Source organism: Arvicola amphibius, chromosome 12, assembly GCF_903992535.2.
Source record: "Arvicola amphibius chromosome 12, mArvAmp1.2, whole genome shotgun sequence".
Classification (NCBI taxonomy): Eukaryota; Metazoa; Chordata; class Mammalia; order Rodentia; family Cricetidae; genus Arvicola; species Arvicola amphibius.
Window position 1 is genome coordinate 71,282,565 of NC_052058.2, and position 72,089 is coordinate 71,354,653.

Here is a 72,089-nt window from a genome sequence, read left to right on the forward strand (position 1 = left end):
GCCCTTGCGCACATGTGTAAGCCCTGTGATCTGCGTAGGACGTGCCATCTCCCTCTCTCTCTCTCTCTCTGCACACTGACCTTCACCAGGCCTGCACACCCCCCGTAAACTCCTAGGTGGATTTGTTGCATGTACCGTGCTTTCTTCTCACTCACGCCAGGTAACTTCACTAAGGAGGCGAGGTTGCTGAAGAGTCCAAGAATAAGAATATAAAAATGTGGATTCCAAAAATAAGAATGTAAAAAATAAAGAAATACAAAGTTGTAAGTCTAGGAGAATGAGAACAGACTGTCAGCAGCTTTCTTGGCAGCTTGAGGATTAACTAGTAACAGTGGGTTAGTTTGCTTTACAACCCATAGCTCTATTTACAAGGCCAAAGCATCTCTCTGCAAACTGAGACCTAGCCTACGGATATGAGCTGGGTCAACTTTTAGAAAATAGATATGTGACCTCTGGGTTATGCATCATCTCTGCTATGTGAAACTGGCAGCATCAAAGGGGAGACCACAGGGCTTCAATAAACACTACCTGAAAGTATCAAGAAAGACAATAGATTACTAGTTTAACTGAAAAACTCTGTTAATGAAGCTTGTAAAGTGAGGCAATCTGTGTCTGAGTTTTACCTTAATATTGTAAAAATTTCTTTGTTCAGACCTAATGCTTGGTGCCCCTGGCATAGAAAGGTGGGTAGGTGACTATGTATCACAATTAAATTCAGCCATAAGAAACAACTACCATTTTAACTTACAAATGTATCAGTCCCAGAGAGTTCAATGTGATGTATTGTACAGGAATTGAGGGTTGAGTTTAGATTTTTCCACTTCCCATGCACATCACTGTTCTTTCTGTGAAGTGTCAAAAACACAGGCATTTTTGAGAAGTATGTGGATGGAGGGAAGTGACAGGGAGTAGGATGATTAGAGGTGAAAAGTATCTGTTAGAATTGATGGGTTGGAAAGATGGCTCAGTGCTTAACAGCACTGGGTGCCTTTCCAGAGGACCCTGGTTCAATTCCCAGCACCCACAGGGCAGCTCCCAACTGTCTATAACTCTGGATCTGTAGGATCCAAGGCCTTCTTCCAGTCTCAGGGAGCATGAGACACACATATGGGATACAGACATATATGAAGACAAAACAGTAATATGTCAGATACCAGCTTTGACAAAAATATTACTTTCCAGGGTAGGGGCATGAGGATCAGAAAAATAGTAAAAAGGATGAAGATGTGAGTAAAAATAATAAAACAGAAACATAGGATAGTGCAAGGAGGGAGATTCAGTGAATACTGAAATCCCTACGTTTAATTTTCCATACACTTTTACACCTCAATACAAAAGGGGGAAGAAAGCAGGAAAAGATTTCTTTAACATGATACAAAGGACAACTTGAACACTTAATTGCTTTAATACTTGGAGATATCAAGTCATTAGCCTTCTGTTGTTTAGGCAATGAACCAACTCTAGGAAGAGAGACAGACGAATGGGCATACCATGAGACCACACTGCTGGTCTCCGAAGGTGGCTGGTCCCAGGCAGGAAGCCACGTGGAGGGGAAGGGGAGAAGGAGAGAAGAGCACACACACACACACACACACACACACACACACACACACACACAGAGAGAGAGAGAGAGAGAGAGAGAGAGAGAGAGAGAGAGAGAGAGAGAGAGAGAGAGCTGGCATCTTACACAAATGACCATTCTCAAGAATCAATTTACACTGTAAAATTTACTGCTCAACAAGATAATGAGTGGACCACCAGCCCCCTTGGATGGGGTTGACACACGAATTCCATGGTTATAAGACGGAGAAAGTTCTCCCTCTCAACTGCCTCAGAGGAACTTCCACCATCATGGCTCCCTCTTGAGAACTCATCTGCTCTCTAGAAGCATGCTACAATAAATTCCATTGGCCATTCATTTACGTAGTAGACTATCTTGCTACCTGTGTCACCAAGCTTCCACACAGTGCTTCACCTAGCCAGAGCTGAGAACTGATTCCACAGCATCCAGCACGTGTCAGGTTAGTTCTCCACTGAGTGTTCTATCCTTGAGCACCAAGCTCCCTACAAATAGACTCAAGAATGACTCAACTATTGTGCAATGGCATTGATTCATTTCATCAGCTTCTCAATTCATTCACTTCTCGGGGATTCCTTTTCCAATTATGTACCTAGACTGCCAAGTAAATGACAATGACTCAACATCTTTGCTTTACCCATTATCTCTTTTTTGGTCACTGGGGTCTTTTTCTTTTACCTAAGGACAATGGAATTGGCTCATCTTGTTCAAGTAGCATATTAATATGTAAGATGTTGAACTTCACCCACAAATTTGATATTTCCTAGGCCTCTGTAGTTCATCCATTAACACTGTAGGAGGAATTCATGTTCCTACCTGTCTGTCAGCCTCGGCATCTTATCTGGCCCCTCTATGTTGAGCTTTTATTTCCTAACATTCTCTTCCCTTTGTTTTTATTGTCCAGGTTTGACAGCACACTGATTTTCACAATAGCCCTTTTACTTACCTCATGTCTGTTTCAAAATATACTCTTGGGTGTGGCCACACAAATGCCTATATCCCAAGCATTGTGTGGGACAGAGGCAGAGGGGTCACTGGGTCCTGATGGTGACCAGTCAACTCAGTGAGAAATTTTGTCTCAGATGAAAAAAGCAGAAAGTGATGGAGGAGGATAGCTTCTGTGACTTCCATAAGCATAAGTACACATACACCATCCCCATAACACCACACACACACACACACACACACACACACACACACACACACACGTGCTGGCACACACACAAAAATAAATTTTACTTTCCAAATTAACTGCCACAATGTTCCTTCAGAATCATTAGACAGTCAATTTCAAACTCCCTAGTATGGCTTACATGTACCACCACCTGACAACTGGGGATTTTGTAGGTTTTGTTTTTAAATCTCAGTCTTCTGCCAACTACCATTATCCAACTTCAAAGGTTTTCTTTTGTAATTTTTATGCAAAAAGATCTGTCAGGTCTCCAACCCTGCCATTGTCTGTTGTGTCTCCATGCATGTACGGCTTTTCCTTCCTCCTGCCTCACGTCATATACCCTGCTTGTCCACCTGGCTCTCTTAGTCATGTTCACAGAAAACTTTTCTGCCTTCCCATACCCTCCGCCCCGATGATTGACTCTCTCCCCTTCTCTACTTCCATAATACATTCTCTGCATTGTGCTAATTATGTTATTGTATAACAATTATCTGCCCCTTTGATTATATCTCTTAAGGATAAATGGCAGGAGCCTGAGTCAGTTTTATCTTCCATAGGATATGAAGTTAGTTTAAAACTGTCTGAGCACCTGTGTTGGTTAATTTTGATCAATCAGCTAGATAAAATTTATAATCACTGTAGAGATAAATCTCAGGGCCAGTCTGTGAAGGAGTATCTGATTGAGGTTAATTGACTGTAGATGGCACTGGTATATAAATTGGGGTCCTGAACTGAATCAAAAGAAGTCAGTGAAATGAGTATAACCTTCCCCTCCTCTCTGCTTCCTGGCTATGGATGCACTGTAACTGACAGTTTCATGTTTCTCCCCATGGTGGACTGTACTCTTAAACTGTGAGCCAACACAAAGTCTTTCTTCCTTCAATTGCTCTGGTCATGTATTTTGTCCTAGCAGTAAGATAGGGAATGAAGGCAATTCTCAATAGATCTGACATATCATCATGCCACAGGCAACTACTACAGCAGGAACTACATTCTTTCTGTATTGAGCATTCTGTACATTTGGAAAATTTTGTAATAAATAGGTATGTGTATACTTTCAACAAATATACCTGTTTTGTGGAGATGTTGGTGATGGTGGAGACTAGACAAAGTACCTATGAAAAATCTTTGTAATTTTCTTTAATTGTGCTGCAAATCTAAGAACACTTTTGTTTTTTGAGATAAGGTCTTATTGTAGTTCAGACTGACTGTGAACTCAATATGCAGTTGAAGATGACCTTAAACTTCTGATCCTTCTTTCTGTATCTCCTTAGTGTTGTGGTTACAAAATATTCCTGACCATACACAATTATATGTGCTGGAGATCCAGTCCAGGCCTTTATGTATGCAGGCAAGCATCTAGCAATTGTGTTACATGTCTAGTCAATGAAAAATCTCTTGAAATAAAATCTTTGCAAAGGAAAAATATTGAAATGTAGCTGATACTACCAGAAATCTGGCTATTGTTCACAAACTAGGAGGCAGAGAGAAGGCTTAGCTGTTGACAGCACTTACTTGATGGTGTCACAAAACAATCCCACATCAGTTAAGAATTATGAATAATAAAAGGTTATTTATTTATGGGGAAATATTACACATCACTGTCCTAGAAAACACTCCTCTGTGTGAACAGGAACAGAGTCAAGCAGCCAGAACCAGGAGCTGGAAGCAAGAGAACAGGCGCACGTTTACCACTGCTTTCACAGTATAAGAGACTATGCCCAAGTGGGCTGGTATCTTAAAGGCTATTGGCTAAAGGGACAGAATGTGTTCCCACAGCACCTCCCCCTTTTGTTTAAATAAGAGAGTTCCAAACCTAATACAAAACTATATACACTAGGAACAGATATCAAGCATAATTAGAATTACAAATAACATTAAAAATATTAAACAAGTAACACATGCTAAATGCTTTTTTTTTTTATTTTTTGTTTTTCGAGACAGGGTTTCCCTGTAGTTTCTAGAGCCTGTCCTGGATCTAGCTCTTGTAGACCAGGCTGGCCTCGAACTCAGAGATCCGCCTACCTCTGCCTCCCGAGTGCTGGGATTAAAGGCGTGCGCCACCACCGCCCGGCTGCTAAATGCTTTAATAAACATTCTATCCTATGGAGTCTAAGTCTTGTATAGGAAATGGCTTGGCTAGATCATAAGAGTACAGTAACTACAACTATCTAATCTTCAACCCCACTGAAGGCCTGAGAAGGAAGATAATATTACTTGAGCAAAAAGGAAGTACAATCAAGTAGCTTCCAAACTGACCAATATATGATAGAGACAATTAGCTACCTGAGCAATCACCCAAAATCTCATTTTGCAACGCTGAAACTACCAACCTTGGCTAAGACCTAGCGTAACTGACAGACCATTTTCAGAGACAGGAAAATTTTCAAAACCTTCTTACTCTGTTTTGGCAAGATTCAACTGTCCTGCTTATCCATTTCTGGATATCATGTAACTTGTCAGTGGTTGAGGTATTGTCAGTTCCTTGCCAAAAGGCATTAAGCTGACTGTATGTACAACAAACATGAACAACTATTTACCTATAATAATTAATACCTGTATAACTTAAAGACTAAAGCTTCCTGTCAGAATATTAAATAATCTGTAAACAAATGTGCAACAAATTAGGAAAATGACCTCAAAATGAAAACAATCTATAAACATCTTGATCAGAGATGTGAATAATATATAGTGCAATATGAAAATATATCCTAAAAGTTGTATCACTATACAAAATGTCCTAAACCGAGGTAGAAACATGCATATATAAAATCTGACAAAATAACTTTGCATAGATGTACAAATAATGTAAACAAAAGTGACAAATATAATTTGACCTTTTATCAATATACAAAACTACACCAATGTAAATTATCCATAAATAATAGCTCACAAGTATTCACTATATTACCCACTGTTACTATCCCCCCTTTTAACAAACACAGTTTTCACCCCAATCCTCTATCTAAGTAATAATCAATAACCCCAAGCAGTGTTCCCAACTCTATGAACAAACTTTTTTGGAATAGGGAGTGCCGTCTTCTAGAATTGCTTCCCACTGTTATGGGGGTAATATTTTCTTAATGGGATCATGCAAAAGTAAAGTGATGGTTAAGTTTCAAAATTACTGTCTAGTATAGTTGCAAACAATTTCTGGGCAGTCGACAGGGTTTTTTGTTTTTCACTTTTTTTTCAAAGCTCTTATTTGGAGTTCTGGCCAGAATATCATGAGAAGGTGCACCATTTCAGCAGCTAGTACCCCAAAAAAGCAGTCTTATAGTAGCACTGTCTGTATCATAATACCATCTCAACTAGGTGGAGTTGTTGCTATGGGGCCCCATCTTCTTCTTGGAAACTTCAAAAATTACTGAAGGAAAAGGATCTGTAGGAAAATCTATTGTTCATCATGGAAAACTTAAACATCATTCATATAAACATACATTCAATGAAGAATATGATATAGACAAAATAGGCATGAAGAAAGTAAAATTTTTCCTAAAGTCTTCCTTCTGTCCATACCAGATGGCTCCCGATGTGAGACAGAAGCTCTGAATATTCCTTTTAACAATATACTTGGATTTAGAGAAGTACAGAGCCATTGTCCAACTACAAAAGCAGCTGAATATATTAATGTGTGTGTGTGTGTGTGTGTGTGTAAATGTAAGTGTAACCAGTACCTGGATTCATAATCCATATTCTGTTTTCTAGATGCTCCTTCATGGATATTGATTTTTCCTTCTGTTAGCATTCAAACATCCAGGCTCTCTTGACTTTTTGATGATGTGTATTTTCCTGCAAAGATAAGAGCAGAACCCTATCCTAACCCCTATGAGCTTTTCTTACCACCTGTATGATTGTCACCATTGTGGATGAGCTGTCATTTCTTTTTTCAATAGATTTCTCCGTTTCAAAGTGAATATTTATTAATTTTGATGGTATCCATAGTTTTTTCTTCTCCTGTGGAAATAAGAGCAAAACCCCTTCCCCAGTGTAGTACATCTCCTAGTTTCCATTGTGAGGTCAACACATCCTTGAAATATACTGAAACACATACTTGAAATATATTCAGAAGTGTTTTCCATTATCCAATGCCTCTCTGCTGCTGTTGTTCATTTCTCATTAGCATTTAGAAAATTCGAGGTTAATAAAACATTATGCAATTTATTTCTGGGGTATTTTCCATCTCTTTATGTTTATTCTGCATATCCTTTATAGTATAATTTGTACTTTCTATAACTGCCTGACCTGTAGGATTATTTGGTATACCTGTAATGTGCTTTACATTATAATAAGCAAAATCCCACTTCATTTTCTTAGATACATATGCTGGACCATTGCCTGTCTTTACTTGCGCAGGTATAGCCATGATGGCCATAACTTCCAATAAATGTATGATTACTGAATCAGTCTTTTTTGAGCTCAAGGCAGTTGACCATTGAAAACCTGAATATGTGTTTATGGTGTGGTGTACATAATTTAATTTACAAAATTCCGTAAAATGGAACAAATCCATCTGCCAAATCTCATTCCTTTGAGTACCCTTTGGGTTACTCCTTTCAGGCAACAGTTTTTGATTATAGAAAGAGCAAGTAGGACACCTCTTTATAATCTCCTTGGCTTGTTGCCATGTAATAGAAAACTCTTTAAACGTTTGCTATTGGCATGATGCTTTTTATGATACTCAGAGGCCTGCAAAAACACTTCTGATCAATAATTGATCAATTTCTGCATTTCCTTGTGCTAGAGGACCTGGCAGACTCATATGGGATCAGATGTGTGTTATGTATATAGGACAAAGCCTATTCCTGATTATGTCTTGCACCTGGATAAATAATGAAGTTAATTCCATATCATCTGGTAGAAATTCAGCAGTTTCAATATGCAAGACAACTCTTTCTGCATATTGTGAATCAGTAACTATACTGAGAGGTTCTTTAAAGTCCCTTAGTACCATAAGAATAGAATATAATTCTGCCTTGTGGACAGAATTATAAGGGCTTTTTTCCACCTTACTCAATTCTTCTGATTTGTAACCTGCCTTCTCTGATTTATTTGAATCAGTATAAAATGTACAGGCTCCAGTTATTGGTGCATCATGTGCAACTTGGGGAAGAATCCAAGAAGTTCTCTTTATAAGGTTAAGTCTATTGCTTTTGGGATAATTGCTATTAATTTCTCACCCCAAAATAACACAAGCCCTTTGCCAGGGTTCATTGTCTTCCTATAACTTTTTTATTTCTTCAGCAGTAAAAGCCACTATAATCTCTTCTGGGTCTATGCCTGCTAATTGATGAACTCTCAATTCACCTTTTATAATTAATTCAGAGACCTTTTCCATATAAATTTTTGATTTTTTTACTTGGTTTATGTGATAAAAAGATCCATTCTAAGATAATATCATCCCTCTGCATTAAAATTCCTGTAGGAGAAATTCTGGAAGGCAGTATGACTAGAGTGCAATTAAGATTTGGATTCACCCTATCCATATGTGCCTCCTGTTATTTCTCCTCAACAATCATCAATTGCTTTTCGGCTTTAGCTATTAATTCTCTGGCACTATTAAAGTCTTTATCACCATCTAAGGTTTTGTTCAAATGAATTATTAGATCAGGTGTTATCCCAACAGCCGGTCATAGACTGGAAATGTCTCCTAATAATCTTTGAAAATCATTAAGAGTCTGCAACTAGTCTCTCCTAATTTGTGCCTTTTGTGCTCTAATTTTTTTGTAAACCTATTCTGTAACCTAGATAATTAACAGAATCTCCTCTTTGAATCTTTTCAGGAGCAATTTGTAATCTCCATTTAGGCAAGATTTTCTTTACCTCTTCAAACATCCTTTTTAAAGTATCTGTATTTGAATCAGATAATAAAATGTCATCCAAGTAATGGTAGATTATAGACTTAGGAAATTGTTTATGTATTATTTCCAATGGCTGGCTGGCAAAGTATTGGCACATAGTGGGGTTATTGAGTATTACCTGTGGGAGGATAGTCCATTGATATCTCCTAGTAGGCTGAGAATTATTATAAGTAGACACTATGAAGGCAAACTTTTTTCTATTTTTTTCTTGTAAAGGTATAATGAAGAACCAATCTTTTAAATCAGTAGCTATTAGAGGCCATCCTTTTGGTAACAGAGATGGCAGAGGAATTCCAGATTGTAGAGGGCCCATAGGTTGAATAACCTTGCTGATATTCCTTAGATCTGTCACTATTCTCCATTTTCCACATTTCTTTTTAACAACAAATACAGGAGAATTTGAAGGGCTGGTAGATTCTCCTATATGTTGAGCATTTAGTTGCTCTTATACCAGTTGTTCTAAAGCCTGCAATCTTTCATCTGCTAGAGGCCGCTGTTTAACCCATATTGGTTTCTTAGTTAACCATTTTAAAGGTAGGGCTGTTGGTACCTCTGAAGGTTTATCAATTGCTTTATGTTCTTGTACAGCCCAAATGGCTGGTTCCATTGTCTATAATATCTTCTAATATTTTTCTCAGAAACATAAGTTTTGGGGGCTGCAGGAATGTTAATCTGAGTATTCATTTGCTGCAATAGGTCACAACCCCATAAATTCACTCCAATATTGGCTATATATGGCCTTAGTCTTTCTATTTGTCCTTCTGTCCCTATGCATTCAACCCATCTCATGCTTTATTTTACCCAAGTTAGGGTTCCAATTTCCAGGAACTGAATACCTACCTCTTGAAGAAGCCAATTCTAATGCTAAGATTCTGGAGTAATGATGCTTACATCTGCACCCAAGTCTAGCAAGCTTTCAATAAAAATGTTATTTATACACAGTCTTAGCTTTGGTCTTTGATCATTTATAGAAGTCTGCCAGAATATATGTTTCCTCTGTCCTACTGGAGTTTTCGACATATCCTCCACATTTAACCCATCATTCAGACCAATATTGCGTTTTACAGCAGGCATTGAATTTTTTAATATTCCTGGAGATACATGTTTTCCACAGTAACTGGGAGTGACTGGACCACAATCATCATGGGGGCCTGCAAGAGGCCCCCCATGGCATATCCCTATGGTATCAGGTTTCCTTGTCTATCTTTCATTGACCTACATTCATTGATCCAATGTCGGCTTTTGCTACACCTTCTACATATACCTGAAGGCTGAGTTCTCCTATTTCTGCCATTTCCAGAGGAGACATTTTTCCTGAGAATCCATTGTCTATAATCCCTTCACAGATGTCCCATTCTAACACAATTAAAATATTTGGTATTTTGATATCTTCTCTTACCATTGGAAATTGCTTCTCTCACCCAAGCTTCAGTACTACAGTCAATTGTGTCAACATTCATTGTATGTAAGACCCATTCATCCATGGGTTCTGATTTGATCTTTAAAGGCCCAAAGATCCTTTTGCACTCTATGTTGGCATTCTTATAAGCCAAAGATTCAATTATTATATGTTTAGATTCTGGGTCAGTTACCCCTATTTTTACAGCCCTAGTTAGTCTTTGCAAAAAGTTACTAAAAGTTTCTCTCTGACCCTGTTTAACCCTAAGATACGATTCAACTCTTTCCTAGTTTCTGAATCCTGTTCCGAGCCTTTAAAGTTGCTGTGCTACATAGGGACAAGGTATGATCATCATAAAGAGCTTCATCCTAAGGATCAGAGTAAAGTCCTTTACCTAGAATTTGAACTAGGGAAATCCTGAGTCCTTTTGCTTTTTCTTGTTGCTCTAAAATTCTTGTCTCCTCATTTAAAAAAAGTACTTTCAAAGTAATTGCGGTCCACTTTCTGGGACTGCTGAGATTAACTGAGTCAAATCTTGAGGTGTTGCTTTGCTACTGAAAGCCCATGTTTCGACCATTTTCCTAACAATGGATGAATGTAGTCTGTAAGCCACAATTGCTTATTTAATTTCCTTCAGATTGATCACACATATGGGCTCCCATGTACATTCTTTGACATTCTTAGGGTATGTGGAGCCAGATACTTTTCTGATGTTATTACTGGAAAGGCAGGCCAAACTCTGGGGAAGCTATCCCAACAAGGTTAAATTTTGTCTTTTTACCTTTTGTTCCTTATCAAATTCTATAATTTCCTTAATCTTTTCAAATCTGTTTGCCACTGCTTTTTGTAATGTCTGGATCTCTTGTCCAGTGTTCTGCTCCAATGCCCTCATAGAGCATTCCAAGGTATGAAGTCTGTCCAGTAGAGATAATGTCTCATCCTTTGACATAATCTTTGTAACATGCATATTACCTTCTTGGAGAGATATTCTATCAGTCAATCTGTCATACCCCTTTGGCAGAGTCTGATTAATACATTCAGCAGTGTGAATTCTCTCAAATAATGTTTCAGCACCCACTGTCATTGGTTGGGTTTTATGTGCCAAATCGGCTATTACTATTAGTCTGTATCATTTCTAAAAGTACCTCAGTTGACTGAGTTTTGTTAGTTAAAGTGGTCATATCCTCCTTCAGATTCCTGGTCTCTCTTTTTAGAAGCTTGGTACCAGTTTGTACCATGTCCAAAGTACCTCAGTTGACTGAGTTTTGTTAGTTAAAGTGGTCATATCCTTCTTCAGATTTCCAAACTCTTTCTTGAGAAATGTGGTATCAGTCTGTAAAGACTGTGCCATTTCTAAAAATGTCTCATTCTTAGCTCTATAGTCAAACCATATTTTAAGAAAAAAAATTGAGGGCAAGACTAATGCCCAGAATCAAACTAATTGTATAAGTCTTATAAAACCTCGCACATGGTGTAAGTAAAAGGCTATTAAAACCTTGGATGGTTAGGTTGTCTGACATATTGCCCTTTTAAATTAGCAACTTATGATCTATATTTAGGATATTAAATCTTACCTGTGGCTTAATTAGCTATATTAGGTGCAATATCCATTACCTGCCAGTAGGTGTCTTGGGCCACCTACAAAACTAACCCAGTTGGGCCTGACAATGCCCTTATAGTCACATGACTGGTATGAATCTGATTTTAGGGTGAAATGCTGAAAGATATGCTTAGATCAAAAAATAGTTATTAACAGAAATCACAGACTGTGCGTACCATTGTGGGCCTTGATCCGTGAGCAGTCACAGGAGCACAGGGCTAACCAAGAAAGCACCCAGGAAAGCCTATATTCCATATGAATTTCCATGCAGTGTGTGTGTGGTGGGACACAGACACTGGGGCTTGCATGCAGGGACTGGAAGCTGCTCTGCGGTGAGTAATGAAATAATATAAAGAACCGTAGCCAATCTGCAGCAAGAAAAGCCACTGCTTCATGAGAATTCTATATCTAAATGAACTGCTGGCTGCATGCACAGGCTGCGGCCAGCTGAGGGAGGGCTCACACCTAGTTGGGTGCACTTTGAGATGGAGGTGGGCAGCAGAGCCCGGGGGGTGGTTTTAAAACCAAACGTTTGGGTGCCAGATGATGATGTAAGTCACAAAACAATCCTACACCAGTTTAGAATTCTGAATAATAAAAAGATTATTTATTGATGGGGAAAACTTACAGATCACTGTCCTAGACAACATGACCAGCAACAGAATCTAGCAGCTGGAAGTGGGAGCTAGAAGCAAGAGAGCAGGCACTTATTTACCACTGCTTTTACAATATAAGAGACCACATCCAAGTAGACTGGTATCTTAAAGGCTATTGACTGAAGGAACAGAATGTGCTCCCACTGCACTTACTGCTCTTATAGAGTGTAATGGTTTAAATAAAATACTGCTGTTCTCCCGAGGGGTGCAGTAGCAGAAATGCAGCAGGTCCCTGGGTGGCAGCAGTGGGCAACAGGCCCTGAGATCACAGCACAGGTCCCTGAGCAACAGCAGGCAGTGGGCAGTGGGTCCCTAGACCACAGCAGGCCACAAAGGCAGCTGGGTCCCAAGCAGGAAGCCATGTGGCAGGTGAGAGACCAAGATGGATAGACAGAGAAAGAGGCAGGGGGAAGGGGAGAAGTGGGGAGAAGGGAAAGACAGAAGCTGTCTCTTCAAGAGAGAGAGAGATGGAAAGGAAGGGACTCAGGTGGGAAGCTGAAGATTAGCTTGCCTTGGTGAACGGGGTAGGAAGTGGGCATGGCTTATCTCTTAAAGGGACAGGACAGACCATTACATTCCCATCTCTTTTTTTATAATAAAAAGGCAGGAAGTTAGGCACAATAGGTTAAGCAGATTCTCAAGACTGCTTCCTGCTTATTTGTGGGTGTCATCTTGAGGGGAACCTGAGAAAACTGGGTGCTGGTCACATCCTGGGGTAGCTGATCTCTTTGTTCCTGTCTGGTGTTTGTGGTATGGTAATGTCTGGTGTCTCTTATACCTGTCTAAGGTATTTGCAGAACAGAGGACAGAGTAAAGTTTAGGAAAAAATTTAGGACCAGGAAATTGAGAGGGGTGTATCTGACTTGTTTAAGATGGATCCTTTACCTTGGCTCCTTAGAACTCACAAGAATTTTTTGAGTTTGTGAAAACGTAAGTTTTAAACAGCAGCATATTTATATCAGAATGATTGTGACAGATATGTTTTGCACAATGAAAAGTATTTTTAAGACTATGGAAGGCAGCCTGAGAGAGAGATATGATAACTTATATTTGTCCTCACACCTTTATAACTTGCAGGTATACATTTTAATAACCTGCATTTATAGTTTACTGAAATTTGTTGGGTGAGGTTGTCCTTTTAAATGACAAAACCTCTCAGCTGTCAAAAATCATCAGAGATCTTTGAGAAGGATAAAATTTTACTTGAGTTATTGATTAAAAAATGAGAGAGAACTTACTTGGTTGGCACCTAGAGCTACTCCTCAGGGTTGTATTTGCCTTTTGCTGTTTAGTGCAGAGCCTGCCAGGCTCCAGAATATCCTGTGGGCTAAGAAACCTGTAGGAAAACAAGCCTACCATGACCTGAGCAGTTAGTCTGTTTATACCAGCGATTCTGTCCACTGTTTAGATGAAAGGCACATTTGCCCAGTGGTCAGCACTTGGCAGTTGAAACAAATTGCAGATGGACATTGTTCTGTGCCTATTTATCTTCTGTCTTCTTTGGAGGAAACAGTGCTGCTGCTAGGAGCCAACCTGTCTCCTTTGTTATGAAAAGTTTTTAATAATTAAGCATTTAAATGCCATATTCCCCAGATCTCTGAGCAGTTGAGGGCTGTTTATCAGGTATAACTACAGTACAGAATCTGCCAGGACAGCTGGGTCTGAGCTTGACTGTATTGACTTTCAACTTAGCAGGTAAGATTTACACTTGTAAAAAGACAGAAAGAAGAAAAAACTGCTTGCAATAGAAGGTTATCAGCAGAATTGACAATAGTAGATAACAGCTTAATATATTTTAAATCAGGGTTGAATTATATATATATATAGTATTTTTGTAAGAGACTTAAAAGTACATACCAATTTAAAACCTGAAACTTATTGCTTTGTTAGCCTGGAATGAGATACAATGAACAGACAATTATATCATTTAACACTAAACATAGATATATTTAAGTTACCTGTATGTAACACACACAGTGAACAGGAATTGGGTAAAGTGGATGCTCTTTTTGGGCCCTACCAAAGACATGCCATTGCATAAAACACACATGTAACAGAGTCAGCAATAGGAATTTAAAAACAAAAGCATAAGTAAACCAGGGGACCAAGCAGGGTATACTTCAGTAAAGATGGGGGGCTTGATCACCTGACCTGGCTCTCAGGTAAGATGGCAGTAAAGTTAACTGACCTTAGTTAAGATGGCAGTAAGATCACCTGATCTCAGTCAAAATGGTGGCAGTCATATGTTTGTATGGAAAAACATGTTTTCTAAGCCATGGCAGTTTTTAACATAATAAGAGAGACTTAGAGGCATGATCTGCCCTGTTGCTGAGCTGCCACACCACAGGAGCAAAGGCTAGATTTGAAGATAGCTGCCTCATGGATTCAACCAATCTTGTTGGTAGTGGTGGCAGAGACAGTATGAGGAAAAGCAGAGCCAGCAGGACACTGGAGGAGCTTAGTTTGAGGGTTTATACCATAGCTGAAAATGTGAAAACCCACAAAAAACAATGAATGAACACCGCAGGCTTATAGAAGGATGTCTCCTCTCTACAGGCAGGGTATTAAAGCCTGACTGACTTTGGTCCAGGTGACTCAGAAGCCAGAGAGGCTTGAGGCCTCTCCAAATGGTCTCTTATGGTGGGGACCACTGATGAGTGGTCCAAAAGAAAACAAAAGAAAAAGAAAAAAAAGAAGAAAGAAAAATCTGAAGGACCCTGGGCCCTCAGTTGAATAAACTGCACAGCGTGTGTAGCGCTACAGTGGAAGGACTGGCCCTGGGTTGTTCAGTCAGATTTTTAGTTATGGAAAGCAGTGGAGGGCTCTACTGTAGCCATGAAGGCTTTGGCTGGGGGCTGGAAGGTGAAAACTCACCATGGAAGCTGCTGGTGTGTGTAGAGGTCGGTGTTCAGGCAGATGGAACACATGGATGTTGTGGAAAAAATACCCATTTTCAGATCCCAATTCCAGGAGAGAGTCAGGAGAGCCTCCTGAGTCTCAGGCACCAATGTTATGGTTTAAATAAAATGCTGCAGGTTCCCAGGGGATGCAGTGGCAGAAACACTTTAGGTCCCCGAATGGTGACAGTGGTCCATGAGACCATGCAGCAGGCCTCCTGAATGGCAGCAGGTAGTGGGGTCCTGAGACCACGGTGGGCCAGGAAGGCAGCCAGTCTCAGGCAGGAAGCCCCCAAGTGGCCCACGGGCCATGAGGCCCCGCAGGTCCTAGGCAGAGAGCCACATGGCAGGTGAGATCCGGTAAGCAGGAACCCTGGTGAGTGAAAGACAGAGACATGGATAGGTATGCCATGTAGAGTGAGGTTGGATATTTATTTAGTGGGCTATGGAAGGAAAGGGAGAGGGAGGAAGAAGGGGGATGAGGAAAGAAACAGAGAAGAGAGAAAGAGAGAGAGAGAGAGAGAGAGAGAGAGAGACAGAGACAGAGAGACACAGAGAGAGAGACAGAGAGACAGAGAGACAGAGAGACAGAGTGACAGAGAGAGAGAGGCAGACACGGGGAGAGGAGAGGAGCCACAGCAGCAGCTACCTCTTTGGGGGAGAGAGGAAAGGAAAAGACTCAGACTGGAAGCTAACGATCAGCTTGCCTTGGTAGATGGGGGAGGGAGTGGGTGTGGCTTGTCTCTTAAAGGGAAAGGACAGATCATTACAAAGAGAACATAATTTGGGTTCCCAGAATCTGCACTGGGGGTAGGAGATTTACAATTACTTGTAACTTCAACTCCAAGTGAGTCAGATGTCTCTGTTCTCTTCAGATACCTGCATCCATGTACCCATAGTATCTGCCTTCACTCAATACACATAAGTAAAAAACAAAATAAAATAAGGTAGATTTTTATACCCTGAACCACAGCAGAGCTATTTTTAATGATCATTTTCTTCAAATGAAAAATCAAGGGCTATGGATATAGCTCAGTTGGTTGGGTTCAATCACCAGCACTAACTAAAACTGTTGGTTTATACAGGTAATCTCAACACTAGGGAGATGTAGGCAGGAGGATCCGTTCAGAGTCATTCAGAGCTGTATAATAAGCTCAAGAGCAGCCTGAACTAGATGAGACTCTATCTTAAAAAATATTTTAAAATGCTATTTACAGCAAACTAGTGAATCTTCAAAAATAGAATAAGCTAGTATAGGATATGAAATAAACTGAGTTATGGGTTTCTAGTTCCTCATCTTAGACACTCACATGCTCCCATCCTTTCATGGCTAGTTACCACCACTCACTGACTGTCTTTATTTAGTGATGTAATGGATCTATTACTGTTTTAATACATTATTGCCTAACATAGCAAATGTGTGTGTGGAGAAATAATTGTGATGGATACTGGAAAATAAATAACTAGCCATATCTGTTCACCATTTTTATGAAAGTCTACTATTCTTAGAGTGGTCATCTCCTTATTTTCTGATAAACAATGACAATGTTTGCATAGCTACATTTCTCATTTCATGTCTTCTAATGCCAACAACACAAAGTTTCTCATGTCCCTACCCAAAGCATGTGATTCCTCTGCACAGAGGATATTCACGTATGAGGTTAAAAAACAGGAAGAACAAAGGGAGAAGAAAAAGTGAAAATTATTTGTTATTTATATAGTTGGCCTTGATGCTTATCTTAGAACTTCTGAGCACACAGGAATTAAGTGTGTACACTGGGCTTCGTACCCTTTCTACTAGGGCACAGACAGAGAAATGTCATCATTTTAACGGGCATGGGTGAAAAGAGGGCTGACAGGATAGAAGTTTGGGTGCAGTGGTTCTCTCCCTCCATCTTTAGTTTGGTCCTGGGGATTGAACCTATTGTGTAGCAAGCACGTTACCTGCTGAGCCCTTTTACCAGCCCTCTTCCCTAGGTCTAATTTTTAAACTACCACACTTATCACAATGTCTGTAAATAAGTAAGATTTCAGATTTGGAGTTAGTATTTGTGTAGTTACTCTCTTTTGATGACTGTTAATATAACCACCTGCCAATGAGGATTTTGTTTGCACGCTTGTTTGGCTTTTGTTGTTTCTAGGCAGAGTCCCATCTTCAGTGGCAGGTTCCAGCATCACCCAGTTCTCCCAAAGGAATTCTTGGAGTCAGCCACGTAGGATTTCCCTCCCTGTTTGTTAACATAATATTCCCTCACATTGTGTAATAGCAGTCACATTTTGGTCTACAGTAATGATGTGTGAGTGTGAGTATTCTATTTGCCTTGCCCGTGTAAATTCTGTGAATGGCTGGGAAGGGCAGGGCGCTATAGCTTCGTGCCTGCAGGAAAGGGAGATCTTTTTCATTAGATTTTTTTGTAATGAATTTATATATCTCCTTCCAAGTTGTACAAGTTGTTACAGGCAGTATTTTGGAAACAAGTACATGGGTACCGTCTGCTACTAAGATATGCAAGTGAAGTGTGCTGGGAGTACCCTCTCCTGGGAAGAAGGGTTTAAAGAAGGGAGACACCAAATCCCGTTGCCATGTAAGGCTGTACAACAGTAAACATCATCCACACCCTGAGGGCTGTTCCTTAATGGATCTGGCCTGGAATGGGCACAGCAGCTACTCTACCTGACTGCTGCCATAGGAGGCAGAGGAGCTGGCACAAGCCCTGAAGACTTGTGTGAGCAGGTAACTTGGCTGGAAGTTAAGGGAACCCAGCTGTAAGCAGTGATATCTATTAGGTAAATGATACCTCCTCCAGGGCAAAGTATCTGAACCAGTTTGGCTTGAAATAATGTGATATTTTTCCATTTTTTTTAAAGGTGAGTTGTTCGGTGAATCAGAAAACTGTCCTTATTCCTGTGAAACTTTTCCTGCTTCTATAAACCTCCCAGCAAAGATTGAATAAATTACCATACTGCATGGAACGGATTTTTAGAGGACTTGGGGGAGTTATGTCTTCCCCAACTTCGTATACTAGAGTCCTCAGCCCCACTGCTTCAGAATCTGCCACTTTGGGAGATAATACCTTTAAAGAGGCAACTGACGTAAACTTAAGCCACCAGGGTGGGTCCTAATCCAAGTGGCCTCCTCATAGGAAGAGATTGAGATATATATGTGCTGTGAGCTCAGCAAAAAGGTCATGTGAGACCTAAAGGAAAAGTCCTATAACAACCTAGTAAGAGGGCACCATTTGCAAGGCACAAACACTTACCAATACCTTTGGCTTGGGATGCATACAGCACTACAAAAAGGCAAACACATTTCTCTTTTGCTCTTGTTGAATCTGCCAAGTTAATGCTATCTTGTTATGATAACTCTACCAAACATAGGGCATGTTATTTAAAAAAAATCACCCACTAAGAATTTTCTGAAATTTCTAAGACTGTGTCCAATAGATCTACTTTGGAGTCTCATTTGTAACTTTCTCTTACATTGGCCAAATTTCAGTAGCTCACAAGTTTATATCAGAAGGTTTTTCTATCTGGCCACAGGTCCCCTCAGCAGAGGATCTGAAGGGTGTTGTCCTCTGTGTGTACTATGGATAATAGCATGTTTCTGTCCCCATTAAGACCCCCCCCCAGTCTTTCACCCAATTTTTCATAAAGGAGAACAACATGAATCCAACAGAGCATGGTGGTTCACGCTGTAATCCCAACACTACAGGCTGAGGCAGGAGGATTACTATGAGTCTGAGGATACTCTGGATTACATGGTGAATGCTAGGTCCCATCATAAGCTATAGATAAGAAACAATATAGATTCTAAAAATGTTCATCAAAGTTTCTAATGGATTTGAGCCAAAAATCTAGAAGAAATTTATTGGTAGAAATATTTTGTCATTTGGGTATTTGTAAATGACTTACCAATTATGAAAGTTTAACATGTGACTGCTGACAGAAAATCATTGCTCTGATGTTAATAGTCATTTGCACAGAGTAATTCATATGATGTTGAGTATTACTTCCTACTTTTCTCTTTATTTATTTTATTTTTTGGGGGGGGGGGTTGTGGTTTCTCTGTGTTGTCCTGGCTTTCCTGGAACTCACTCTGTAGACCAGGCAGGCTTTGACCTCTGAGATCTGGATCCGTGATGGGATTGAGGACATGTTCCACTATCACCCAGCTTCTACCCACTTGTGAAGTCTGCTGCGCCTTGGACTTATGGGATATCATTTTTGTTTTTCTTTTCTACTGGCAAGAACAAATCGGCTTATTTTTCTGCCCTTTCCTTCTCTAGTTTTCAAAGATGCCTGAGTAACTTACATTAAACAAGCACACTTATTGACATAATCAAACCATAACCATTACTGTTATAATCATACTCTCTGCTATGTAACTCAGCTGGTGGTGTACTTGCCTATCATGTCTGGGTTTGATTTACTGCACTGCATACACCAAGCTGTAAATCTAGCACTCAGAAAGTGAAGGCAGGAGGACCAGTTATCTTCCTTGGCTACAAAGAGAATTCAGGGGCAGTTTGAGATATTCATATACTAAATGAATATCCTTATACTAAAATGAATATTTTAAGTGTAAAATTTAGTTTTAGGACAATTTGCTTCTTAGTCGATATGAATTGGAGACCCGATTTGTTTTCTTTAGGAACTTCAGAGACTTGAGAGTTGTGCAGTGATGGTTCTAGAATTGTCATAATTCTTTTTATTTATATATTTTGGTTGTTTGGGGCTTTTCCATGTGTCTGGGATATGATTACCATATCCAAATGGCATTCTGAGAAGGACAGGCGAGGACAAAGGAATTCATCTCCTGTTTGTTTAGTCCTTATTTCACTCGTCGCTTCAAAACAGGGATGAAGAGACATGTGGCTTCAACTCTCAGCCTTTTATTATTTTTACATCCCTCTGCATCCTTTTATACTGTGTTGGCTAAGAGGACCAACAATTGCCAGCCCACAGTGTGGTCAGCATAATAGTGACTCTGTTGCATGATTTGATAAGGCTGCTGCGTATCCAAATCTCACCTGCAATTCATGCCTTGATCCTGGGGAGCTTCCACAGCTTAGAGTGATGGATCTAAGGACTTCGTCCACTGAGCTCTTGAGCCTCTAACTGCCAGCCTTCTTTGCTTTTGCTTCTCAGCATCATAAGGGAAACTAATTTTCTTCCTGCTCTTACAGCCTTATAATATCACCATAAAGTTTCCTGAATCAATCTGTTTTTCATTGAAATGTTCAGTGTAGGAGCAAGATTAGACTCTTATTAGTTGTGTAGGCTATAGGACTAACCAGTAATTATTGAGTTCAGACAATTACTACAATAGGCTGAATGAGGACTATAGGCCAATGATTGCAGTTAAAGGTAGCCTTTTACTAAAAGAGACATAGATAGGGAGCATTACATTTGTGGATAGCCAAGAAGGGGAGGGATACAAACTACACTCATTATAGTTAACAGTTTTGTGATTTTGAATGCTGTTCTTACCTACTTTTAGTGCTACAATAGAACACCTGGGAGTGGATATCTGATAATGAACAGAGATGAATGCAGGCATGGTTCTAGAGACTCTGAAATTCAGGATCTTGGGGTTATCGTGTAGCAAGGATTGTCTCCCTACATATTTCCTGTGGCAGGCAGAAAATTGGAGGCTATAAGAGAACATGAAATTTAGTTCACAGCCCCATGCCCTTTAATAAAAGGCACCAATCCATTCATTATTCCCTTATATGATTCTTATTGGGAAGACATGAATAAATGTCTCTTCATCCCAGATTGGGCACTGAGAGCAAACCAAGAAATGATTCTTTCCAAGCCTAGCTTAGTGAAATAATGAGTCTTTTGTGGTGACTTACCCTTCTCAGCAAGGTGGAGGGTGTCTTCTCCCTAGAAACTGATTACTGATTTTCATACCCTTGGCGGGAAGCCTCGCAAATCTTCTAACTTTCTGCAGCTTCTTAAGTTTTATTGGCTTGAGTTTCATGAGCATCCTCTTTCCCTCCAAGAGGGATTGTTTTAGTTAGGAGGAAACAACTGCCAAAGGACTCATTGCCTAATCCCCTCCCTTGGGTCCCACTTCCCAACATTTGTATTTAGAAATTCACTACATGTGGTCTTTGGGCAGCACATTCAAATCATAGCTCAAAGTGAACTAGAGAAGAGAGGAGGGAAAATGATAAGTAAAGTCAACGGTAAGGTTAAAGGGACTGAGTTTCAAGCTGAACACACATATTTAAGTGATGATGAGAACTAACTAGAGAGGAACAGGTAGCTAGATACCAGGAAAAGAGGCAACAGTTAATAATATTGAGTCAGTCTAGTTGGGTCCAGTCACAGGAGGAGTTGGGTGTGCAGCTCAGTGGTAGAATGTGCAGTAGCATGCATGAAGCCCTAGATTCAATCACTAGCATCCTTCCACCATCTCCAGAAAAGAAAGAAACAGAAACACAGAGTGATTATTCCAGCATAAGGTGCTGGAGATTATTTTTTGAAGGAGAGTGGAGACTCTAATGCACCTGCCATCAGGGAGATAGATGTTCTAGGAGGACAGGAAGAACTTATTACCATTCTTCTCTGCTGGCCTCCACTTTCTCTTTTACAGTAGACAGAAGACGTCTTCAGGGACTACGAGAAAGAAAACAGGAAAGGACAGAAGTTTGTGAGGACAAAACTTTGAGGAAGGATTTTGGAAGGCAGAGAGTAAGGTCCTCAGTGAAGCCAGTGCTATTGCAGGAAATGCTGAGAGCACTCTTTGGTTCACTAGCCATGGACTGTAGGAATGCCTGTCAGCTTTCTGTTATCCTTTCTGGGATGGTCCCATGCAAACCCTCATGGATGAGGGATTGTAGAGATAACTCAGTGGCTAACGGCTCTTGCTTACTTTTCCAGAGGACCTGGATTTGGTTCCCAGCACCCAAACCAAGAGGTTCATGACCATCTATAATTCAAGCTCTGTGGGGCTTGATACTTTCTTTGGTCTCCCCCAACACAGCATATAGACATAGAGATACAACCATACACATAAATAAAAAGCTAAATAAAATAAATCTTCAAGTGTTGTATATCAAGAAATTGTAGAAAAATATAAAGAAAATATGAATAAAGTCTTAAGAGTCGAGTATATGATAGTTTCTTATTTTCAATGAATAAGACAAAAGTTGAAGTTAAGGGTTTGGAATGAAAATTATTCAGGGAAAAAACATATTTATTTTGGAAAGAAAACAGAAGACTGAAGAATGCTAAGAAAGAGAGAGTGGAACTGTTAAGAGTCTGGAAAGTCCAAGGAGTGTGAAGAGTGACCCGTTGGATGCAGTGAACACACAGTAGGAAAGACAAGAGGATGTGGCCAGAGTGTGTGATTTTAACTTAACAATTTGATGACTATCAAAGACAATAGTGACAGGCCTGGGCAGCTGGGGTCTAGTGGGTGCTATGGTTTGAAAGATGTCTGTCTCCATGAAAACATACTGAAATGTCCCAATGTAAAGTTGTTGGAGAGTGAGACCTATAAGAGGGAATCAAAGCTTGACATGTGGTTCATGCCTGTAATCCCAGAATTTATAACAGGCAAGAGAATTATTATGAGATTAAGGCCATTCTGGTCTACATTTCAATCACTAGGCTAGCCTTAACTACAGAGTGAGACCCTAGCCTGGGCTGGTGACAGATACTTGCAATCCCAACACTTAGTGGGTAGAAAGAGGAGGATTGGAAGGCCAAGGTCATTCTTCATTAGTGACGTTGGAGGTATCTGGGGATGCATGAGGTCTTGTCTTGAAACAAACCACATCAAACAATGAAAGATCAACAAAAACACTCCTCTGAATATCTTCTAGCATAAGCATTGTCATTTGGTCTTATTTCCATGTTTGGATTTGTAAAAATCAGTCATAAAATAATCAGTCATAAAATGGTAATTTCCAAGCACAGAACGCAGGCTCAGAGGGGTGAGGTCCTGACACAATAGTGACTGACTAGTCCCTGGTAACTTGTGGGAAAAAGGAAGGTTATGTGACAGCTATGACATCATCTTTCCTGTTTCAGAATCTCAGGGAAGATGATGTTCTGCTCGTTAACACACCATTTCCCCTTCACCTTTCTTACTTTCTGTTATGTAAGAAACATCATGAGTGGACCATCCTTCTCACCTTGTATGCTCAACATCTCTGACTCTCTCTCCTCAAGGACCCCTGAAATTTGACTATGTTTAGGATTAAGCTTCAGGAATCCATCGTGACCTGACTATAGCTACCACGGTTTTAACCACCCCTTTGCCCACTGTGTGACTCAGGAATACATCTAACCCTCTAGGACATACCAGTTGATTAAGTCAGTCACCAGAGGAGCTGGGCATGCAGCTGAGTGGGAGAGTGTACACCAGGAGTGTATGAAGTTCTGGGTTCAATTTCTAGCACCCTTCAACCTCCATCAAACAAACAAACAAACAAGCAAACAAACAAACAAAACCCGGTCATTCAGGCAAATTACAGTGGCTATTAATGTATATATTTACATAAGAGGCCACTACTACAAGGAGGCAGACAGAAGGGTCACTGGGATCTATATACTATCTTGCAATCTTCTATGAATCCCTTGATTAGGTAGCATAAACTATTTTAAAAGCTAATTTGAGAATAATCAAGATTCGGCCTAAAACAGTATCATTCTTCCTTCTTTTCAGTCTCAAATGCTAACCTGCTTACTTAGCTTCTGAGATCAGACCTGAGTAGGCTAATCAGGATGATTTGGCTGTAGGCTTAGCATATTTGTGCCCTCTTGCAGGGTAGAGAATGATGAGAACAGCTCTCTCCGGAGAGCAGGGCTAATCAGGTGTTCAGTGCTTGGCTCTCAGGAGACCACAGGGTCGGCCTTGCTCTTGCTCTTGGTTCTGCTCTGACTTTACTGGAGTGGTTTCATTTGGACTAGTTTTCACCTCTACTGAATATCCATTCCTGAATTCCCCCTCTGTCAGCCATGTGCCATGACTAACCTGGCACTGGCCACTAGCCTGCCTGGATCTCTCATGACTTCAGTGTTGCTCCATTTCTATCAGTCTGGCTAAAGGGTCTTAGCATGACCTGTCTGTCTGACTGTACTATTCACATACTGGGCCTATCCTAAGAGAGACTTCCTTGTACGGCCTTCACCTGCTATTCAGAATTTGTTCTTTCTTCCTTTGTTTCCTGTCAGATCATAGACATTTTCCACCATGGTGCTAATCACACTTCATAATTGTGTCATGTTTGCTTATTCATTCAGTGCTCAGCTTCTCTCCCATCTCCAACTCAATCAGAACAGAGACTATGCTATTTTCTTTTGTGAGTGGGGAGCAAGTCATGCGCATGTGTGAGAGAAGACGTGGGAAAAACAAAAGCCAAGTCAAAGTCCGAGGAGTAGTGAAGCCCATGTGGCAGGGAGAGGAGAGTAAAGGGACAAAGGGGCAAAGCAGGGATGGGGAAGGACTATGCAGAGCGTGTGGGGACAGTGACTTCAGAACAGAGCAGAGATATAATGACTTTGCTTTTCTTTGGCGTGGCATTGAAAACCTCTGCATCATTTTAAGCAAACATGATCTGACTGGTTTAAAAGGTATTTCCGTTTTCTTGATTCTCTCTATGTAAACATAGTTGAAGGAAGAAAAGAAGGGTGTTATCCATCAGCTCCCTCAAATATTATCCTTGCTTCCCTCTGTCACATGTTTTACTTGTATTTTTCCTTTGGCTTCATTGGTTATCCTACTTGAGAAACTAAGAAGAAAGCTTTTTGAGCTCATTGTTTAAACAAATGAGCCAAGCTTTTACAGCTTTTACAATCTAAGATCTGTGTACCCCAAGCATCTGTGCTCTGAACTACCCCACTCTACTTCTGGAGTATAAGCTCTGAATTAGAGTAGAATAAACACTATTTGTGGTGGTACATGTCTGTAATCCCAGTAATTTGGAGTCGAAGCAAGGGGACCATAAGTTCCAGGCTACCCATCTCCAAAAACTAACTAACCCACAAAGAGAAGAGTGGGATGAGAAAAGAACTGAAAACATGCATACAAGTAACATTACACAGACTGAGCAAAAGGTACTTATGTATTTAAGACTATATATGTACATATATATACATACACACATATACATATATACACACACATATACACACAACAAACACACACACACATATATATTTACTGCATGTGTGAATAAGTAACAATAATTAATAAAAAAGAGGCCATGAATACGAAAGAGAAGGAGAAGTATATGGGAGGCTTTGGGGGGAGAAAAGGACAGGGGAAGAGGATATAATTATAATTCCAAAATAACTAAAATAAATAATTAAAAATAAAAAGAGTAAGAAGAAGAACATGTCAAAGAAGCTAGGCACAACACTTTTTTACCCCAGGGCTGGGCTGGGCACCCATCGGAACCTGGCCTCTCAGGATGACTCACCATCCTATAGTTTCAGTAATGGAGCCAACATGAACATATGATCCCAGAAAGGCCCACCAGAGCTTTCCTTTTGGAACTGTTATTAAAACCAGAGCAACACATTCTTTTTTGGTCCTGGTGTTGCACGCAAGCATGTAATCAGGAAATACCATCAATTATCTTTCCTTCCACAAGAGAAAGTCAGTCCACAATGGGAAAAAATTAATAATTTGGGCCTAGAGTCTTCCTTGTTAGTCATCTCAGGAATGCTTTGTAATATAATCCACAGAAGGGGTGGAAAGAGGAAATGCATGCTCATTTTGCATAAGCCAACCTTATATTACTATTAGCCCTAAGGTAGTTGCAGGAGTAGAATCTTTCTGTCAGAAATAAAGTTTGCTAAATAAAATTGGCCTTTAACCCAAGGCATAGTTGTTCATTGACAAAGAAAGGGCCACATACTGGACTTCCTCTATCTTTCCTTTCCTCAAATGCCCCTGGTAAAATCCACAAACTTTAAGCTCTTTTCCCAAACACTATGCTGGGAGCATGAAGTACTTACCTGTAATCCCAGCACTCAGAAGATGTAGGCAATAGGATCAAGAATCTCAGGGCAATGAAAAAGCAACATCAAAAAGACCTTTGAAAAATAAGATGAAAGAGACACCAGACTAGAATCTGTAAGAATCAAAATGGTAAACGGATTCACTGTGTGTGGTCACTCTTTGTCAGACTTCTAACTAAAGTCTCTGGAGAATTTCCATGACTTTTAGGAAGAATGCATTCGTCCACGAGTCCGGTGATGCTCTGATGACCCAGTATACAGCTTCCTTTACTAGCTCTTCTTAGCTAGCTTTGTCTCGCTCACTCATTCTAACCAACTGGACTCTTCATTGATGTTCAAAACACTCCAACTGTTTCTGAGGCAGGAAAACCGAGTGAAGAGAGAGGCCCACAAGGATTACACACAGGGTACAGAACAGGAACTGAAGCATTCATGAGTGTCTGAAGGTAACCTGTAATTCATTACAATACTAGAACACACAACATAGGTGGAGATTTAAGATGCTAGTGTAGTTCATGCATGAAATTGTAGAACTATGTGTAACAACAGGTAGAGCATTCACGGAAAAGTCCCTTGTAGTCCGGATGTGAGATATCCACTTTAGAGGTTTTGTTTGAACACGTGGTCCTCAGCTGGTGGCACTGTTGAGTGGACTGTAGGAGGTAGAACCTCACTGGAGGACGAGGCTTGAGTTAGTTAGTTAGTTAGTTAGTTAATTAGTTAGTTAGTAGTTAGGTTTTTTTGAGACAAGGTCTCTCTGTCCCTGCTTGTCCTGGAACTCACTATGTAGACCAGGCTAACCTCTAACTCACAGTCTTGGGTTTATAGCCTAGCTCTACTTCTTGTTCAAGTTCTGCTTCTTGACTTCAGATGTGATGTGACCAAATACCTCTCTCCCATCCCCAGCCTTCTCCAACACACACACACACACACACACACACACACACACACACACACACACACTCACAGAGCCAGTGTCCCCGTGTGCTGTAAGCCAAAATAGATCCTTTCTTCCTTACACTATATCTTACCAGATATTTTATCAGAGCAATGAGAAAAGTAGCTGATAAACCCATGGTACACAAATGGGAAGTATCTGTCTCGCCGCTGGAATGTAAACTATATGAGACTATATGCTCTTGCCTTAGCAGATACCTAGCAATTTTGATGAATGGTAATGAGTACTAATAAATTACTGCTTGATTTGGGCAGAAAAATACAATCATAACATTTTGATAAAAATGAATTATAATTAGTTCCAAATATTTAGAGTTCTTTTTAGTATTTTATTTTAATCTTTTCCTTTTGAGTGTATGGATGTTTTTTTGCCTGCTTATATGTAGCTATGGACACCATGTGTATGCCCAGTGCCTGCAGAGGTCGGAAAAGGGCATCAGATCTCCTGGAACTGGAGTTTCAGACAGTTGTAAGCTGCCAAGGTGTACTGGGAATTAAACCCGGGTCCTACAGAAGAGCAGCGAATGCTCTTTACCACTGAGCCATTTCCCCAGCCCCTTTGAATCCTTTAATATTTATGTTAGCATCACTAAATATTTCCATCTTCTAAAGTCAATCATATATATATGTACATGCGTACATATATACACACATATATATACATACATATATATACATATACATATACACACACAAAGTACTGACTGGTAGAGAGATAACTGTGATAAGATCTCTTTAGTGATCAGGTAATGAAAAAATTGAAAGAACGTATACAAAGGGTATTAAGGGGAATTTTATTCTTTCAATTTATGTTTGTGATACAAAATCTCACTCTTAAGTCCATGTTGAGCTATCCGAGATGATCTTGAAATCCAATATTTTTGCCTCCACTACTAGAATCAAAGATGTACGCAATGCCTATCTGTAATTAAGAATCTTAATGAGAAAAGACTGACTAGGCAAGTAGAAACAAATGAAAGCATATTTCAACAACTATTTACATATCAATATCAATGAGATAAAACTGACTAGGCAAGTAGAAACAAATGAAAGCATACATCAACAAATATTTAGATATTAATATCAACAGAATCCAAGAAAGGCTGGGAATTAGTAAAAAGGAACTAGCAAGGAAACTCCAGATTTCTAGTTTGAGGTTAATAGTTGACAGGTAATAACAAAAAGACCATTGATGTGGGAAAATCTGTGTAGAGAACTGGCTGAAGAGGGCTGAAGACATGATTCTCAGAGTCATGCTTTTCCACTATGTCCCAAATTTGTAAACATGACTGCAAATGAACCCTTTGATGTCCCTGAAGAAGTAGCCCTGGGCCCCAGTCTCTTTCTGACATTACCTCTGTGATGGTGTCCTCATGTGTCACCACCCTTTAGTAGAAAGATGTACGGAGTTAAGGATTCAAGATTTAATAAGATCGTTCTGAAAAGTGCACAAGTTTGATTATTTGAATGTTTTTATGTGTGAGAATAGGGACAAAATACAGGACTTTGTACATGCTAGGTACATGTTGTACCTTCCCCACACCATCAAATAGAATCTATAGTAAGAAGAGCTGTACCATGTATAAACCACTACCAGTCTCTAGAAAACTCCTTCAGTGTTTAATGTTTTCATTTTATGTTAGTTTTAGATTCCTCGATTTTATGTTTGTGCTGTGCATCCCGTCAACCTACCTAAACTCAACCAAGATTTTTGGTTTAAATAAAGTACTTTCACTATCATTTTATACATACCAGAACTAAGTAATGTAGAAAAGATAAGTAGCTTTTGTTTTAACTCAACTTTTTCCTTCAGTCAAAATCATTTTTTATTTGTTTAGTATTTTAGAACAATTCATTGCAAGCATTCTAGTTTCTAATAAATTATTACTATTAAAACATATTATTTGAGGGAGGGGAGGTATGGGTGGAGGGGAGGAGAGGGAAGGGGGAGGAGGAGGGGAGGGAAGGGGGAAGAGGAAGGGAGGAGATGGAAATTTTTAAATATAAAAAAATAAACCATGAAAAAAAAATAAAACATATTATTACCAAACCAGTAACATCAAGTTTATCTCTGAAATCTCAAAGTATCTTATAATAATTTCTCAATCACACACACACACACACACACACACACACACACACACACACACACACACGAGATTGTTTTTTAGTCTGGAGGCCTCATTCTCAAGGTATCAGGTGACTTGTTTCTATTTGGCCATCCTGTAGGCATCAATATGAGCTTCTATCAGTCTGCTCTGTGAAATAAATGTTTTAACAGAACCACTGTTTGCTTTTGATTTATGTCATTATATTACTGTCACAATCCTCTGGAAGATTTCTTTCAGATTTAGTTCTTGTCTACTCTGAGAAAGTTGTTCCAGGCTTACAGTTGAGAACCTTGTGAGCTGGAGACTTCTGCGTGGACAGAAATGCTCTTTCAGAGTCTACATGCATGCTTCCTGAATTCCAGTACTGTTCCGGAGAGCAATTTTTCACTCTTTTAAAACTTAAACTTATTCTCCATCTTTGTTCTGGAAACTGTTGGGTTCTCTTCTTTGTCCCAAAAGTCTGTAACATCATGGTTTGTGTCTGTTTTGATGTTTTTGATGTTTTAGGTTGAAATGCTTTACCCACTATGTGACACTTAGTGATTCAACTAAATGTCCTAATGTCTTGGCTGTTTTGTTTTTCTACATTATCTCTCTATTAAAGATTGTACTTCTTGGATTTCTCTAGGTTTTTTTAAATCTGTTTTTGTTCCTCTCCTTTTCCTCATGTTTCAAGTGTCTTTTTCTATAACTCTCGTCTATTCCTTACACACACACACACACACACACACACACACTCTCTCTCTCTCTCTCTCTCACACACACACACACACACACACACACACACATGTTTTCAAGACTGACCATTTGATATTGGACTTCCAATTGGTGTGCTCTTTCCTGGAGAAGGTGAGTTCTCCTGCTTTTTGCATTCCTTAATCTTGTAGTTCTTTGTGTGGGGTTAGGTCTCAGGATCTTTCGCCATCCACCTTAATATGCCTGTTGTTATCCTTGTCTAGCACGTGTTTAGGAAGTCATGCTGCTAAAATTTTCCACCACTCTGATTATCCTAGGAGACAGTCTCAGGGCAAACTCCCTGATCCTCTGGATTATCCTTAGTTATGATAAAAGATAAAGTAGATATAATATTATAACTGTAATTCTTGTTTGATACCTATTTTGTTATATGTAATTTTACTATGTTAATGCTAAAACCTTCCTTTTTATTTAGACAGAAAAGAGGAGGTTATGTAGGATTTCCCTATGTATGCTGTAAATATGTTTTATTGCCATTGGTTAATAAAGAAGCTCCTTTCAGCCAATTGGCTTAGCAGAGAAAAGCCAGGCAGGAAATCCGAACAGAGATGTAGAGAGAAGAAAAGCAGAGTCAGTGAGAAGCTATGAAGCTGCATGTGAAGCTATGGGGATAGGCTAAAAAAGACCCCAAATATCCATAACCCAGAAGGTCCCCCACCTCTGCCTGCCTGGCTTGATTTCACCTACTAAGCAGCTTTTTTGCCAAACCCTGCTACAGCCACAGTGGAGCTACCATGCAATGACTTGGCAATTTTCCAGGCTTGTGCATGCTTCCCTCCACCTGCTGCTTTCCCTACTGCTCAGCAACTTGCACAGCTTCCAGTTTATGTTCCCTGCTAGTGAGCTCTGGGCTCTTTGCTCCGTGTATGGAATTTGTTTAATTGCTCTAAATTTGTCAAGCAAAGCATATTTGTCAGTATATAAGCAGGAACCAATGTGCAGAAACAAAGTGGCACAAACAGTCCCGTGCCACCACTGGTCACATCTTCCCTGTGATGTGACTGTAACCACAACAACTGCTGGTCAATAAATATTATTACATTTACACCAATTTACTTAAATCTAATGGTGGTAAATAAATTAATAAATTTCAAAGTTATATGATGGCGGACAATATTACCATTCAGGAATTTAATGAAATTTTTGCTTATGCTATGGATGGTATTCTGCGAGGCCTATGTGATTTTCCTTATACATTTATTTTTTTTTATTTTGGGAATTAGTTTTGTTTTTCATATTATATCATTAAGAAAATGGTTTGATAACAGAGCCAAGAACGAGACACTTTTAGAAATGATATAGTCTTTACAGATTAATAATGAACAGCTAGTTGAAAAAATTCATACTTTTGAAAAGGTTAACATTAATTTGACAGACAAAATCCAAACAATGTCAAAAAGTGCTGAGACATTACCTGAAAGATATTGTGCTGTTGAATTTAACAATCAGAATTTGTTAAAAAGTTATGATAGGTTAATGAATAAGGTATCTCTCCAGGAAGGAAATATGCATGCTATCAAAATTATGTCCAAGGATTAAGACATTATCTTTACTGGACAAATTTTCTGCCTTGGAATCATCAATGAGGGTATTAGAATGGAACACTGGACAGAAGATTCAAAAGGCAGTGGTAAAGAGATTGATCTGAAAAGATTGAGGACATTATATAAACTGATGAATAGGGAGACAAGGTACAAGGACAGAATTTAGCCTTGTCATTACATTCCAGAGTCCAGAATGACTTACCTAGAGTTTTGGCTGCCTATCAGGTAATATCTTTTGAGAAGCCATGGGTACAAAATACCCTAAGGTAGTCAAAGATATACATGGCAACCTATAGGTATGAGTGATCTAAAAGAAATTAAGCAAGCAATAGTATCATATGGTCTGCATGCACCACTTGTTAGGGAAATGGTGAAAATGTGGACTTCAAGCAATAAGCCTACCCCATATGGTTGGCTTCAATTAATCACCGCAGTCCTAGAAAATGGAGCCCAGCTGCTATGAAAATGTTATTTGCGAGAAGAGGCAAAAATTTCAGAACAACAGGGAAAAGCAAAAGTATTTGAGCTTTCCCAAGATCAAATTCTTGGTGAGGGCCATTACTCCAATGCTCAGGACCAGGTTTTCTATGATGAACACACTTTATCCCTATTTATCACAGAAGTTTTAAATGCTTGGGACAGGATTCAGAAACCAGGAAATTGAAATGAATCATATATCAGGGTTAAACAGGGCCAGAGAGAACTCTTTAGTGACTTTTTACAATGATTAACTAAAGCTGTACAAGTAAGAGTAAGAGACCCAGAAGCTAAAAATGTACTTATTGAATCTGGTTTTTGAAAATTTCCACTTAGAATACAAAATGATACTTGGGCCTTTAAAGGTTAGATCAGCACTGATGGATGAATGGATCCTGAATACAATGAATGTTGAGACATTTGAATATAATACTGAGGCTTGGGTAGGAGAAACAATTAATTTCCAAATGTATAGAGATCAAAATGCCAAATGTTTTTATTGTGGTAGAATAGGACATATGAACAGGGATTGCAGACAAGGAATTCCTAGTAATAATGTCTCCTCTGGGAATGGCAAGAATAGGTAGTCTCAGCCTTCTGGAATATGTAGGAGGTATAGCAAAGGCTAACATTGGACCAATGAATGTAGATTGACAAAAGACAGACAAGGCAACCTGATACCATTGGGAAATTCCTTGGGGTCCCCTTGCAGGCCCCCATGTCAAACGTGGTCCAGTCATTCCCAGTCACTCACCATGTCTCACCAGGTGTTGGGCCAAAATTATCTCAGGGCCTGTCCCTTAATGCCTGTAGGACAGAGAAAAGCCTGGCTCAAGTTTGAAGGATAGTCAAAGCTACCCAGTGAGGATGAGACAGCAAAATCCAGGTAGATACCTCTCCAACCATAGGGAGGGCTTGGCTGTCTTTCCTTGTCTGGAGGTACCCCCACATCACACGATGTCACTTATATAAGCTGAAGCTCACAGTAATAAACTGAGTTCCTGCTTTGACTTGACTCCCTATCATGTTTGATTACCCTGCATTGTAGGGCTGCAGATCTGATTGTCCTGTGTCACAGGGCTGCAGAATGGGCAGATAGTGCACTCACCTTTCCCTGGGGAATAAGACTAAGGACATCTGACAACCAGGAAAATTAAAAACTCCAGTGTCTACTGTAAAAAAAAAATACTGTTCTGGATGATGGAATAGACAAGGAGGATTAATAAAAAACTTGGGTTAAAAATAGGAAATGTATATATTGGCAGACTTTCATGAAGGATCAAAGATCACAGCTAGGAGTGCATATACATAACACTGTAATTGAGGGATTACTAATTAAGAAAACAAACCGAGGAAATTCTGGCTATGGACAATCTGGGTAAACAAACAGGAACTACAGAGATGAGTATAACTAACAGAATACGAGAGATAGAAGAATCTCAGGCGTTGAAGATACTATACAGGAAATATACTCATTCATCAAAGAAAACATTAAATCCAACAAATTCTTAACGCAAAACATCCAGAAAATCTGGGACACCGTGAAAGACCAAACCTAAGAATAACAGGGGTAGAAGAGGGAGAGGAGCTCCAGCTCAAAGGCCCAGAAAATATATTCAATAAAATCATACAAGAAAACTTTTCCAACCTAAAGAAGAATATCTCTATGAAGGTACAAGAAGCTTACAGAACACCAAATAGACTGGAACAAAAAAAAATTCCCTCACCATATAATAATCAAAACACAAAACATACAAAATAAAGAAAAAATATTAAGAGCTGCAAAGGAAAAAGGTCAAGTAACATATAAAGGTAAACCTATCAGAATTACACCTGAAGTCCTAGCACTTGGCAAGTACAGGCAGAAATTATCAGGAATTCGGGGTCATTCCTAGCTACATGGTGAATTTGAGGTAAAACTTTATCCCTGTTACTGCTGATTTCCTTTCAGAGCTAGAGAATCCATTCTACCTTTGCTTCTTAACAACAAAATAACACACACACACACACACACACACACACACACACACACACACACACTATCCAGCAAGGAAAGAATGTCACCGAAAGTGCCATAAAGGAAATGTATTTTCCCAGCTAAAATACACACAACTGTTGTTGACTTGGAATATTTTACTGTCCAAACTAGCCAGAATCCTGGAAAGCTGATATTATTTCATGCTATTGTGTTAAAGTGAATACATTCTGCTCATGTAAGTAAACTTGCATATGCATCCATAGTTAGCATTTTGTTCATTCCTCAACTAAACTAGGAGTCAATAAGAGTTGTGCAGTCCTAGCTGGACAGGATTTGTGACAGTCCTGCTTCCGTGTCCTGAATGCTGGACTTATACCACCATGCCTTGCTCCTTTTATAATCTTCAATTTTTTTGTTTGTTGTTTTGACTAGAGACGAATATTTTGTATAATTTACATATTTATGTTTATGATTATTTTCAATTATCATTGTGAAAATCATGTTCTTTTATGAAAATAGATATCTATGTCTTATCCTACACGAAAACAGAAAGAGTCACCAGGCATGCTGGGACATGCCTTTAGTCCTAGCATTCAGGAGTCAGAAGCAGGTAATCTTTGTAAGTGTGACGGCATTGTGATCTATATAGTGAATTCCAGGTTAGTCGGGGTTATCCCATAGCGGGACTTGGTCTCTAAACAAAACAAAGCAATGGCAGTAATTATCCACATTTGAAATCTCAACACCTAGGAGGCTGAAGCAAGAGGATTTCCAGTTTTAGGTCATCATGGGCTACAGTGTGACTCTCTCTCTCTCTCTCTCTCTCTCTCTCTCTCTCTCTCTCTCTCTCTCTCTCTCCCTCTCCCTCTCCCTCCCTCTCCTTCCCTCTCCCTCTCTCTCTCTCTCTCTCTCTCTCTCTCTCTCTCTCTCTCATGTGTGTGTGTGTGTGTGTGCGTGTGTGTGAGAGAGAATGTTCTAGTTCAAGTGGTGCAGTGAGTGTAGAACACACAGATACACTTCAGGCTCACTGCTGGTCTCAGAAAGCTAGACAGCTTAAAAATATCTTTTATTTTCATGTCTATTCTCTCACAACGCAAACAGACAAAACAAGATTTCTGTAACCTTGGTTGGCCTCGAACTCACAGAGATCTGCCTGTTTCTGCTTTCCAAGTGCGAAGATTTAAGGCACGCATCACCAGGCCCAGCTGGAAAAAAAAAGGACTTTTAAGATGCAGATCAGTGTGTTTAGAAATTCTTCCATAAAAAAGTTTGCTAAACTTACTCATTTCATCTTGCTTATTCATTTTTCTGTAAAAATAAACTTTTTTTCAGAGTATCAGACATTTTAAGACTCTGAGTGTCTTATTCTAGCCCTGACATACAAACACTCTTGCTCTTCAGCTTTTAGTCACAAGTGCTGTGGCATCACAATAACTCACATGACTGTATTTAGAACGCTGTTATAGCAGTGCCTTGAAAGGCAAGTCGAATGATGTTACTCCTTCCCTATGCTATGCTCTTTATCCCAGCTGATTGCAGGCCTCTTCTTCATGGTAAGAGTACACTAAGTAATGGTAAAGGCCCCTGAAGCTGGAAAGCCCAGTGGTGTGCGAAGTACCAAGGAATCCCATTGCAGAGAAAGCAAAAACCCATCTGTTATAGTCTCGCTCCATAGGCTCAGCAAATCTGCGCTCTCCCTGTGTGTTCTCATGACCTCTTCTCTCTCGGTGTTTAGTGAAAGAAAGAGGGGGTAGGAGGAGAGCAATGCGTGGGGAGAGAAAATGAATGAACCAAGACTCTCTAGAGTCCCTGTGGGGCTCTTATGATTAGATCAATTATTTCCTTAGATGTCCAAATAGGCAAACACAGACTAGAATTTACAAATAAGTTTTAGGAGGACATAAGAATCCAGTCTATATAACTACATCACTTCGAGCTTTGTAAACTGAAAATAGAATGGTGTCCCAGTGTAGGGGAACAGGCCTGTGATATTAGCTCTTAGAAGATAGAGACTGGAGGAGACAAGATTCCATAGCATGTCTCAAAACAAACAACAATTCAACCAAAAACAAAACAAAACAAAAAACAGATCAAGTCAACAACAAAAATAGGAAAACAAAACAAAATATCTCACTTCCCAAAGCAATCAATACTAGCAGAAGAAAGCTAGAGATGATTTTGGTTTTTCATGCCTCTGACATGACTGAAACCTTTTAGGTGACTTGAAAATGTGGATTTACGGTAGCCTTATATTTTAGTGACTTCTCGATTACAAACTTTTTCTATGGCATTCTTAATTTCTGTCCGTACATATTCTTTTTTTTTTTCTGTTACTGATCGCCTTTCAGTGCTGGGGCCTTAGGTGCATCATGTGGACCATAGTGAAAGACCCATGAATAAGTCTCATGACAATATCGGAGCTGTTTGGCCAGATGTGTGTCTTCTAGCAGCTTTCACAGACTAAAACAGCAGAGGTTTGGTGGAGTGCTGGGCTTGCTCCTATCATACCAATGAATAACAGTGATTGAAGCAGAGGCAGGAGAATCTCTACAAAGTCAAGGACAGCCAGGACCACAGGAAGAAAAACTATCTCAAAAATTAAAAAAGAGAGAGAGAAAAGAAAGGTTTGCCAGCAGGCTTTGTGAGTGAGTTGTAAATGCACCTGCAGGCAAGCCTGAAAACCTGAGTTTGATCCTTGGGACCTTTCCCTGGGATGGGAGGAAAGGGCCAACTTCTTCTTTTTTAATTTAACTTATTCATTTTACATCCCGTCTCTCTCCTCTCCTCTCCTCCTGCTCCCTCCTCCCAACCCTTCTCTGCTCCCTAACCCCAGTCCACCCCTCCTCCTTTTCTGTATTCACTCAGAAAGGGCCAGGTCTCCCAAGGGCATCAACAAAGCAAGGCACATAAAGCTGCTGTAAGAACAAGCACCTCCACCTGTATTCAAGCTGGGCAAGGCAAGGCAGCATGAGGAATAGGTTCTCAAGAGCCAGCGAAAGCACCAGGGACAACCCTGCTCCCATTGCCAGAATCCCACAAATAGATCAAGCTACACAACTGTCACATATACGCAGAGGGTAGAGGAACAATGACAAGTTGTCCTCTGTCCTCTGCAAGTGCACACATGTTTGCACCCACCCAAAATAGCCTTGGCTTATAGTTTGAAACAGAAAAAAAAAAAAGGAAGAAAACAGCTGCCTTTAACGGGACAAAGCCCCTAGGATTACAGTCCTATTTGCTGCCTACTTTTGTTTACCTTTTTCTAGTGTGATCAAATATTAGACAAACATTCAACTCATTTAAGAAACTGGATTGAAATGGAATTGAAATAAAAATTTTTAAAAGTTGTCTGTAGTTTCCTAACCACAGACAAAGAACTCGCTTTTTTTTTTTTTTTTTTGATACACCTCCTGCCCCCAGCCTAGCCTCAAAAGAGCTCTGTAGCCTAGGACGGCCTTGAGCCTCTGATCTTCCTGCCTTCACCAGGAGTGGGTCTTGGGTTTCAGGTCTGCACCACAACAGCTTTCGAGCTGTGCTGAAGGTGGAATCCAGGACTTGCTATGTGCTAAGGCAGACACCACCAACAGAGCTATGTCCCCATTTTGTATAAGATGGGGAACATGGGTGTTATATTTACTGCAAAGCTGGAAATGCCTAGAAATCAGGGCACACCAGGTTGCCTAACTGTGAAGCCCAAGAGTTGGGTGCCCAGTGCCAGGTCTTGCTCATTTGAGTGTTGGTGATCGGGAGGGACTGTGCTTGCTTTAGAGTCTGAATTGCCCTAGAGACCCATGATTGCCTCATTATTACTGTCTCTAGTGATTTCAAACTGTATTTCAAGTTGCTAAACATAAATACAAGTTCCACTTTAAATTAGCCTATTTTTGTAAATTCATTTTAAGAATAGTTATGGCATATATCACTCAATATGTAATTGAAGAGAATTAAAATGAAAAAAAAAAAGAATATCCATGTCAATTGATCTGGTTTAAAACTACCCCAATTTTTTTTTTTTTTGAGTCAGAGTGCAGGCTGGCCTCAACCTGCCCTTACCCCCTCACCCCTCACCACCGCCCCCACTCCGGTCTCCCGTCTCTACTGGCACCACCTGCACCAGACAGGATTGTTCCAGCTGTCTCTTTCAAGCAGGATTTCCTCCACACTGATGATCATTTCAAAAATTCCAGCAGTGAAAGTATTATTTAATATAGATAGATCAAGTCTAAATAAAGTATAGCATGGTAATGTTAGAGAAATTTTGCATTTTGACGAGGAGGTTTCCGGGTGTGGACGAAAGGAGCATTCTTGCCCCATGCATCATCGCCACCTTTTTTCTCTGCTTAAGGAGTAAGATTGTTTACCCATTGGCCCCTTTTCTTCGCTTCTTTCGGAATACTACGTCAGTTCAAGACACTCCCTCGGGAGCGTGCAGAGTATCCCCCGCCCTATGTTTGTGAATGTCGTCATCATGAACAGCGTTGTGGTCAACAGCCCGGGAAAAGTCACGCAATAATGCTACCACATCACAATAGGGAACGTGAAAGACAAGGGAGCTCCATCCCCACAGAGACCTCGTACTGGGAAGTCCCGAGGAAGAGAGGTGGCCATGGAGGTTGATGTGCCAGGGCGGCCAAACGATGGCTGCTCTTATTTGTGATAACCTAGGAAATAAACCGGAATGTGAACTGGAGCTGGCTGGTTCTGCGTTCTTAATTTTGCGAAGCAATGATTCATTCCTGGAGTTCTTCCTGGGCATTTGACTTTTACATAATTTGAGCACTGATTTTTCAAAGCAAATGTACATGGAACTCTGCAATGAGTTGTACTTCGTTTAAAATACTGCCTGGGGATCCTAACTCACAATTTCAATTCCAGCGCTTGGGAGGCGGAGGCAGAAGGATTGTCTTGAGGCGAAGGCCAGCCTAAGCTACATATTGAGCTCCAGGACAGCCTGTGCTACTTAAAGCCTGTCTCAGACGACAAGCCACAAGAGCTGGTAAGACGGCTTGGAGGGCAGAGTGTTTGCTCATGGGGAGGGGCACTGTTAGGAGGTGTGACCTTGTTGGTGTAAATGTGACCTTGTCAAAAGTGTGTCACTGGGGGTGGACTTTGGGGTTTCAAATACTCAAGCCAGACCCAGTGTCTTTGTCTTCCTGCTGCCTGTGGATCCAGATGCAGAGCTCTGGTCTCTCTCTCCATCACCATGTCTGCATGTGCCCTGCCATGAGGATAATGGACTGAACCTCTGAACGTAAGCCCACCCCAATTAAATGTTTTCCTTTATAAGAGATGTCATGATCATGGTGTCTCTTCACAGCAGTAAAACCCTAAGACATTGGGTAAGTACACTTGTCACCAAATCTGACAACCTGAATCCAATATCCAGAACCCACATGAAAGAAGGAGAAAGAGAATCAACTCTGGCAAATTGCAACACACACACACACACACACACACACACACACACACCCCACAAACCACGCCATACACACACATATATGCATACACATATACACACACAAATACATACACACCATACATACATACCACATACACATATACACACCACATACTCATACATACCACACACACGCATATACACACCATACACATATACACACCACACACACATATACACACCACACACACACACACAACCACTCACAGATAAAATGAAAACTTAAAAAATTAAGTGCAAATCAAAAAATTACTTTTTTGGCAAAATTTAATATAAAAAGTTTAGTAGCAAAATTTTTAATACAAAAGTTAAATTAAGATAGTAATGTTAACTATAACAAAAACCAGTCTGACCTCTCCTGGGTTCTGATTGAGTTTAATGAGGGGTGAGTCTTTCTAAAGTGATTCTAATTTCTTGTATTAAATAGCAGAGTGATGTATACTATTGATCTTACGCTCATTCCTTTTCCTGTATCTTTGGCCTTTGGCTTAGTTCAGCAAATGGCAGTCTTTCCAGGAGAGGGAGGAAAAGATCTTTAAGGAGGGTCAGAGGAGAGAAATGAATCTGTGAGCCAAAGGAAGAAGTACTTATGGGGAGAGGAAGGGACTAGAAAGAAAGATGAACAGGGATGGGAGAAGGAAATATAGGAGGGTATGATTTAAAATATAGCAACATGTGTAAAAAATTCTATAACAAAACTCTTTGCTTTGTATGCTAACTTTAAAAAAAAGAGGGTTGGGCATTGTAGCTCAATTGGCGGCAACTTGCCTAGCATGCACTAAGCACTGGGTTTGATCCTCAGTTCTCAGTAAACCATTCAAAGTGATGCATGCCCATAATCTCAGCACACAGCAGAAGGAGACAGGTAGACCAGAATTTCAACATAAGCCTGGCTACTGAGTGGATCAAGGCCAGCCTGCATTCCATGATATCTTGTTCTAAACACAAAGAGAAAGAGGAAGGAGAAAAGGAGGGAGAAATAATCCTGAGTCTTTAATAGTATATTTGAATTCATTTTGCTTCAGTGAACTAAAGAAATGGCTCAGCAGTTGAGTTCTTGCTGCTCAGTCATGGGGACTGGAGTTCAGATCCAAATTCTAGTACCATGTGACTGTTTTGCCAGCTCCAAGGGAACTGACACTTTTTTCTGGCCTTTGAGGGCACATGCACACATATGTACATATATGCCTACACACACATGCACACAAACAAATAAAATAAAAACAAATCTAAAAAACTAATCAAAAGAAAAACCTTTGGGGCTGGACATATGACTAAAAATAAATCTAAGAAAAATCAAAAGAAAAATGCTCAAGGCTGGACAGATGGCTATGTGGCTAAGAGCCTGTTCTACTCCTATAGAGGACCTGAACTCAGTTCTCAGCACTCACGGTGAGCAGCACACAACTGCCCGAAAGTCCATCTCCAGGGAATCTAATACCTCTGGACTCCTGGGCCCCTATACCCATGTAAACTAGGTACACGTATACACATCATTAAAAATATTAAAAATAAATATTAAAAAGACCTTTCATATTGGTGGTGCATACCTGTAATTCTGGCACTTTACTGCAGAGGCAGGAGGGACAGACCAAACTAGAGCCCAACTTGATGTATACAGGGGTTTTCAGGCCAGCAGGGATCATAACAAGACCCTGTCTCAAAACAAAACAATGCAAAGGAGGATCTGGAGAAATGGCTCAGTGTTTAAGAGCACTTGTTCTTCCAGAGGAACTGGGTTCCATTCCCACAGTCCACATGGTGGCTCACAGCTGTCTGTAACTGCAGTTGCTGGGGATCCAGTACACTCCTCTCTTCTCTGTGGGCACCAGGCATGCATGTATTCCAAAGATATGCATGCTAGCAAAGTACTCACACATAAAATAAAATAAAAGTTTAAAAAATGGGGCTGGAAAGATGGTTGAGCAATTAAGAGTGTTCTTGGCTCTTTCAGAGGACCCGGGTTCTCTTCTTAGCATCTATGTTAGGTGGTTTAGAACTCCAGCTCCAAGGGATGTGGTCGTCATGGCCTTCTGGAACCTGCCCTCTTTTGTCATTCTCTCACACATATACACACACAAACACATAAACAAAAACAAAATAATTTAAAAAATTAATTATTACCCTCTTCCTGTAAAATAAAAGTGTACATAGTGGTCATCTCTGCACTCAGGAGGGACAGGCTAAAGAAGGATTTCTGTGATTCTGAGGCCAGCCTGGGCTACATAATGAGAACCAGGCAAGCCAAGGCCATACCAAAAGACCCTGTCTTAAACAGACAAGCTACTTACAATTTTGAAACAACAAAAGAAAACTATCCCTTCACAGGAAGTTACAAAGAAGTGAGTAGGGAGGGAGCGAATTTCACACCTCCCCGAATGCTGACACCTTCATTATTACAGTACAATATCAAACCCAAGAAGCTGATGTTGGCACAACCCACAGAGCTTACTCATATCTTCTACATTCACCCGTGTTAGTCAGAAGGTATGTTGATGCATATTTTGTTATAGAATAAAATGGCGGACCTTTCTACAGAGAATATCTCGGCTTGCAAACATGCTACTATTTCTTCAAGAATCACCACACAATCTTTTTTTAAAAAATAAAGTCTTTTTTATTCATCCTTTATGTATTTTAATGATTTTTAAATATATTTAATATTCTGAAAGATATGAAACATATCAGACAAAGTTATTTTTTTCATGGGTATAAATGTATAGAATGAGAACGTAGGAAACATACAAAAATAACATCATGTAAGACAGCAATGGATGCTATTAAGAACATCAAATAGCCTGAGAAGTATAGTCTATAGTCTAAGAAGTTCTTTTAGTTTGGTTAGAGGAAGCCATTCCGAGGATGGGAAATTTGAGCTGAGATTGAATGATCAGAGAAGGCAGAGCCATAGGAAAATCTTCAGAAAAAAAAAAGAGTAGCAAAACCTTAAGAATTATTGCTAATAAACAAATCATAAGAAGGCAATATAACAGGTGTAGGAAACATGGGTGTGCCTGTGGTTCAGATGTGGCTTGTTACCAAAACTCATACTGAAATATAATTTGATTATTTATATATATATATGTATATATATATATATATATATATATATATATATATATGTAGGTGAGGGCTTATGAGGTCTCTGGATCACAGGGCTCTACAGTAAAAAGGGATTACCGTACTTCCCCACTCCACCATGAATTAGCTTGACATAACCATGCCCCTCCTCATTCCACAGTCTGTTTGCCTTTGCATAAGCCCATTTTCCCATTTTTCCTGCATCAGTTGATGCATATGGGGCAGAAGGACTTCCTAGCTTGAACTTCCTAACTTCCAGAGCCAGGAGCAAATTACCAGTCTTGAGCATTCCGTCACAACGCAGAAAATGAAATACAACAAGCAAGGGAAGCATAGTGGATGAGCTCAGATAGGTAGACAGGGAATGAACGCTTGAGGACCCCATAGGAGATGACAAGAAACTCCTATTCATTGTATAGAAAGAAGTCACTGGAAAATCTCAGACACAGGAGAGCTACGACTATATTGAGTTTAAAAATACATACTCTCATTACCATAAGAAGAATGCTTTGGACAAAAGAATAAAAGAGGATTTGCCCATAAAAAAGTCTGTTGCAATGAATAGGTTGATACTGGTGGGGTTGGGGAGGAAAATGACAGAATCCCGGTTTGTTTGTGCAAGGCCATCAACAGGGTTGCCACTGCGGCAGGCATGAGAGAGAAGAAAAGGCTTTTGTTTAAAACTACAAGATGGTAATTATCTAATTAACCTTAAATAATTACTGTTTGGCCTATATGGTGCATGTATTGTTGAAGCAGAAATGGAAAATAAATGATTACATTTGTAGATTTGAGTGGATGGTTGCTAACTGCTGATAAGAAGCTAATCCTGGAAATGTAAACATGAGAGTAATTACTATTTGAACTTACGAGTTTGAGTACTATTGACATGAAAGATATTATGGTATGCCAACTTATAGATACAACAGAGGAACGGGGGTTCTCTTTGCAGATGAGATAGACCAGGAGAACGTCAAACGGTGTCAGTGTGTGTGTGTGTGTGTGTGTGTGTGTGTGTGTGTGCGCGCGCACAAATAATAAAGACAGACCTTGAGTTGAGTGCTACTGAAGAGCCAAATATAGGAGAAGTTAAGTCAGGCACTGGAGCTCACTTCTGTAAAACCAACACTTGGGAAGCTGAGGTGGGATTGCCATGAGCTGGCTGTCCCCCTGGGCTGCAATGTGAGACCTCGTCTTGGAAAAAAAGAAAAACACTACAAAACAAACAACATGAAAAGAAGCATGTACCTGGGCATGATAGTTCATGCCTTTGACTCCAATACTCAGAGGTAGATCTCTGTGAGAGACAAGCCTGACCTACTTAGAGAGTTTAATGCCAGCCAAATCTTCACAGTGAGATTCTACACACACACACACACAGAGAGAGAGAGAGAGAGAGAGAGAGAGAGAGAGAGAGAGAGAGAGAGAGAGAGAGAGAGAGGGAGGGAGGGAGGGAGGAGGGAGGGAGGGAGGGAGGGAGGGAGGGAGGGAGGGAGGGAAAGGAAAGAAGGAAAGAAGAAAATAGTCATTGAATGGCTGAAAGTAAGAAAAATGTTCCAATTAAGTAGAATAGGAAAGCGCAGTAGAAGACTGAACAGGTGGAGAGTGATTATGAGCGATAGACTCTGCAGATGCCGAGGAGAGTAAGGATATAAGTGGGTGGTAGATAATGACACGGTGACGTGGGGGGTCAGCAGTGGGCTCAGTGGATGTGTAAATCAGATGTGAGACTCTAATGAGCAACCTGGACTGTAGGTAAGTCAAGGAGCAGGATGGAAATCAAGGCCTTTGAACTGGTACATCAAGTAATGGTGATGAGGTCGAGATGTAGGGGCACAGGACTACAATGGGAAAATATATCGCTGGGAATGAGAACACCAAGGGCCAGAAAGGTCAGCAAAGGTGTGAAATATGTGGCCCATGGAGTTATAGAAATTACTAAGATGTCAAAATATAGGGAACACAGGAAGTCATGTATAGTGTTTTAATGGTTTGCCCACCTGAGTCAAATCTGTTCCTGTTTGAACTTCTATCGTTTTTATATATTTGTGCACTTGTGTGTGTGTTTTTGTTGTTGTTTTGTGTTTTGCTTTATTTTGATAGACTCCCACTGTGTAGCTGTAGCTGGCCTGAAGCTCACAGAGATCCACTCGCCTTTTGTCTTTCAATTGTTGGAATTAAAGGGTTGTACCAGCATGCTGTACTGACTTCCATTTTCTCTCTATTCTCTCCTCTTTCCTTTTCTTTTCCTCCCCTCCAGCTTTCATTTGAATATCCTTTTCATATTTTGTACCTCCTTTGTAACACAAATCTTTGTCTTTTTTAAAAAATTAAATTACATTTACATTTATTTATGTGTGTGTGTGTGTGTGTGTGTGTGTGTGTGTGTGTGTAGGCCAGAGAACAACTCATAAGTCAGTTTGCTTCCACCATGGGGATATCCTGAATTCAATGCACCTTTACACACTGACCCGTCTCACCTGCCCAGTCTGCCTTTTATATATCACATTTATGTCTATATTAGGCAATGAAAGAAAGCCCGTTGGTGTCTCCTATAGCACAAAGCACATATTTTAACAGTTCTTCAGCACCTGAGATAATATGTAGTGACTCTTGGAAGAGTCCATGGGACCAAAGGCAGAGCCATTTCATTAAGGGTCAGCCTAGATTTTTCTTCTTTGGTGTGGAAGACAGAACCCTGGGCCTCCTAAATATTAGGCAGTTGCTCTACCACTAAAGCTGCATTTTACTCCTATCGTGGACGAAAGAGCACAAAATGATGGTTTAAGGATCATCATCCAGAGAAATCAGTGCACAAATATAAAGAAACAATCAAATTTTATTTTCAGAAGTTTTCAATTCTTAAATAGTATAAAAATAAACAAGCATTTGTTCTAAGACTTCTTTTCCACATAAGTTAATTTAAACACACGCTTCTTTCAGGCACTGTGACAGTCACACTCTTAACCTGGGTTTCCAGGTTCAGTCATCAGGTTCACGCTCACAACAATCACGTTGGCTTGCTTAAAAACAGAATTAATGACATTAATGGTTTCTATACATTTTTTTTCTAAAGTCGATTATCTTTTCGTCTTAAATGTTTTAAGCATATAATCTTTAAAATATTTTGTGATTTCTTTGTAATAAAAGAAATTTCTCTTTTCTCTTAGTATGACACAATTTTTAGTTATTTGCATAAATATTATCTGCAATCAGTTCTTGATTTGTGAATACTAATGCCTATAGTGCTTTGAAGACGGTTTCTTAGTAAGATAAGTTGTAACTAATTAATAAAGCACCTACAGGGCCTTCCCAATGTCTAAAATGACAGTCTTTATAACACACGTAGGTGAGACATTGTTCTCTGCAGTCTGCTATAGGGGTAAATTCAAACTCTAAACTTCTCAATATACCAGACTAGTCTGATTAAAATTTACTCACGAAAATTAATCTCATCATTTTGCTTGATTGTTTACACATGAATTCAGAGAGGTAATCATAAAAACAAGGTACATTGATTCTGACACAATGCAAAAACAAACACGTATAGGCTTAAACATAGTTTATAACGATAATGTCTAAAAGACATAATTATCCTCAATAAATTAGTAATATACAGTACCTCAGCTGATAATGAGATGTAGGATGATCATCATTATTGTTTTATATTTATTAGTATTGCCCAGAACTACTCTCTAACTGACTTATTTGCAAGTAAGAAAGCCATTCTTCACAACAAGAATGTAACTGTCTTGCCACGGACCCCCTGCATTTCCATGTACAGTACTGGCATCTTGGTTGGATCCTTCAGTAAAACTAATTATAAGTAAAAATGTCTGCCTTTTGCCTAAAATAGATTTATTCCTCCAAAGGGGAGCTACCTAGCAGTCCTGAGCTGAGGTTTTCCTGAATGTAAAACTTCAAGTAGAGAAAATATTAATAGAGGCTACAGAGAGAATAGATCTGATATCAAAAACCCAGAAAATAGCAACAAAAAAACAAGCTTGGAAAACTACAAAGAAAAACCTATCAGCAGTTTCTCATAAACAACAAACAAACAAACAAATAAAAAACTGGCAACAAGAAAAAGAAATAAGAGGAGCAGGATGCTGGCATCCAGGCTGGACTCACACAGTGTACGAGCCTACTGCACTTCGGGTAGCATGAAAAGGAACAGATTTCAATGTTTTGAAGAGACTCACATGGCCACTGATATGTTTTGCACTGTGAGAGTGACTGTTACATCCTACTGTGGAGGAGAAAAACTGTGTAAGCCCAGCTTGGTAAGTCACACAACAAAAATCTGTTAGTACCAGGCCAGCATCACACAAGGATCAAAAAATGTCCTTCCGAATTGTAACCCCCAATGTGATCTTTAATTTGGAATCCTTTTCTGTTCTTGGTTGTCTTTTATTGCTAAAGATTTTGCTTGCTACTATTCTTATAAACCAACTCTTTCAAGAACATGCTTTAAGACAGGGCAGCAGGAGCCCCAGCACCTTCCTACGCTGGCATCGTGACTCACGAGGAGCGTCTTACCGCTGCAGTAAGTTGCTGAGAAAAGAAAAGTCCCTGCCATAGCCTTTTCACCAGCAATCACAATGTAATTTCTACTAGCTTTAGAGACTTGTGTTTATGATAGCTGTTTTCTGGTGTGGGTCCAAGTTGAACAGCTTAAGAAAGTAAGACTATTCAAAAGTGATCCAAACTCTCAATTTAGAAATTGCAAATGATTCGCTTTAAGGCTGTTTTTAAAACTGAACGCATTGGCAGGATCTGTTTTAAATGTTCATTGAAAACTGAATTTGTACCCTTTTGCTTTCTGAGATAAAGATACCCAAGATTTCTTTAAAATTCCACATTAGCTGCTCCCCATGTAGCAAGGAAGACACAGTCCTAAACAACAGTGTAGATACTTGCAGCATTTTTCGTCTTGTAACAGCATCTAAGTATTCAAACATCTTTCCTTTGTTCTTATTAAGACAGACTATGAGCTGAAATTCAAGTAAAAAGATATCAAAATTCACTTCCCACTGGTTTATGTAAAAGAATGAAAACTGTTTCTCTCTTTCACTTGAGGGCAACACGTATTTAAAGTACAAACACAGGAATCGTCACAAATGTAACATTGTTCATGACATTGCCTTCTGTTATAGAAGATGTTAAGTGAAAAGGGCATTCAGTATAAATATTAAATAATTAAATTAAATTGTTCATATAAATAAATAAATATGACCAGTAGACTTTTACAGCTCAGTTGAGCGCCCTTTGATTAGCACTGTGGGGTTGAGGTCATCTAGTCTGGAATGGGAGGCACTTGCATTGATGGTGGCTGTCTCGGCAGGCTGCAGATCTTGCACATTGAAGGAGGTGAAGGGACAACCCTTCACATTATTACAGATGAGAGACTGAATGGAGGCAGTGTTGATAATCTTAAAACCCACTTCTCCTCCAAAAGTGCTTGGCTTCCAGTACTGAGGAGAACAGATGGGATTACCCATAAGTCCTTTCAAGGAGAATGGTGCTCCAAGTTCTACCATGGTCTCCCCAAAGATAGCATCTGGACGGGGCTTTTCCACCAGCAGGGCAGGATACAGCTCCATGGCATCAATGTCACTATAGAGGGCTTCCAACTCTGCAGCCATTTCCTTCTCTCCTGGAAGATAAAGACGACAGATACAGGCTATGTCAAACTCAAAAAAGAAAAGAAAAGAAAATACTTCTGTCTGTTGAGCAGAGGTTTTTCCCCCTGCTCCCTAGCCCTTCCTATTCCCACCCCTCTTTCTCAATAAACTGAATCCTTAAAGGGAAAAGAGAAGGAGGAGGAGGTTCATCCCGTATCAAACTCTGTCTTCCTCTTTTCCCATTTCATCCTTGATCCTTTCAGGGATTTCAGAAACCAGCTCTCACCTGTAAGTTCTTCAAATGATGTGTACGGTTTCAGGGAGAAGCGTTTGCGGTACTCATTGAGGGACTGGTACTTCATCTCTCTGCTCTGGTCAATGGAGGCCTTTGCCACTGCTTTCACTGCAACTGGAACATTCCTACCCCCGGCCACCTGAGGAAAATGAAGAGTACAATGCAATTCGTAGGCATGTTCCTGTTGTCCTGCGTCTTGGCCTCAACACCTCTAGTCTGTCATGAACTTGCCTTTTACAGTTACAAAAAGCAAGCTGATAGACACGTCTGAATATTTACTTCTGTAATCTACCAGACGATTGCAAGCTTTTTCAAGTATTAGTTTTAAGATAATGTGTTGTTATCTGCTTTGATAATTGTAGACCAAAACTGTAGCCTCTCGAAAAATCTAGGTTTCATGTTTCAAAACCCAGTAGGACATCTGGTAATTCTCTTAGTAAAAGGAAAAATTATCTCTATGACAGAAATCCTAAAGTTCCTGACCGGCTTGTTCTTGCTTTTCAGGAATGATGCTTACCCGGCCAGCGATCTGTCTGGTGAATGACTCAACAAAGTGGGTGAGTCCGTGCTCGATGAGGATGGAGTTGTTGTAGAGGAATTGCTTGTAGCTGTACTCCTGGTCTTCGATCTGGAAGCTGTCAGGCAGCAGGGGGTGCCAGTGATAGAGTGTGTTGAATTCGGCTGCGATGCGGTTCTGATACTGGAACTGCTGGTTGAATAGCAGCTCCGGGTCGAACTTGAGTTTGAAGTGGTAGCCACTCAGGTGCTGCACGTAGTCTTCTATCACAATCTTGATAGTCTCCCCTGTTGCACAGCACAAGAGTTTATTTTCCTTACTATCAGACGGTAGTTATGTTCCCAGTCATGCTCATTCTCACTCTTCACAGCAGAGAGTCAAAACATAGCAAAGGTAACACATGAGTTTTTCTTTTGGGGGGGAGGGGGAGGGGACCTGGTCTTAATTGGTTTTCTCTTGCTCACCTATCAGTATGAGCCTGCTGGTCTGGAAGAGCCGTTCATCGTCCCACTCAGGATGCTCCCGTTTAAGCACATCACACACTCTGTTGTGCTCCCGCAGCCAGATGGTGGCATACATCATCAGACCAGGCACCAGACCAAAGACCTCCTGCCCCACTGCAAACCGTAGATGCTCAGGGGTGTGAGGGGGGTAGATCATCTCTACCTGAGTGTCTTTGACTGTGGGAGGATACACCTCTCCACCAATGACCTAAACCACCGCAATAATAACAGCAGAGAGTTAAAACAATGAACAAACCAACAAACACGGGTAGCAGTTTTAAAATGTAAGTGCAAATGGCAGGTGATAATGCCTAAAACATAAGGAAAATACCTGATATTTCAGTTTTCCATCCTTGAAAAGGCGCAGTTTATGTTGTCTGTCTAGAGTTTCGCCATAAATGTGATTTAAGTCCACCTAGAAAATTATGGAGAAATTTCAATTTGTTGATGTCTTACTATCATTTGTTATTAAACTTTAATGATTTATGTGTCCTTAAAATTCAAGTCAGAAGGGGGCATTAAACCCCCCAAACTGGAGTTATAGTTGGTTGTGAACTACCATGTGGGTGTTGGGAACTGAAGCCAGGTTTTCTAGTGTTCTTAAACACTGAGTTATTACAAGTCCAACAAATGACTTTTTCATAGCCACAAAATACAAAAATAATTTGTTTTCCAGAGCTCCAAACTTTTATGTCTCTATTTCATTAATTAGTTCATTTATTTTACATATTGACTGTAGTCTCCCCTTCCTCCTCCTCTCCTCTCTTCTGCCCTCCTTAGTTCACCCCTGTATATCTCTTTACGTTGAATAATATTGGTATCTTATATTAAATATGGCACATGCCTCATTATAACCATGATAGTTACTTTTATATTATTTAAAGAAGCATAATCAGGGTGCAGGTTTTTTTTTTTTCTGGAGGACTAGGCCTCTACCTCAATGGCAGATGCCCGTGCCTAGCAATCACAAAGTTCTAAGTTCTACTTCCCAGTTTACCAAACATTAACTAATTAAGTTTTGGAAGATGTAGCATTTTTTTTGTAGATCAAAATTTTAAATAAAAAATGTAAGGACAATTTCCATTATATATCTCTGTGTATGTCTGCTTATTTTTACTAAACTAGTGAATGAAAACAGAACACTCTATTATGGCTTTAGTAGATGTGGCAGTTATATAAAAAATGGGCGTGATTTGTTTGGCATGGCAAGATGTCGGCATTTCCTAAGGATTTGCTTTAATTCGGAGTTAAGCCTATCTTACCCCATGGCCCAGTCCTCGGGTGAACCCAGGTCCTCGCTTCTGATCTGTCTTGAAAAACTGATGAGTGAAGTGCTGGGCAAAGAATGCAAACATCATATTCGAGCCTTGAGGATCAGGGATGAACTTTCTCCTTAGAAGAACTTTGTCCAGAACTTCTTTTGAGTCAGGAAGCTCCTTATTCCCTAAAACATGGAAATTCTAGAGTCAAAACGCAGTCAAAGATTTGCTGAAGCAAACTGATGACTGTCTGATTCATGAGAGCATTCATCACATAATCTATAAACATAATCTCAAGGAGGCTCATAACGCCAATAAAATTGTTTTGCTTTGAGGCACAGTTTTATGCTTGTACCCCAGGTTGGACTTAAACTCACTCTCTGTCCCAGGCTGGCCTTGAATTTATTAGTGCTTTGCCTGAAGTCTATCTAGTACTGAGATTACAGGCAATGAGCTAGCTTGCCAAGACTACGAATTAACTTCTAAAATACTGGGAGCAACTTATTTAATAGTTTTACCAATTTCAGCTAATACCAATTCTATGTAGCACAATAGACTAATGTTAAGACATTATATCAAAATGAAGATTTACTTTCATGGACGAGGCACTTAAATATCCTCTGTGGATAACCATACTAAAGCCAAAAGCATCTCAGTTTTAAATAAGTGACGATCCAAGGTCAATTCTAAGTCACTGCAATTGCTACATCTCTAGTGCTTTTCACGCACCTTTCACACCCATGGGAGTCGGGCAGTCGTCGGCTACAGGAGGAAGTGCTCTGGTGTAGTAGGAGAGGTTGGAGAAGGCTTCCCAGTTTTTGTAACCATAGTGCACGTTGTAAGTTGGCGGACTGTCAATCAAATGTGATCTGGCTGGAATTTTAAAGAAAAGAAAATGATTGGCCGTCATATGAAAAAGCAAGTGGATGTTAATTATCGCTGTACAATGTGGGAAGCACGGAGACTGGATTTCATTCTGACAAGAATACCCTGCTTTACAATGATTGCACTTTCACGAGCAGCTACTGCAAAAGCATCTTTGATAAAGCCAGGGCTTTACACAGGACATTATGCTCCAGTAGTCTCGGTTTCTCAAGTCCCACCCACTCCCTGTTCCATAGCTGATGACCAATACAGTTGGGCATGGCACTCACTTAGAACTATAGAGAGTTATTTTCTCTTCTGACCCAAACCTGAATCAACCATTTGTTTTAAAGGTTGCTGTGTGTTCCGAACAATTCTGGGAGCCATAGGTATTCAATAAACAAATAATGCACATTTCCTCCACGGGATTGAAGGTCGGAGGTCATAAATAGGATTCTGACTACAGGATCACATATCAGTATTTTGGGCATTTACGGGGAGGGGAATTGAAGAGGTGTGTTTCAAGCCATTTTGAAAAGGTTGGGAATATTCCTTGGGTTGGGTTTCTAGTGCATATTTTTGTTGGCAGATGCTAGAAGCAAGGGAGGTGTGTACTTACATGTCAACACATATCTCATGATTGAACTTCGCAGAAAGGGAATATTATTCACAATGTTCCAGACTCCCTTGAAGTGGGTTAGGATGTAGTGGACTGTGTTTGGGGTGGGCTTCAGCAGCAACTTGATTCTTGTCAGAAACTCAGCTGGAGAGCGGCAAGCACAAGGGAGAAATTAGTGGGCCTCCCCCACAGGACACAGACATACAAAAGGATGGTAACTGACCCATTCCAAAGGAAGAAATGCCTAGGAGAAACTTACGTATAGTGCAGTTTTCCCCGTAGAATCCTGTCCGAGTGCAATCACATTTATACTGGTCAAATCCTACGCTCATACATTCACCACGGTTTTGACAGGGGTTGGAACAGCAAGGATTTGCTACAATAAATAAACAAACAAATAAATAAATAAGTCACTCTTGATCGTCCTTATCTTAAGGATTTAATTGTGTTACTATGGGTCTACTTGACAATGGTAAGTTAGAAATGCACACGTAGTCCCAGAAAAAGCAAAAGACTATTTTAATTAAGTCTGTCTCATCACAGGGCTGTCATGTAGAAATAAGGGTGGAAGACTAACTTCATCTCTCACATTACTAACGTTTTCACAGTGACGTCTTGGATGTTCAGATTAGACTTGTTAGTGAACACTTTCAACATTAAAATGGATTGAGCTAGTACATTTGTCAAAATTTAGTGTAAAGAAAACCAAAGTAAACAGTTTCCTTTTAACATTTTGAATAACCTTTTGTTAAAATAAAAATGTATTCTGGACTCTCCTGGGGGCAGAAAAGCACTGGCAGGTATTGAAATCAATCATTCCTGTTCAGTCGCCCCCACACGTGCACTTTGCATGTATTGATCATATCTTGTCTTACTAGAATGACAACCTGTAAACTATTACGGCTATTTTTTGTTTTCTTTTTGCAAACGAGAGTGGCTCTCTGCTTGGCTGAGTAATTGGCCCATAACCTGAAAACCTGTGCCAAAACCAAGCCATCCTTGCAGTTCCTCTGTACCCAAGTGGTCCAGACTCTTTGCCCCTGCGCAGCACCCCCGCACGAGGTAAAGGGGTTTGAGATGGAGATCGGATAGGTGCCTTAGGGCGCAGGACCACTTACCTGCGTGGCTGAGCGCCAGGGCGGCCAAGAGAAGCACAGTTCGGAGGAGCATCGTGGAGGTCGCGGCGGCGGCGGCGGCGGCAGTAGTAGCGGAGCTGGCGGGATGCAGCGCCGAGTTCCTTCGTTGGGCAGATTTCTGAGACTCCTGAAGCTCTTGCTCGCAGTTTGACAACTGGCTGCTAACGGGGAGAACCTTGCTTTTAAGCCTGAAAAGCGGCCCCACGTGATCTTGTGGTGACTGGTTCTTTCCGCCCGCCCAGTCTTTTCGTCTTTTCCCTTCTTACCCCTCAGTTGCGCAAGGCGGGGTGGGGGCGGGCTTTTACCACGAAAGTGTAATAGTGGGAAGTCGGGAAGCCGCCCTCTTGCATCGCTATGCCTGCCATCACGCAGGCTCTCTTTTGGATTCCCGGCTTCCTCTGTCCCGCATCCAATGCTCTATGTCCTGAACGAGGAGCGCGGGGATGCCACAGTTTCCCCTCCCGGGATCCGAGGTCCCAACGCAGGGAATCCCCGCGCTACCCCCCGCTAGGGTGCAGTCTGTCGCGCGTGCTGCTCTGAACGTGCACACAGCTATCGTTTTTATTTCACGAATTAATGAAGTTTTTAATGACTTGAGAGAGCTGCTGCCAGGGTCCACATTTGTACTGGCGGGAGTAGGGTGAAGTTTCTCACAGAACTGGCCCGAGGTTCCACAGTCCTAGCCGGCCCCTAGAACCGTTTCCAAGGGACAGAGTCTGAGCTTCACTTCATCGGAATGCTAAGTGCCCAGGGCATTGCTTTAAGGTATTTTTTTTCCGCCCTGCTGTTGTGCTGTTATCATTTTGGTTGACGTCTCTTTTCACAGGATATATCACTAGAAAGGAATTCTTTTCTTAAGATGTACTTATTTGACTTTTTCTGTCCACGTTTTTGAAGAAGGCGTGTTTTGGAAATGGATCAAAAGCTAATACTTATTTTCTGATAACTGGCCTTATTCTGACTAAACCTAAAAACCCAATTCATTCTGAAACATTGTTTGATAAGAAATTAATTGCATAGAAGGGTGATTTGGGCAGTTTTGAATGTCATTCTGCTGTTTGGTGGTGGCCAGGGAGAAGCATGAGAAGACGGGACAGTGAGAAACAAGCAACACGAGAACGCTAGGAAACTAAAAATTCAATTCAGTGTTATGTTCTTAACATGAATGGAGGAAAAGATGACATACAATCTGAAATTAAACTATATTTTCGGGAAAATTAAGTCAGCAAAAATGTTTTGGGGCAGGCTGGGCAACACAGCAAGACCTTGGCCCAAAACAAAACAAAACAAAATAATTTAAGGAGAAAAAAAATAAAATGGGGGGGGGGGGGCACGAGAAACAACACTTGGAAAACTATACCAAATACCTCGATCTGTGGAAGTCTTGCATAAATGAAAAAAGATACCCATGGAATTTTTTAACTGTTTGCTTCATGTGCGTGCTAATTTGATTCTACATGAGCCATGGTGACTAAAATCCCAGCTCCTTTGTTCTAGTCATGTTTAATCATTCCATTTCTGGCACTCCCAACCCTTTACACCGATTCTTGCGTGAAATTTCAAATGAACATGCAGACTATCCTAATTTTGTGTGCTTCCTTTAAATAGTCCTTGGTTTCTGTTTTATTTTCCATGGGCAGATTGCATGTGCTCAAAATGCAAGTTAATTAGAGCTGTTGATTCTAACTCCTGGCCATGTACTCCGACCTTACAGTGGCATCTTGAGGTGATTTTGAACACTCCCATCCTCTTCTGATGCTGGCTCTATACCTACTATGTAGAGAGGTATAGTCTGATGCTTCTAAGGAGATTATGGCCCAGCGGGGGAAAGAGCAGTGTGTTGTGGTGTTGAACTTCATTCCCAGCACTCGGGAGGTACAGGGAGGCAGATCTCTGAGGCTTGCCTAGTCTACAGAGCAAGTTTCAGGATGGCCGGCTCTACATAGAAAAATTATGTCCCTAAAAAATAAAAATAAGAAAGATTATGAGGGGAAAAACAGGGCATAGAGAATAATCACATTAAGACCATTTAAAATGAAAAGACATTGGAACACAATCATAGTGGAAATCTGATTTAAAAATCTGTATGGTTCAATTACTTGATTGAATCTGTAACTTCAAATGTAAGGCAAAGAGAGCTCTGTGTACCTATTGAGTTACACAAGACCTCAGGAAGAAACTTGGACTGTCAGGACTAGAGCAGTTTTGAAAGGAAGTCCAAATAAGGATGTAGGGGAAAACATCTTGTAATTGTTTGCTTTTGACCCACCAAAGATGCTAGAGTAAAATACAGAGATTTATTTTGGATGCTGATTTATAGGAGGATAGTAAATGCCCCCAAATCAAGATGTTTTAACCTGCCTCATACAGCAAAGCACAATGGTAATGATGCAACTTAGTAAGATTTTTACTGTATAGCATCTCTAGCTGTAAGTTGTGCAGAAATTTAGTGTTTCTCTGTTCATTTGGGTACATATATGTGTCTATTATGCAAAATACATTTTTTAGTGTCTGCAATTTTTTTGAGAAATTCTATAAGGGGAAAATAAGAAAACATTTACATCTTCAACAGCTTTCTGTTGAGTTTTACTGCCCTCTTCTGCTACTTGAATTTTCAGCAACTTTTTCCCCCTAAAATGCTGGTAGATGAGATTATTAGGTAGATTTTGGTTCTCATTTTATAATGTTCTTATGTAATCACACATGTAGTGTTCATATTAGATTTAAAGTTCATGCATATACTCAAAATAAATGACATTTTCTTTAATTGTTTTGTTGTTCTGTTGTTGTTTGAGACAGGAAGAAAGAAGAAGAAGGAGAAGGAGAAGAAGAAAGTAAAAGTAAAAGGGAAAAAGAAATAGTAAAACAAATCACTGATTTCTGGAAAATCCCCAAATAGTTGGCGATCACAAGATTCATTTTAATAACTTAGGGTTCAGAGAGGAAGCTCAACGGATATTAAAAAATATTTTGAGTCAAATAAAAGTAGAACTTGAAATATTTGAAATTCAGGGAAAGCAGTGCTGAAAGTTCTAGCACTAAATGCATGGGTGAGAAAAGAAACCTGGAATTCAAACCTCAAGGCTTCCACTTCATCAGAGTAGAAAGAAAGAGCAATTAAATCCAAAGTAAGCAGAAGAACAGAACAGAAATTTGGAGAAATATCAGTGAGAGTAAAGTCAGGAAGTTATTAGAGAAAGGCTTCTCTTGAATGGCCAATAAAATTGATGTCTCTAGTCAGTCCAACTAAGAAAAAAAAAAGACAGGAATGAACCTAATCACAAAGACCTCAGGAAGCCGAATCCATCAATACAGAAACCATGGACATTAGGAGCATAGTAAAAGTATGGTATGAACAAGAGAGACAGAGACAGAGGGTTGCTGCAAGTTAGAGGCCAGCCCGGTCTACTTAGGGAGTTCAGACCAAACAAGGTTACATGCCAAGACCTTGTCTCACACAAGCAGCAACAAAATAGATATACTATTAAAAACTACTGTTCACGGCCTTTATTCTTTCAATTGAATGTACCAATTTCTTCTTCCCTTGTCCTCTCTCCCTGTGTGTGTGTGTGTGTGTGTGTGTGTGTGTGTGTGTGTGTGTGTGTGTGTGTATGGTGTATGTACCTAAAGATGAGTGTGTAGGTCGGGTCAGAGTACATTATAATTGTCTTTCTCTTTTGGAGGTCAGAGCAGGATACAATGATACAATGTCTCCCCCCATTGCTCTTCCCCTTAGTTTCTTGAAATGGTATTTTACTGAACAAAAAGCATGCCTTCTGGCTAACTGGCCAGTGAGCTCTTGGGTCCTCCTGTCTCTGCCAGTTAGTTGGTAAGGTTACTGATACTTACAGGCATGTCCAGTTTTCTTTGTGGGTGCTTGAGATTCATGCTAGCAAAACAAGCATTCTTACCCACCAAGTCACCTTCCCAGCCCCTGTACCAATTTTCTTTGTAACACACACACACACACACACACACACACACACACACACACACACACACACTTGTTTAATGCATATCCCTGTATTCTGCATGCAGGATTGTTGCCCATGGAGACTAGAAGATGGCATCATAACCCCCAGATCTAGAGTTATAGACGGTTGTGAGCTACTATGTGTGCAGGGAATTGAACTAGGGTCCACTGGAAAAGCATTTTAACCATTGAGCCACTTCTGTAGCCTCACCTACCAACTTTTTGGAACGTAAATTCTATAAAACTTCATGTGAGAAACAGTCTTTATCAGAAAATGGAAATAGAGGTGCTGCCTCCTAGCTCAGTCTATGAGGCCAGTGTGTCACACTGAAGTCAACAAAGGCGTTACAAAGAAAACTACAGAATAATATTTATTATGAATAATCCAAGCAAGGCTATTAAACACAGGAAGTGGGGAGATGGCTTAAAGATGGTCAAAAGCACTGACTGCTCTTCCAGATGGCCTGGCTTTGATTTCCAGCACCTAGGAGACTCCTTACAGCCATCTGTAACGCCAGCTCCAGGGGCTTCAATGTCCTTCTTAGACTTCTGAGGCCATCAAGCACACACATGGTGCACAAACAAAACACAGGCAGACAGAAAATGCAGGCAAAACACCTATACACATTAAATAAATAAACTTTAAAACACAAACATTAAAAGAAATCAAGTCAAGCAATGTGCAAGTATAATTAGTTATACATCATGACCAAGTGGAAATTTTATGATATACCTTTTTTATTTAAAAATGTTTTCATATGTAACATAGAAGAAATATATGTGTATATATTTCTCTTATTTTTTCAAATACATTATATCCTGACTGCAGTTTCTCCTTCCTCCAGTCTTTCCCACACCTCCTTTCTCTCCATATCCACTCAACTTCTGTTTCTCTTCAAAAAAAAAAAGAAAGAAAGAAAAAAAAAGCAGGTCTTCCAGGGATATCAACCTAGACAGTATAATGAGTTACCGTAAAGACCAGGCACATACCTCATATCAAATCTGGACAAGGAAACCCAGTAGGAGGAAAAGGGTCCCACAAGTGGGCAATACAGTCAGATGTTCCCCCATTGTTGGCAGTTCCACAAGAAGATCCAGCTATACAACCGTAACATAGATGCACAGGACCTAACTCAACCCATACAGGATCTGTGTGTGTTGTGTCAGTTTCTGTGAGTCCCTATGAACCCTGCTTTGTTGATTCTGTGGGCTGTGTTTTTGTGGTGTCCTTGACCCCTCTGGTTCCTTTGATCCTTTCTCCTCCTCTTCAGCAGGGTTCTCCTGACTCTGCCTTGAGTTTGGCTATGGATCTGCATCTGCTCCCATCAGATGCTGGGTGATGCCTCTCTGGTGACAACTGGGCAAGGCACTGACCTGTAAGCACAGCAGAATATCAGTAATGATTTTATTGAATTTTTTCCAAGTCATGTTTGATTCTTTCCTAGATCTCTGGACTATCCAGCTTCTGGGTTCTGGGTTCCAACGAGATGTGGTCTCCCTCTCATGGCATGGGTCTCAAACTGGAGTAGTCGTTGGTTTGCCACTCTTGGTCACCTTTACCCTAGCATGTTCTTGGAGGCAGGGCAAATTGTGGTCAAAGGTTTTGTGGCTGGGTTGGTGTCCCAGTCCCAGTCCTGGAAACCTTGTCTGGTTATAGAAGATGGTCAGTTCAGGCTTCATGGCCTCCATTATTACCAGTCTGCGCTAGGGTCACTCTTGAAGATTTAAGTGAGTTTCCACTTTCTGAGGTTTCCACATTGGCTCCCAAATTCTAGTCATCTCTCCCAGTACTCTTTCCTTCCTACTCTCCTACCCCCACCTGATCCCTTCTGTTCCCCATCCCCACCTGTCCCAGTCCACCCACAAAATCTATCCTATTTCCCTTCCCAGTGAGATCCTTTCATCTCCTCCCCCCTTGAACCCTCCTTGTTACTTAGCCTTTCTGGTTCTGTGGATTGTAGAATGATGATCTTTTCTTAACATCTAATATCCACTTATAAGTAAATACATGCCATGTTTGTCTTTCTGGGTCTGGGTTACCTCACTTAGGATGATTTTTTTCTAGTTACATCCATTTGCCTTCAAATTTCATGTCATTTTTTTAACAGCTGAGTAATACACCTTTGTGTGAATGTACCACATTTTCTTTATTCATTCTTCAGGTGAAGGACAGCTAGGTTGTTTCCAGTTTTTGGCTATTATGAATAAAACCATTGTGAACATAGTTGAGCAAGTATCCTTTGTGGTAGGATGGAGTGTTCTTTGGGTATATTTCAAAGAGTGGTATAACTGGGTCTTGAGGTACATGAATTGCCAGTTTTCTGAGGAACTATCATATTGATTTCCATAGTGGCTGTACTAATTTGCACTCCCACCAGCAATGGGGAAGTGGTCCTCTTGCTACACATCCTCACCAGTATGAACTGTCATTTGTAGTTTTGCTCTTAGTCATCCTGACAGGTATAATATGGAATCTCAGAGTTGTTTTGATTTGCATTTCCCTGATTTCCCAGGTTGTTGAATATTTCTTTAAGTGTTTCTCAGTCATTTGAGATTCTTATGTTGAGAATTCTGTTTACATCTGTATCCCATTTTTCAATTGGATTATTTGGTTTGTTGGTGTTTAGTATATATATATATATATATATATATATATATATATATATATATATCTGACAGCCCTCTGTCAGATGTGGAGTACCTTTCCCATTCTGAAGGCTGCCATTTTGTCCTATTAACAGTGTCTTTGTCTTACAGAAGTTCTCAGTTTTATGAGGTCCCATTTATTGATTTTCAATCTTAGTGTCTGCGCTATTGGTGCTCTGTTCAGGAAGTTGCCTCCTGTGCCAATGTGTTCAAGGCTATTCCGCACTTTTTCTTTTAGTAGGTTTAGTGTATCTGGTTTTATGTTGAGGTTTTTGATCCACTTAAACTTGAGTTTTATGCTAGGTAATAGATAGGGATCTATTTGCATTTTCTACATATGAACATACAGTTATGTCAGCACCATTTGTTGAAGATGCTGGTTTATTTTTCCAGTGTAATTCTGCCTTCTTTGTGTCTGGGCCCTCGATTTGATTCTATTGATCTACTTGTCTGGTTTTTTTTGTTTGTTTTCTTTTGTTTTTGTTTTTGGTGTTGTTGTTGGGTTTCTCTGTGTAGCTTTGGTGCCTGTCCTGGAACTAGGTATTGTAGACCAGGCTGGCCTTGAACTCACAGAAACCTGTCCACCTCTGCACCCCCCCCCAAGTGCTGTGATTAAAGGCAGATTTTATTACTATAGCTCTGTAGTACAACTTGAAATAAAGAGTGGTGAGCCCTCCAGAAATTCCTTTATTGTATAGGTTTGTTTTAGCTATCCTGGGTTTTTGTTTTTCCATATGAATTTGAGAATAGTCCTTTCAAGATTTGTAAAGAATTGTGCTGGAATTTTGCTGAGGATTGCATTGAATCTGTAGATTGGTTTTGGTAGGATGGCCATTTTTACCATGTTGATTTTTCTGATCCATGAGCAAGGGAGATCTTTCCATCTTCTGATATCTTCTTCGACTTCTTTCTTGAAAGACTTGAAGCTCTTCTCATACAAGTTTCACCTTCTTTGTTAGAGTTACTCCAATATATTTCATATTATTTATGGCTATTGTAAATGATGTTAGTTCCTGATTTCTTTCTCAGTCCATTTGTCATTTGTTTATAAGAAGGCTACTGATTTTTTTTAGTAAAATTTTTGGGTTACTATGTATACTATCATATCATTTAAGAATAGCAATACTTTAACTTCTTTTCCAATTTGTATCCCCTTGATCTCCTTCAGTTGTCTAATTGTTCTAGCTAAGACTCTAAATACTATATTGAATAGATATGAAAAGAATTGAGAGCCTTGTCTTGTAGTCCTGATTTTAGTGGAATTGTTTTGGGTTCCTCTCCATTAATTTGATGTTGCCTATAGGTTTGCTGTAAATTGTCTTTATCATGTTTAGGAATTCCCCCTTTACTCCTAACCTTTCTAAGAGTTTCATCATAAAGTAGTGTTGGATTTTGTCAAATGCTTTTCTACATCTAAAATGATCATGTGTGTATTTTTCTTTCAGTTTTTTTATATGGTAGAATACATTGACTGATTTTTGTTTGTTAAACTGTCCCTGCATCTCTGGGATGAAGTCCATCTTATCATGGTGGATATCTTTGTGATGTATTCTTGAATTCAGTCCCAAGCATTTTATTGTGTATTTCTGCATCAGTCTTCATGAGGGAAACTGTCCTGTAACGCTCTTTCTTTCTTAGTCTTTGTGTGGTTTGGGTATCAGAGTGACTGTCATCTCATAAAATGAATTTGTCAATGTTCCTCTGTTTCTATTTTTTAGAATAATCTGAGGAGTATTGGTGATACCTCTTTTTGGAAAGTCTGATAAAATTCTGCAATGAAACCCCTCTGGTCCAGGGCTTTTTTTTTTTTGAGAGAACTTTAATGACTGCTTCTACTTCCTTAGGGGTTATAAGTCTATTTAAATTGTTTATCTGATCTTGATTTAAATTTGGTAAGTGGTGTCTATTAAGAAAATTATCCATTTCTTTTAGATTTTGTGGAGTATGGGTTTTTAAAGTATGATCAAATAATTCTTCTGATTTCCTTGGTGTCTGGTGTTATGCTCTCCTTTTTGTTTCTGAGTTTCTTAATTTGGATATTCTTTCTCTGTCTTTTAGTTAGTTTGTATATGTGTTTGTCTGTCTTACTGATTTTTCTCAAAGAACCAACTCTTTGTTTTATTGATTCTTTTTTTGTTTTCTTTCTTTCTATTTTATTGATTAGATCCCCCACTTTATTATTTCCTGTGGTCTACGCCTCTTGGGTATGCTTGCTTCCTTTTGTCCCAGAGCTTTTAGATGTGCTGTTAAGTAGCTAGTGTGAGATCTCTCCAATTTTGTTGACCAAATGATATTTATCTCTGGTCCGCAAAGCTGCTTCACCATCCCAAATTCACACAGACAGCCTTAAGGTAAAATACGATGTTCATATTCCTGATAAGTAGAAATAGAAGGCAAAATTATAGTGATATTTTATTTATGTTTTAATAAATAAAGCTTGCCTAAAAATCAGAAGGGCAAAGTTAAGTCACTAGATGTCACGCAGTGGTGGCACATACTTTTAATTCCAGGATTTGGGAGACAGAGGCAGATGTGTCTCTGTGTGTTCAAGGCCATTCTGGGATACACAAGATCAATGCAGAAACAAATCCAGATGGTGGTGGCCTACACTTTTAATCCCAGTACTAGAGAGTCATATGCCTTTAATCCCAGAACTAGAGAGAATAGAAAGTGGGAGGAGAGAGAGGCTTAGTAGAGTTAAGATTTCTCTAGTGCCTTGGCTGCTTTGCTTTTCTGGTTTTCAGGTCAAACCCCAATATCTATCTCTGGATTTTTATTATTCGTGCTGCAGAAACATCTTCAACTTGCCAAAATATACCCCAAATTTGAAGCTAATACTGTAACTAGTGAGGAACTTGAAAATTCTCAGGAACATCAAAAACAAGTGTGTTCCTGTTTTAGAAAGATTGTATGCATTCATGCATGCATGCATGTATGTATGTATGTATGTGTAGGTGTATACATGGGTGTGTGAATGTACTTGTATGCACCCATGTAATCCCCCGGACTAGAAGAAAGTGTCACGATGTCCAACTTGTTACTTGAATTCTGGGATCTGAACTCCCTTCATAACTAAACAGTAAGCATTTGTAAACACTGAGCTCATTCTTAAACTGCATGCTGTCCAGGTGTGGTGCTGTGAATTTGTAATCCAAGCCCTGGGAGTGGAGGCAGAACAATCAGGAATTCAGTAATTTAAGAATTGTTACAAGCTAAGACTCATAACAAGTTCAAGGCCAGCCTGCTCAACATATCTCATCTCAAAAACAGAAATAAAAAGTATGTATGAATGTTTTCTTGGTAATGGAATAAGTGAGAAAGAAATAAAACAAATAATTATCAAGGAAGAAATAAAATCATCTTTACAGATTATTCTCTTTTTTGCATGGGAGGTCTATAAGAATAGCTAACAAGAACTTTCTGAAACTAGATAGGAAGACCTATTCTCCTCAAGATGTCTATTTTTCCTAAACCAAGCTTTAAAAAAATCACATTTTTATTTTTAATGCATTTTTAATTAAAATAGAACTTCCCCCTTTCCTTTACTGCCTCCAGGCCTACCAGATATCCTACCTCTAATCCCTCCTGTGCCCACCAACTCTCAAATTTCTTTTTCTATCATTATTGTTACATGCATATATGTATGTGCAGATATATAAATGCAACATGCTGAGTTTGCGTATATATTAAAGGGCTGAGTATCTTGTATGGAATAACAAGTAAGGGGCTCATCCCTGTAAGAGGCTATATCTTCCTTTCCCAGGAAGTTATCAGTTGCCTATATGATACAAGATACTCTTAGTCAAATTTCAAGCATGTTAAATTGTAGATTGTACACAAAAGATAATTCAAAACTCAAAGACTAGAACACTGTTGGAGGGCTTAGACTGTCCTACTCAAGACTTACACTGAAGCTAAAGTAATCAAGATAGTATGTATTAGCAAAAAGAGTAGATACGTAGATCAATAGAAAAGCTCAGAGGGAGTTGGTAGGTTGAACTTATATTTAACAAATGGGCAATGTAAAAACAAGAATACTCATTTAAAATCTTATTGACGATGGTGGTAGTGGCAGTGGTGGTGGTGGTGGTGGTGGTGGTGTGTGTGTGTGTGTGTGTGTGTGTGTGTGTGTGTATAAATGCATGATGTGTGTGGATGAGTGCACCATAGAGTGCAAGCATGGCGCTCAGAGGACAACACTGTGGAGTCAGTTCTTTCCTCCCACATTTATGGGGGTTCTAGTAATGGAACACAGATTTCCAGGCTTATGAAACTAGCACCTTTATCTACTTAGCTTTCTTGCTGGATCATAAATATAATCTTAAACAAATGATGTTATAACAAATGAACATTCACAGACAAAGATTTGATTACAGTCATAAATACAATGTGTCAAACTGTAATAGTCTAGTTGACATCATAAGATTATTGTATTAGTCAGGATTCTCTAGAGGAACAGAGTATATATATATATATATATATATATATATATATATATATATAGAGAGAGAGAGAGAGAGAGAGGGGTGTTTTTTAGCATGACTTGCAGACTGCAGACTGTATAAGCCTGTAGCCAAAACAATGGCTATTTACCAATGGGAAGTCCAAGAATTCAGCAGTTGTTCAATCTACAAAATTGGATGTCTCAGGTGGTCTTCAGTATATTCTGGAATCTATAAGAAGTAGGTTCTAATGCCAGTTGAGGAATGGACTTTCCAGCAATGGACTTTCCAGCCAGAGTGACTTCAAGCAGGTTGAAAGAGAGCTTCCTTATTGCATGTCCTTTGTATAAGCTGTCACTAAAAGGTGTGACTCAGAATAAAGGTGGATCTTCTCACCTCAAAAGAAATGGATTAAAAGTAGGTCTTCCCACTTCTTCTTTTTTTATTACAATATTGTTTGGCCTATTAACTAAGGCTTCTTATTAATTAACTCTTTCATCTTAACTTAATCCATTTCTATTCATCTGTGTATCGCTATGAGGCTATGGCTTATTGGAAAGGTTCCTGGGGCATCTTTCTCCTTCGGCAGATACATGACATCTCCCTGACTCTGCCTACTCTCTCTCTATACCTCTTCCAACCTGGCTATATTCTGCCCTGCCATAGGACAAAGCAGCTTTATTCATTAACTAATAAAAGTAACACATACAGAAGGACATCCCACATCACCTCTTTTTTTCTGCCTAAATAAAAAAGTTTTAATTTTAACATAGTAAATACATATACAAAACAGTTATTAAGCAAGAATTATAGTTACAATATTTAGTCCATTTATATTCAAAAATTAAGGAAAATATTCTATCATCCATCCAATCTTTATGAGTCTAAAGTTTTATATCTAATTTATCCTTTATCATAATTAAGGAAGACTATAATTGTAACTATCTGTCTTCAACTCTTTAAAGACCTCAAAAGACCTCAAAAAATAATATTACCTAAGTGAATTCCAATATCAAGTGAGTTAATTAAGAAAAAAATTTAATTAAAAAATACCAAGCCACTTAGTTTTAGTTAATTCCAGATAGGAACAAGTTAACCAAGTATAGCCGTTGCAAGTCCACCCCTTGTCAATTTGACACACAAACATATCTTTATGTCACACTTAATTTCCACACAAAAATAACAATCAGGCCATAATTGTACCTAGCATGATATAAATAGCCCATGTACAATAGTAAATGCATTATATATTTAACCAGGTCATAATTCTGCCTAACAATGTAACTACACCTGAAAAGACATTATAAGTTTTAGAATAGGTGGCATTCTTTTAGTATCTCAAAACTTAAATATGATAGCTACTGATATTGTCTTGAGTCATGTTCTACTATGAAATAAAGACATCAAGGAAAGAAAACACAGATATCTGTATGAACAACATTCTTAGCAAACTATGGCAGAAACTCTCATGTCAATCATAACTCTTGTTTCTGCAACTGGTCACATGACCTTAGCTGGTATTTGTATCTGCTTTCCTCCACTACCTAGTCTGTGTTTCCTCCAGAGGTTCAATAATATTTCCACAATTTTCCCTCACAGCAACAGCTCTGAAATCTTCCATTGGGTCTTTCCAACCATAATAACCCTCACACCAAGTCAGGGCACCAATGTGAGAATTCTGCCAGCTTCTAAATACATCTATCCCAATTCTATATTCCAGAACTGGGGAAATAATCACTGGACAAGTTCAGGGACCAAGTGAACTTACTCTGAGGCAGATATCAGCCAAAACTTTGTTAATTCCAAGGCCCTCATAAGCCCCCATTTTAACTGGAGGACCACAGTGTTTCTTAGGGTCTCCTGGAATCAGCGTCAATTCAGAATCATTATCCAATAGATCCCAGAAAATTGGATTGTTTTTTCCCCCAGTGTACAGTTACCATTGTAAAATGTGTCTCCTAGGTGTTTTATCTAGGTTCTTCCTTAGGGGACTATGCCAATCTCCTTATTCAAAGAGTTTTGTATCTACAAACTGGCTCTAGTCTTGAAATTTTATCCACAGGCTAAGATTTCTTTTCTTTGTTTTTTTTGTTTTTTTTTTTTTTTTTTTTTTTTTTTTTGCCACAATCTAATGGAGTCTTTCTTTCATTTGGGAATTTTTCCCACTTATACAGATCAAACAAAAATGCCATTTCATGTCTGAAAACACCATGATTGGTTAGCTAGTTCTCAAAGGTCTATACCAATCATCCCACCATAAAAAGCACTTTACTTGTGCTGATCATTATAGTCAGGCCGCTATGGACATTGCTTTGTCTCTGCTGCCCATTATGACAACTGCTATTAGCTTGCCTCTGGCAATTCAGGACTACCACTAGGCCCCTGCTAGTTCCTGCGCCAATATAACAGCCAAGACATTCTTGAGAAGTGCAACTGATAGGCTATGATTCTGAGGTATCACTCAGTCACAGTAGGAATTGTGGTCTCATCCATGAAGGGAGAATGAGGAATCTAAATGCATATTTCTAAGTGAATGCGGATGTAAAATCGCTCTTACCATAAAAGGGAAAAGGGGAGAGTATTCTGAGCCCAATATGAGTCACCTGGCCCTAGAGGAACAGGGACTCAGATTGCCCTTAATAGCCTGTTCAATGGGGGCAGTTACATGTAACTTTTACTTCCAGGACAAACAAAGTCACAAATCAAGGCTCTTACCTAATTTTGAGGGCCCAAAGGCAGGTGGCTAATGGCAAAGGGGGAAATTCTAATTATAGGTTTTAGATGCTATCTGATGACGTTCTTAACTTTTGGGTTAGTGGAATCTGGTGGTCCGCTGAGAAAACATTTTAACTGGTTTTACATGATAGTCTAAAGGATGCTAGGGTGTTGTCCACAGGGGTGGATAATGAATCGCTATTCAAGGACAGAAAGTAGCCCAGATAACCGGCAAGAGTCTGACTATACACTTGGGAGGTTCTAATCTGCCATCCAGCCTTGTAGAATTTAATACAGCATGTTGCTTTTGTTTTCTGAGAACTTCAGACACCAATATTAACAGGCAGATTTCAACAAGTTGGTGGGGAGATCACACAGTTGTCAAACGGTACCTTCAACCATAGAATAAACCCTAGTGTGTATATGAATTTGAGAACTTATATGTGTTCATTGACTGCACACTAGTATAACTCAGAGGAAACATGTGGGCTCATGTGGACATGTAGGTACTGGGACTATATAGGCACTCTTTACTTCCAGACCCCAAATAAGTTTTAATTTAAAATTCACTTCACCCTATAAACATTGACTTCTGAGTCCAGTTGTTCTCTGTTCTTTCTCCCAGGTTCTACATCAGCATTGCTGTAAGTAAGTAGGCTTTGCTAAAGGCATTGCGTGTTTGTTGGCTGGCCCTTTGCAATCACTGGAGAAAATCTTCAAGGCTGAATGCCGAAGTTTTAAATAGTCCAGATGCTCGTGCTCTCAGCACAGATGGGAAGTCCATTTCCTTTTCCACTGGACCCTCACTCTATCCTGAGGGCAAACGGTGAGGAATCTGGGCCTGCAGGTCCTCTCCTCACATCCTCGAAGAACTTACCAGCAGAGTCACCTTCCCCCTTCTTGAAGCAACCTTCCTGCCTCACAGTCCCCATCCATGACTTCAGGAATACAGTCACGTCTGCCCTCTCATATGAATCACGATAGCCACGTGTTGAATGTTCCCCTGGATCTGTTCAGATCACCATACTAAAAACCCAACTTGTCTTCTTTACAAAAAAAAAAAAAAGCCAAAAGTATTTTCCAGCCAAAATTAGTGAGACATCATCAAAACAAACACACATAGGAAATAATACGGGAACCTACAAGTTCGGAGTGGTGGCGTACACCTTTGAGCCTAGCAGAGGCCGGTGGATCTCTGCGAGTTTGAGGCCAGCCTGGTCTACATACTGAGACCTTTCACCATCTCTGTGAGAATGAACAACCTGTGATCCATGCAGAACCATTGTTTGTGTCTATTTTCTGTGACATCAACTTTAAGAATAAAATGTATTCATTTTATCATACAGTAATTTCAAACGCAAAGAATCAGCATGAAATGCTTTCCCCCCTAAATGTCACTGGTAGTTGTTGCAGAAGCTGTTGGAGCAACCTTGTGGTGGCCAGAGCTCTGACTGACACCTTGTGCTGAGGGTTCTACGAGGTGGAATGTTCAAAATCTTTGCCAGCACTCTTCAGACGCTGTCCCGAACCACTTCTCTGGGAACTTACCTCGCTATCAATTTCTTGTTTAATGAATCCTAAGAGCTACACACACCAATCTTTTCCCTGGGCATGGTAACCGACAGCTGTAGTCCCAGCATTTGAGAGTTGAAGGGCAAGAAGATCAGGAGTTCAAGGCCATCCTCAACTACAAAGTAAATTCAAGGCCAGTCTAGATTAGAGGAAACACTAAAGCAACCTGCCCCAGCAAAAGGAACTGACTGAATAGACTCTAACAGTCCTGGAGATTTGTGGAAGGTGGAAGAGGAAGAGGATCTCATCTTCCTGAGCGAGAGTAGGGGGTGATGTTAAACACATCTCCACTTCTTAGTGAACGCAATAAACATAAACAAAAGACAAATTAAAGTGGGGGCAAGTAATTAAATAATGTAACGGGATACCTGCCGAGAAAATCTCCCAAGAGGCCTGAATGGGTCGAATGGAATCTCTATTAACCACTGACAGGATGTCCCCAGCAGATTAGCCAGGAGCGGCCCGGCCCCCAGCTGGAGTTTTTTTTTTTTTTTTTTTTTTTTGGTTTTTCGAGACAGGGTTTCCCTGTAGTTTCTAGAGCCTGTCCTGGAACTAGCTCTTGTAGACCAGGCTGGCCTCGAACTCAGAGATCCGCCTGCCTCTGCCTCCCGAGTGCTGGGATTAAAGGCGTGCGCCACCACCGCCCGGCTTCAGCTGGAGTTTTGAAGGAGAAAATGCAGTTGTGACAGATACAGAAAGGCAGCACTGGAAGCCTGCAACACGCAAGCCTTGCGTGCAGAAATGGAGAGATAACAGACGCCGGGTCAGACAGTCAGGAGCACATTGTCCAGGCGGCAGAGTTTTATCTCCTAGACAATGTCCGCAGACCAGTTTTATCCAAGATCGTTTTAGCCTTAAAAACACTTTTATGAGAAGGCAAAACTATAGTTCCATAGTCTACGACATTAACGTTTGTAAACGAACAAAAATAAGTTTATTGATCTATAAATCTAAGTGTCAATGGATGAGTTCTATTTCGTACTACTAAAAGCGGGCCAGTGAGATGGGGAAGGTGTTTTCCATCAACCTGGAGACTTGAGTTTGATTTTGGAACCCACATGGGGGAAGTTGAGCACCAACTCCCACAAGGTGCACCACCCCCATAGCCATGCACACAAATAAGTCACAAACGTAAAACAAATTACTAAATTTAGTTGCTAAGAATGCCTAGTACTCACACGTGAGATGGAATACTTTCTCTCTCTTTTACTAAGGGTTTCTTACTGTACACCTTTGTTTGATGTTGTTTTGTTTAGTGATAGCATCGGAATTCCTGATTCTCCTGCCTCAGCCTCCCAGGTGCTGGGCTATGCCACTGCCTCTGTTGTCCTTAATTTGGTTTTTATGTAAAAGATTTCGATCCGGCTTCTCTCAGGGACCCATCTCTAGGCATTTGTGCTTTACAAAAGGTGATGTTTAACCTGAAGCACACTTATGGCCTTGGACAAGGAAGTGCATGATGTGATACCCTTGGTCAAGCGCTGACGCTGGTTATATGCCTCAGTTTCCTGGTCTGGTCGACATTGCTGTAAAGGTAAGTAACTCCTGAGGACTGCTTTGAAGTATGGGCAGAAACCTAAATCTACTGTGGGCCTCTACTTCTGGGTATGTCCCTTCAGGCACAGCCTTCAGGCCGCCACTGTTTTGCTACACTAATTTCACTAACCTTTTTCTTTCTGCCCCTCTGTTACCATCCTTTACATTTTATTTTATTGTTTTAAACCACATTCTAAACAATTTATTCAGTAGTAGGATACTTCAGGCTGCTTTTGGCCCTTAAATCCAGCCTACTTGCTCCAGGCACAGGGTCATGCAGTCTGATGGAGCCAACCAGCACCCAGCAGCCTGTGACCACAATAATGACCGGTATAACCTCTTCATCTGCCACACCTCCTGTTGACTCCTTTCTCATTGCCCTCCAGTGTTGGGACTTTACTGTCCTCGTGAACTGAAGGTCCAGCACAGTCCAGTCACACAACAGGAGATAAAGGGCTCAGCCTGGAACCAGAGGCCAGAAGGACTAGGTGTAGAGGGAGAAACAGATGAGACCCTGGATGGTGGCTGTCAGGAGAACAGCATCCTTCAGGAGCTGTGCCATGCCCTGCTCCATGATGAGGACCAGGTAATCATCATCAAAGACCCCATCCTCAGCGAAGGATGCCTTTGCCTTCAACCTCACAGAGTGGTAATTGGCCATCTGTGCTGCCATACTAAACTAGAAGGACATCCAGGCCCCAAATGAGGCAGATGGATAGAAAAACATTATGGTTATAAGGCAGTAAATGACATTGTCCCCAGGGAGATCCACAGGGAAACCCTCAAGAGTTTCCTCATTTTCTTCAAATATCTACTTCTTTCCTCTTTAACCCAAGGTGCCCTAGGTACCACGGTGCTAAACACGTCCTCAGCTATGAAACAGGGTGAGCGACCGGAACTGCAGTTAGTAGACAGCACATGCACTTTGGCATCCTTAAGTGCTTGCAGATCAATATTTGGGCTGCTGGTTATTAGAAAGTAATCACCTTCTTCAGAGATGATCATTGGTTGACACAACCTTGGCTGGCCACCACATGGCTCCTTTGGGTGGTGCGTCATGACTTCATCCTGGTATGGTTCGCTTTCAAATTCAGGATCCTCCATTGCCGTTTCAGCCAAAGCCAGTGCTGCACATCAGCTGTTTCCACTTATAAGTGTTGAATGTCATTTATTTTAGCAACAAATGGAAAAATCTATTTAGAGAAGATGTCAACCTCTAACTTTTAAATCCCTTATCAAATATTTTCACTGAAGAAATAATTTTAAAGCCTGGGGTGCTGACGTACATTTGGCATCCCAGCCCTTAGGGGTTGGAGGAGGCAGAAGATCAGAAGTTCAAGGTCTTTCTCAACTACATTTAACTAGTTCCAGGACAGCAGCCTGGCTGTTAGAGACCTTGCCTCAAAAAAAAAAAAAAAAAAAAAAAAAGAATTTTAAGAAGGAAAAGTTATAAAAATAACTTAATAGGCACATTTAACACATTTAATTTTGAAACTATGTAGAGATTAGAATTATTTCCAAAATTTAATCTAAAGGAATTCCCATACACTTAGCTAAACCTTTAGTACGGTTTATATTTCTTTGTTAACTGCTGCTATTATGAGGGGTCTTGGAGCGCCTGCCATGGCCTGCGCATGGAGGCAGGAGAGCAACTTCTGTGAAGTCACCAGTTCTCTCCTTTCTCCTTTATATGGGCTCTGAGACATGAACTCAGGCTGTCGGAATTTACAATATGTGCTTTTACTCCCTGAGCTACCTTTCTGTACCTGTGTACATGCGTGTGTGCGTGTGCCCGTGTGTATTTATACGTGTGTGTGTGTGTGTGTGTGTGTTGGTGTGTCTCTGTGTGTGATATGAATGGCACGTGTGTGCAGGTA

General features: G+C 40.0%; 1 protein-coding gene across 1 annotated transcript; it reads right to left on the bottom strand.

Moving 5' to 3' along the window:
• Positions 1–47,757: 47,757 nt before the first annotated feature.
• On the bottom strand, positions 47,758–53,362 carry Ptgs2 (prostaglandin-endoperoxide synthase 2). The gene is made up of 10 exons (XM_038349759.1): positions 53,311–53,362; positions 52,452–52,568; positions 52,193–52,336; positions 51,439–51,582; positions 50,713–50,894; positions 49,782–49,865; positions 49,412–49,658; positions 48,948–49,234; positions 48,422–48,569; positions 47,758–48,167 (listed from the first exon to the last, which is right to left on the bottom strand). Exons 1-10 carry the CDS (start codon positions 53,360–53,362, stop codon positions 47,758–47,760), a joined length of 1,815 nt encoding a protein of 604 aa, XP_038205687.1.
• Positions 53,363–72,089: the final 18,727 nt, after the last annotated feature.

Excerpts from the sequence above, each read along its gene's own strand:
- Ptgs2 (XM_038349759.1), bottom strand. The coding sequence starts at position 53,362 with ATGCTCCTCCGAACTGTGCTTCTCTTGGCCGCCCTGGCGCTCAGCCAC. Across the intron at positions 52,569-53,310 it reads CCTGGCGCTCAGCCACGCAG|CAAATCCTTGCTGTTCCAAC; the intron begins GTAAGTGGTCCT and ends TATTTATTGTAG. Across the intron at positions 48,168-48,421 it reads ATCATTTGAAGAACTTACAG|GAGAGAAGGAAATGGCTGCA; the intron begins GTGAGAGCTGGT and ends TTTATCTTCCAG.